Source organism: Symsagittifera roscoffensis, chromosome 10 (assembly GCF_963678635.1).
Source record: "Symsagittifera roscoffensis chromosome 10, txSymRosc1.1, whole genome shotgun sequence".
In the NCBI taxonomy this organism is placed as follows: Eukaryota; Metazoa; Xenacoelomorpha; order Acoela; family Convolutidae; genus Symsagittifera; species Symsagittifera roscoffensis.
Window position 1 is genome coordinate 34,014,593 of NC_087071.1, and position 72,089 is coordinate 34,086,681.

Genomic DNA, 72,089 nt, shown 5'->3' on the forward strand with positions numbered 1-72,089 from the left:
GTTCCCTTCATTTATCAGATTCAGTAAAAATCTAACTAAACCAGCTGAAAGCCGAGGACACATTCAAAGTTTGAAAAATTGCGACAAAAAGGATTAATTAGCACAATCCTCATTGCTTGTAACAAAAACAAATCAATCAAGTTAGCATTAGATAACAAGTTCATCAGCAAACGAATCTACAAAAACAAGCATCAATTGCCAAATGTTCACGAACTTGTAGATAGAGTAGCAGGTCAAATCTCAAATGATTCCATTGGAGATGTGTGGTTCACTAACTTTGATTTAAAAGACGCCTATAATCAGATTGCCTTGAACAATTGGACTAGTTACCAATTTAACTTTAGTATTGTCGGCGGCGATATTACCGGCAAACTTCATTTTTAACTGGACTTTATGGATTGGGCGATATGCTTAACAAATTTTAACTAATTTTTTTTCAGACGACTTTTTGATTGCAACCAAAGGAAGTTTCTTAGATCGCAAAACACTTTCTACAAAGTCTTATCGATTTTAGGTAATTAAAACTTTGGGGTCAAATGAACAAAATATGAATTTTTTCGAAAGGAAATTAAATGGTAACAAAAACAATTAACAACCTACCAATCAACCAAAAAAGTTTGAAGGACATAAGATCTTTTTTCAGGTCTACTAAGGAATATATCAAGTTCGTTCCTAGTTTAGCATCTTTGGGAAGCCCCCTTCGTTCCTTTCTGATTCAGAAACCTAATTGTCATTGAAACCAAGATCATACAAAAGTAATTGAGAAAATTAAAGAAGAAATTGTTAAACTGACAGAAAACACTCACTGCGATGTGAAACTTAGCACCAGAAAAACTAATGGATTAGAGGCATGTCTAGAGCAACTCCATGAGAACAATTGGAAGACGGTTTTTTTCGCCTCACAATTTTTAAACCCACACAAACCTACATATTCTAAATATGCCTTACAAATTTCAAAGAGTCATGGACTCAACGTTAGATATGATCCCTTTTGCAAGTTGTTGCATTGACGACATTTTCATTGCATTGCAAGGAAGCTCCTTAGACCCCAAAAAAAGTGTTTTTAAACTCTTATCAACTTCAGACAATTACAATTTTGCTCTTAAGTGGTAAGAACGCAAACTCTTTAAAAAAAACTGAATGGTTGGGATTTTAAATCTCAGGTTCTGAAATTTCTCCTTGATCGACAAAACGAAAGCACTAAAGTAACTACCTATCCCAAAAACCTGAATGAATTATGATCACTTTTTGGGTCCGTAAATCAATATAATAATTTCGTGCCAATATTAGCATTTTTGGGAAGTCCGCTCTATCCTTTGCTAAACATGAAAATTATTTTCCATTGGAATCTTGACCATACAAAAGTTTTCGAGAAAATCAAATAAGAAATTATCAATTTGACAGAAAATACACATTTTGACGTAAAACGTAACACCAGAATAAAACCGACGCATCGCATAACGGATTAGGAGCATCCCTAGAACAACTCCACGGGAACGATTGAAAAACGGTTTCCTTTGCCTCTCGGTTTTCAAATCCAAATGAACGCAAATGTTCCACTAATGAAATAGAAATTTTGGGAGTAGTTTAGGCAGTAGAACATTATAAAAACTATCTTCATGGATCAGACTTCGAAATAATTACAGATAATTACTAGAGCCCTACTTTCCGCCCTTTCAACAAACCACGGGAATAAAACATCTCACAGCAGACTAACAAGACGACATGATCGGTTATCACCTTTTACTTTTACAATTAAGCACCTGACAGGAAAAGATATGGGATTCACCGATTTAATTTCCAGAATTCCATCTGTAAAAGCCTCAAACATAGACAAAATCAGGAAAGCATTTTATCCTTTGGATAAACAAAAAAATCATGCTCTGCTATTGGTTCAAATTTGGAAAAAATTCCGTTTAAGCAAGATTACGTAATTACCTATTAGCATCGGTTCTAAAATTTATTAAATCGACTCTTCCTGTCTGCAACTCGAAATATGATCGAACTGATTTTTGTACCTCAAAATGCATTCCTTTGGTTTATTCTAACATTATTTCCTTAAACGTTCTTTTCAAATTCTGAATTCTATGATTTTCTAATTGTAGCATAATTAACTCCGCTTTAGATTGAAAAACTGCACATACTGTAAATATGGAAAAAATTGTAATTAATCCAAGTTCTTTTAGAATTCCATTGTTATCAGAACACGAAAAATTAAAAAAAAAAGTACTGTGAAGTTTTGAAGTTGCCTGAACGTTCTTAGGATTTGAATACTTTATTTAGTGCCAAAATAGTTGCTCTCTTAACTGAAGATGGCCAAATGTTGAGCTTTATCGTGAAAGCACTTCAGAAGAAAGTTCAGACGATTAAATCGAATTCTACATATTTCCACCATTTTGTACGTGATTTCAAGAATCCGACAGATAATTTCACATGGATGGTAAACTACTGATTCCTTTTCCCCTGAGAAATGCCAAGATGAAGATCCTCTATGAAGCACACCTCGTTCAGCTCGGAATAAAGTATCTAGCCCAACAAACCTGGTGGCCTCATTTAAACAGAAAAAATTATTTCCTTGGCATAAATTTTTCAGAATGCACAAAGACGGGTAAAATTTTAAAAAATGTAATTCCATTTTCACAATTTCACCTTTATTCGAACACAACGATTAACTGAACTCTGGCTTCGCTGGTTCTTTGGATTCTCACTGTGGCACAAACAAACATATTTTATTATGCATCGATCTTTTTTCAAAATTTCCATCAGCAAAAATCACCATATCCACATCGACAAAAACATTTATTGAATTTCTTAAAGATTATATATTCCTACGCAGCATACTTTACTCGATTCGCTTAGATCACGCATCCTGTTTTGCTAGTTAGAAATTTAAATTACTTCGTGACTCGATTTTTTCTAAGTAAACATTTTGTACAGGAGGATATCATCGCTCCAGCGGATTAGTTGAAAACTTGTACACTCCGTAATAATCAATTTTTTGGAAGTAGCTCAAGAATTTCAAAACTATACATTACAAGACGCTATCTCAAAATTAATTCTGAACCTTCAATTTTTTATCACTCAAAAATCAAATTATCTCCACTCGAAATACATTTCAATAGGAAACCAAGTAATATTTGGAATCAACACGCGTCTTGTAAACTCTACAATAGAATTTAAGACAAGGGGAAATCGATTATGTGCAAAGAAAGAGCCCGAGACTGGAATGCTGACGACAGATTGGAGGATGGATAAAAAGATACCGTCATCCCTAGGATTAACAAATCACCAATTGAGAAATGATATGCATTGGATCACCAATCTCCTTCAAAACCCTCTCAAGAACGCCTCTCTAAAGACCATTCAAAGGTAAAATACTTCCGAAATCGATCGAGAGCCTCAACGGAAACCCCTTTAACCAAAAGTTCGTCCAAAAAACTGTAAATGCTTTCAGATCTCCGGTAAAAATACTCAACTAAAAAGTTATCAGAAAATCAGACATTGCTTAACCGAAATCGAAATCTTCTCAAATCCGATCCCTTAGAGAAAACATATCCTTCCTATTTGCCCTTACCCAGATGTTGAAGTAGGTACGAGGCGTGCAAATCGAAGGAGGACTAACACGTCTGGAAAACAGGGACCGAAGACCAGGTAACAAATCGAGTTGGCTACTTCGGACAATAATACAACAACGAGGGTTTGAAAATAATCAATGAACCCTTCCAGAAGACAGCCTTCTGTCCCGCGTTGAGAAGTCGACTCTTAATCCAGGTTACTTTGCTTCAGACGAATCTGTATTTATTCCTTCGGATACTTCCGACCATAGCGATTGGGAATGGATAGCTGGAGATTATCCCTGTAAGGATATGGTCAGGGATCGAATTATTTCCGATGGCCTTAATGATCCAAAACACGATGAGATCACTTCCAAACCTCGGTACAACCAATGATAACATAAAATTTGAGATTTAAGATGCCATCTCAAAAGACGATACTCTAACACCAGAATGCCCAATTAGCATCATTCCCGCTAAACGAGATGACACACTACCAGCAGCCGAAGTCGATACCCTAACTAGCATCAAACCTTAGACTAACCCGCCGGATAGGACAAGTTCAACGCATTTTGATGAGCCTTTCGTTTACTTATCCATCTGCGAGATAATTGACTCTTCAGACGAGGCTCCCTCTAATCATCAGACATCTCATAATTCCGGCAACGAACCGTTCTTACCTGAGTCAAACCGAAACTTGGGCCCACCGAAATTTCTCGTTAAAATGTACTTCATAGATGTTACAGATCAAGTAGAAGAAACATCTGGTTCCATCTCCAATCCAATCGTTTTGGATAACAGCTACAACGAACCACAACCACCATCGCGACATTAAACTCCTTCGGATGATCTGACAATACTTTCAGATTCAACACTTTCTAGCATTCACTCTTCTTTTTCGACCGATGAATCTCTAAGAATTGCCATCGACAATCATAATGGGAATACTGACTTGGACAGTGAACAGTTTAATGCGGATTTGTAACACTTTATCAGCAGTTACAAGAACTGTTAATTCGAAACTCATTTTTAAACTACCCCTGTATTTTTTGCTATTCTTTGTAATCAAACTGCTAACCCCATCAAACCCGTATTTATCGCTAACTTATATAACACTGCATTTTGGGCAGTAAATTCAAAACTTTAAATGTTGTCATTCCTGCGGTAAGTGACCTTTATTCAACTTACCGTCTGGATATTCGTAAAATTAACCGTCACACCTACTTTTAAAGTGCTCAATTTCAATTACACAATACAACATAGGTACTTAATTTCATCCAACACTTAATGCAGAACTTGAATGTTAGCCTTTATAGTTTCATTCTTCGGATATCAGTTTATTTTTAATTCCAACGTGGAGTTGATATGCTTAACCGCACAATTTAATTTTGCTTAGTAAGCCTTCCATAAAGTTTAATGCACAAACACGGTGCTTAATTTCAATTTTCTTCTCTCTCAAAGGGATGAAAAGGAGCAGTTAGTTAGTTTTATTTAATTCGCAATTCAAATTTTTCCTGCTTTGAGCAGTGATGTGATTCCACTTTTATATTTAGTCTAATTAGCTCAAGCTTAGTCTAATTAATTTAACCGGTCCTTCATGTTTGACCTTAACACTTCCATTTTCTCCTGCGGAGAGAATGCTCTCTCACTTTTTAATGTTTTGTTTTTCAGATTAATTCATGTTTATCCTATTTTTCTTTTAATTGTATAAAGTAGTGTTAGTTATGACAAAGTATCATTTTATCAGAATTAGTCACAGTTGACCAGTAAGTACTCTTTTCCACTTTCGTCTGAAATTTTTCCGTTGAAAATCATTCAAGCTTTTTCTTTGCGCTCTTGATTTTGTAGTAACAAGTTTTTGATACGACTAGATCCGTCCTCTTGAACCATTTAAACTTGATTTTGATAGAGGTTCAAAAGATTTATTTTTTTAAACCTATTTTGTGCCGAGTTTGCAAAATCTTATTGTCTGATCGTCAAGTTTATATCTGAAGTTGAGGTCGTCCCCAGTTAGATTGGATAGTGTCATGGCATAAATCTAAACAGTAGTCTCATATCAAAGGCATTAATGCGAGGCATTATCGTCCATACAAATCAACCCGATCCTTTTGTTGGAGATCTTTTCGATGCAGCTGGAATTGTGGACCCGACCTATTGCACCAATTGTTGTTTCCCTCCATTAAGCAATCCCGGAATTATCCCCCAATTTGTTAGGGTCATTTTATACTTTTTGCTAATGGTTTCCGACGACAAAAGATAACAGTTTTTCTTTCAGGATCATTTTTGGCTTTAGCCATTTCGGCTTTGAACACATTTGAACACAGACTAATAATACAGGCATAACCCCTCTGAACGTTTGTTAATCCAGCTCGTTTTGGATGTCTTGAATCATGCTTACTGTTTCTGCGTCTAAATTATTTTCAGGGAGAAATGTAGCCTAAGACTTTTCATATAACTATTTCTAGCAGATTTGATAATGTTACCATCAATTCGCGATCAATTTTCGTCTTTGTTGCGCTGGATGTTTTTCAAGCAGATTTAGCTCTAAATGAAGTTTTGAACTGATGGGCTTCAGTTTTATCAAAACGAGGCTAAACGTTGATTTTGTAGAAAATTGGAATCAAGTTAACATCCTCCTCCCCCTAATAGACCAAGTTAAGATCCTCCACCCTATCGGGAGGAGGATCTTATGTCCTCCACCCTATGTTCAATATAAACTAAATTTACTAACCACTGCGCTCAATTCTGAGTGGCTGAAAACTCCCAGTTAGAACCAAGTTAACATCCTCCCCCTAAACGTATTTGGGGGGGAGGATGTTAACTTGATGTTAATACCCCCCCCCCTTCCAAATAGAACAAGATAAGATCCTCCACACTACAGCGTTCAATATAAACTAAATTTGCTAAGCGCTGCATGTAAAATGCTCGATTCTGATTGGCTGAAAATTCCCAACTTAGAACCAAGTTAACATCCTCCCCCCCCCCCCCCCCCCCCCAAACGTGTTTAGGGGGAGGATGTTAACTTGGTCCGAAAATTGAAACATGGCAGCGCATCCAGGGTGAAATATTGACCAAAATGTTTTTGCAAAATTATTCCGTTCTTTTCTTATTCAATTTCTCTCGGTCAATCATATTGCTTCCTGATATTGCTTTCGAATGGTGCCCTACCAAAAACAGTTACAATTTCAGGCACGATAAAACTTTTAAACGGAATTGGTTTTACCATGCAAATCGAAATGGGACCAAAGTGGTGATCTGAAATTTGGGTTTGTGGAGCATTCAATTGCATCCAAGCCCATTGCTACTAAGTTTTGATTTAGATTTTTTCACGCTTTTCTTTCGTTCCGTTTCCTACCGTTCCGTTGAAGTCGAGACCGAAAGATTGCAAAGGAAGGATGACCTATCTGAGTTATGTGAAAAAACTGGATTGCAGACGTTTAACAAAAATCAATTTTCAATTTGACGATAACAAAGAAAAACATCGTACTAGTTCCTGGATCGTTTCTATTGAAGAGTTAACTTTGAACAAAAAAATCAGCCGCCAGTGGGCAGCCGCCAATTCCTGAGGTTCATGCAAACTCCGGTCATAAAATCACTGCTGGGCAATGAGCATCTCGTGATCCTGGTTCACATCATAGTATCCATCTATCATATCGGCAAACTTAACCCAAATCAAATTTGTCTTTACATAATAATGATGCATTTGCGACCATGCGACCTTGCCTAGCACTGCATGCAAGCTTTAGTTACCAACTATCTTCCACTTGTTCTCAAGCTGATTTCCTTCCGAATTTTGGACTGAATAATGGTAACACAAAAGTGCAGAGTCTGATGAATAGTTTTCCAACAACGCACACAAGGACGAAGCTCTTTTGAAACCATCCGATAACCCATCATCTTTCACCAGCGCTTTCACAAAACTACCATGCGCGAAATCAGCAGCTTTTCTGTGCGCCAACCTGCGCTGCTAAGAGCATGCCTTTGGGAATGTGTTGGGCAATTCGGTCTCGCAAACACCTGCGTCGGCATCGGCACCTCATCAGGATGCCAACTAGATAAGTTAATATTAACTAACCGCAAGATCGTCTCCCAGAATGGAAATTAATTCATTTTCACGGATCCTTCTCACAAATTGAACTGGCACAAATCCTTCGGACAATTTAATTCAACCACTGTTTCGGCACTTCAATGTGATGGCGAATGTTATTTTATCTGATGACTGTCGTAACTGGAAAACCAAAAACGGCTATCGCCGAATATCTATGTAAGAGAGTTTAATGTTAAGCAACAATTCAATTGCTATCCCGAAGATAAAAAAATTGATCAGACTCTTACTGTCAATGAGGCTCATTTGAGTAAAAATTTGGCTAAATTTTGTCCCCTCAGAATCAATAGAATGCCATCCGTTTCTCTACCGCTGTTTCAAAACTGGATAGTCTTTAATTTTGATCAAACTACAACAAGTTTCAAAGCGTGACTCTACTAAAATAAGCTGTCAGCAAGCTTCCACTTAATTTGTAAGAAAATTGAACAAGGCATACCGCCTGCCATAATTGGCAGTGTACCACGTTTTTAATTTTCAAAAGTTGGTCGAAGGAGACATTGGAATGTCTCAGAATGTTAGGCTCTATTGTTTTCAAAACTACGCAGCGAGGAAGTGTTGAAACAAAAACCATAAACGTGTTCGCATCAAATCTTAAGAGCAGTAGCTTTACCAAAACAAGCATAAGTTTTCGCTTGCATGCTACTTATAAAAAGCACGAATTTTGGTCGTGCGCTGCGTTAAAAATATTGCCACATCATTGAGCAAAAAATTTCGCTAAGCAAAATTTTTGAGTTACACGTCCTAAAGGGAACCATAGCTTCCGATTTTGCACAAAGGAAAAAAAATGCTCAAAACAAGACGAAAAGAGCACGCACAACGTCCATTTTCAGGTTGCTGAGAGAACTTTTCCACGAAAAGGAAAAACGCAAAATAAACCCAATTATTCTAAATCAAAGAATGTTTAACATGTCTTCACTCATTCGACCGTGACAGACGCAAAAAGAAGAAGTTTTTGAAAGGGTTCTTGTGAATTGCAACACTGGGTGTATCTTCGATGACACCAGCTTCCAGACGTTGGTTTTTTGTACAGGAGCAATTATACAACTTTGGGCATTCGCATCTTTCACTAGCTACTTGAACATGATAAGTCAACTTATGAAAAATCAATTTCAATGCTATAACTGATATCGAAAATCGAAACAAAACTAAATGTTCCATCTGAACCGAATAACCTCGATATATGTTTCACTATACAGGTTCATGTGAATAATGAATTTCATCCTGGTACAATTTTTACCAATTTCAATGAGTTGCAAATTAAGTTTCTATAATTAGCTAAACATAGCCCTTACGGTACAACAATGAAGATGTAGAAATTATCTTAGGACAGATTTACAACCAAGATATTCATCCAACAGTTTCTCGTAGAGGGAAAACTGACTCACAACTTTCCATCCGCCGACCTATAGCGTAGGTTGAAGTGGTCCGTTTGTTGTTAAAGATTCTTTTTCATCTGAACACATAAAGTCCCTTTATAAATTGAATCGTTTGGAGCTATAAGTTAAATCGAAAAATTATCCACAGGAAAACAACGCGCCTTATCCATCTTCAAATTAAAATATTCCACAAGGACGAAAAACTTTGGGATGATCTAAGATTTTGGGCTGATCATAATGCTGATCAAGATTTTCATCAACTCCTCAATTTAAAAGTTTGGAGCAAAAATTAAGTTAAGACCGACAGCTGCGAGAAAGATAAGGAGATTTAAAGAGGTAGGACATCAAGAAAGGCCATGTCGCCACCGTCCTCTTACGCGCCACAGAGAGTTAAGCCCAAATCAATCGGGTAAGGTGCGCGGAGTCCTTAACGGGTCTGCTATATTTAACGTACCATTCTTTAACCAATCCCTTTCGGTGGGTATACACCAATTCTTAAACATGATGTTTCTACTAATGCGCTTCTGAGGGCACAAGTACGCCGTCTCCTCGGTTGTAGGATGTGTTTCGGCTCTTCGTTTTCCATAGCGGAAGTGGTAGTCTATCGGTACACTCGCCAAGTTTCCAGCTCACGTGAAATGCCGGCTCACGTGAATTGGGTCAACAGACAATTACTATTAATTATTCACCAAAGCCGTGGATTTATTTGAGCTTCACTTGTTCGGTGGTAGTTCGCAGGATGTTTTCAGCGCTGTTAGATTTTTGCGTGCGCAAAAAACAAGACAAAGCGCAATTTAGACAGCGTTGTCTACACGTTAGTTAGAGCTTCAAGCTGCTCTATTTGTCACACGGTTGAAAAATGAAATGTTGAAGCAATCACAGTTGAAGTGACTGATAACTTTATGTGGACAGATAGCACCACCCTACTGCCATGGCTTAACTCAAGTATTAAAATGCTTGTCTTCGTCGGATACCGCGTCGGCGAAACACTCCGATCTAACATCCCTAACAAGTGGTACCATACCCTGTGCGCTGATAAGCAAAATGACACCGGTGAACGAGAATTTCAGCTGGATTTGTGGGCCCAGCTTTCTAAGGACTAAGTATTGGCTGTTTAAATTCCAATGAGGAAATCATCAAAACAATCCGGGTAAAAGGACCCTCTTGCTATGTCGATAAGTATTTGGAGATACCGTCTAGCTTCGTCGCCGATGTTGCGTCAATTGAACCTCCGGATCATAGTTTCAAAAGGGAAACAGACCATTGCTTTTTTCTTTTTGTTAACGCTGCTGCCGTCACATGCAAAGTTTCGCGGTACCAGCCTTGAGATCACCGAGCCTCTTGAGCCGGATATTGCGGAGAGGAAATGTATACACCGCGCTCTTGTTGACTCATTTCCCCCTTTTATATGCAATTTTGAGTTGAGTGCTAACTTAGTTCATTTTTCAGGCTTCAGAACAACCCACATATGACGGCACAAACAACTGATCAAGGCATGCATCTAATTTTGTAGTAAGACCAACCTCTTGCGACCATTTTATTTTATTCATTGCGTGTGCCTGCAAATAAAGAGAAGCCCTACGCTCAGTCTGGTGGATGGCTGTGAACTTCTTCGATTTGATATTTAAAAAAAGCGCATCATGCTATTGTGATCGAACAATCTCATTTATCCTGACTTTGTACGCTTCCGTCATTTCCCGAGTCGCGGTTTTTAGCTATATTTCAAGCAAGCTTTGATCGCTAGGGTATCAAATGGACACTCCTGCTAAAAGGGCAAAATAGGGATATAAGAGTCTTCTTCTGCCGTCCATTCTACTGAGTCCGGATTCGATATCATTACTTCGTATTTATTCGTATATCCGCTTTATATTTTACCTCTTGACTCCTGTTGTTTTCGCATCCACCTCCCCGCAGGAGAGTTCGAAAATTTTGACTTTGCCTTTTCTTGTATCTTTTGTGGCAATTACCCTTGTAAATGTCCAATTCATTCTCAGCATACCTCGACCATCTTTAATGATCATCCTCTCTTGTTTTTTAAAACTTCGAATAAGTCTCATTTTGATCATATCTAGTACCTTTCCTTTTTTCCCACACAATAGATGGCTCTGCTGTTGTTTACCTACAGAATGCATCGACTACTATTGGTGTTTTTCGAGTGGGGGCTAACTGAATGATGTTTCAGAGGGGAGTTCTTTCCGAACAAGTGGTTTCGAAGGTTGAAACCAGAAAAACAGCACTTTTCTCTATAACATCCGTCTTTCACAAATAGGATTAGAAATTGTATTCGAATCAATTTGGAGTTTTATAAACTAAATTCAACTCAATAAAATGAAATTTGGCAACTCAATACGAATGATTGAAATCATGTTTTATCTTGCAACAGATTGGTTTCGGTCGAGCATAACCCCATAATCATAGGTTCACAATTAGAATTCTTGACTAACTCTGCCCATCGTTCATAGGTTGTTATGAGAAGTTCAAACTTCAATTTTTCGTAGCCAAACATAAGCCCGATAATATTTACAATTTTTTCTGAATGTGGAGTGGGCTGCTACCGTTAAATTACAAAATTTTTGACTCGAAAATTGGTAGCTGATAAATTTATGCAAAATACATTTTATGCTCTTCAATTTGATAGCTTAAAAATATTTGACTTGTTCGATGTGTTTCAATGTTTGACTAAAAGAAAAACTTTCAATTAGAATTCATACAATTTTTTCAGTTTTCATGCTTCAAAAGTTTCAGTAATGTTTAGTGCAGAAAAATTGAATTGAAAAGTAGCTTAGATCAAATTGTCAATATCAACGAATGTGCTAAATTTTAACCATCTAACGGATCTGCGAAGGAAACAAAATCTTGTGACTTTTTTGCCTTTTCTACCATAACTACAACACCAAAATAAAAAAAACCTTCGATTCATGTTGCGGCTTCGATTCATCGGCGGCGAATTTGAAAATAATATTTGTAAATTATATGCCATAAAATATAAACTCAGCCAGGTTTTTGTGCTGATTGCACATTTGTTATTGAAGAGGATAATTTGAGATGAGTTCGAGTATCAAGGTGTACTTCAAGAAAAATAATCAAGAAGCCGTGAGAAATTATTATGAGAGTTTTCAGACAATTTCCCTTAACAAATGAAGAAAAAAAGCCGGGCATCGAATTTTAGAAAAAATTAGATCGAGAAATTGAGCGAAAAATTTTTAACTTTTATCTCAGGGGCGAATTTAGGGGAGGGGGGCACGCTCTCCCTCCCCCCCCCCCCCCCCCCAGGAATTTGACCCCCTGCCGACCCAAAGGGTCCCCCCTTTGTACTTTTTTGAGATATCGACTTTTGGTGACGGGCCCTAAAAACTTTCCAAAGGCGCCTTTGGCGCCAATATATACTAATTTTGAGAGGGCAGCGCGCGCCGAAAAACCGCAATTTTTTGGTCAAAATTTTCCAAAAATTGCCTAACAACACTTTTCGTTTTTTTTGGCCTGTTTTTTAAAATTTGCCTGTGGCGCAGAAGATTTGGTCAAAATGGGGTCTTTATAGTGATTTAGGAGAGCTCAGAAAATCAATTTGGTCTAAAAAAAAAAAGGTCGACAAAATTTGCTAACTTTTTTCAAAATTCGCCCCCCCCCCCCCTCTTGAAAACCCTAGATCCGCCCCTGGTTTATCTTTTGTCACTGGATTTCATTAAGCAAAAAATTGTATCCAATTTTGCGCATTTATCACTTGTTTCTGCATTCTAGCTACCAGAGCCTCTAGTACATGTATATCATGTGCCTGTGGAAAGCGATTGTGAGCAAACTTTTGTACTCGGTTTTGAATTCAATAATGGCATCGTACTCGGTTTTGAATTCAATTATGGGATCGTACTCGGTTTTGAATTTAATTATGGCATCGTTATGGTATGCTAACACGATCAAAATATGGACTATTTTAATTGCATAATTGTAAAGGACAATCATCAATTTGAAAACTGCTTTGAATAAGTTTTCAGGATAAATCTCATTGAAAGGCTAGGACAACCAAAATGTGATTTTGATATGTTTTTCCCTGTCTCTATTACGATGAATCTACGAGAATCCACGATGAATCTACGGGAATCTACGCGAACGATTCCATACATATAATTGAACATTACACTTGAGTGACATATTGCTAAAATTTATTCACCAAGAAAACGGGGATTCTTCTCAAGACAGCTGGACCAAATGACAAAAAGATTTCTCGAAAATTATGAACTGTATTACAAAGCTCCTGATCGAGTTTTCATTTTTGTTTTTTTTAAATGTTGAATAGTCAAATCAAAACAGCTTGAATTCTGTTCAGTTAATTTTCAAATTAATTCAGTGCCATTGTCAGAGTTATCCAATAATAATGCCGAGTCACACTTGCAAAGAAGCTTCCGTCATTGCAAAATTGACCTGGCGTATCGTTGCGACTTCTTGAATAACTTGCCACGCCATACAAACATCGCGCAGTAAAAGTACCGCATTCAAATATATAGAGAGGGTTGCCATCGTCAAAAAGACAAATATTGGCTTCTTCTAAGCTCTTTTTCATAGAAAAAAAAACTGGAAAATCAATCTGTATGGTTAAAATAACTCCTTTTATTACAGTCGGGGGATCAAGAGCTTATATATTTGAAGGTTTTCTAATAGTTTCAGGTTTTCTTCAAAGTGAATTTGGTAGCCAAGGTTGGGTTAAGAAACAGATGATATTGATCGATGAATTATTTCATGCCCCAATTTTTGATGACTCATATGATCGCTTTCTGCGTATTATTTTCGTTCTGATGCATTAGCTACTTTGATACAAACCAATGGACTCATTTAACTTCTAGATTTTCTTCCGTTCACAGAAAACTTTTATGTTTGGGATTTTATCAACCCATCTAAGCATTATCGGCAAATTTGAGGTTATACCTTTTCATCAGTGCAGGGTAACCTCAAAGTTCACATCGCGGAAATGGAGGTGGTTGTTTTATGCAAAGAAACTCCTTTTAAAAGTAGTAACCAAAAAAAGTTTAACCGAAACAGATTGGGATATTGTCATGTTGATAGAGTTCAGACAAACATGGTTACTAGAAACTGTCACATTTAAGGCTCAGTTATACGGAAAACCTATATCATTCAAGGAAACCAACCAGAAGGGATCAATCAACATCACACCCCGTTACTAGACTAAGTTAATTCCATCCTCCCTAAATTTCTTTTCAGGAAAAAATTTCTAAGCGCATATATAATCCTCTATTTTGATAGGCTGGAAATTCCAGACAACAGCTAAGTTATCATTCTCTCTCTAAATCAGGGGTGGATTTGATCCCCTGCCGACCCAAAGGGTCCCCTTTTGTACTATTTTGGGATATACATTTTTGGCTGACAAACCCAAAAAAAAATTTTAAAGGCGCCTTCGGAAATTTTTTTTGGGTTCGTCAGTCAAATATATACTAATTTTTAAGGAGAGCGCGCGCCGAAAAAACGCAATTTTTTGGTCAAAATTTTTAAAAAAAGTGCCTAAAAAAGGTCAACAAAATTTTTGAAAATCCCCCCCCCCTCAAGAAAATCCTAGATCCACCCCTGCTCTAAATCACTTTATAAATTAGATGTTTACTGATAAATTCAATGAGCTGCTCCATAATTTCGAAAAACCTTACATGAAATGAGAATATTTATCTTAATCTGAGTGAAGCTATTAAGCTCCTGGGATTAAAAGTGGTTGTTTGATTTTTAAAAAAAAGAAAGCAAATAATGGAAAAGAGCCGGGCTTGGTGTCACGCTTTCAACGCAAACTTGATCTCCTCGACACAATCGAAACTGAACTGGCAGCGTATTTGACTCGAAAGGACTTTCGTAAAAAAGGGCTTCTTGTAGAGCTAATGGCCTGTAGTAATGGGTCCTGGAATTTGTCCCTTTTCCGCAAGAACCCAAGAGATGAGGAAAAACTCCGAAAGGGGGAAGAAAACTGGGGCAGATTGGTAAAATACGTTGTCTGTCCGGTATTTCAGTCGTTAATTTCAACAGTGCAATGTCATTTCTGTACTCAAGTTGCTTTTGGAACCTGGAACAAATTTGTTTTTTTTTTAAATCTAACTTCTTTTTAACACTTATTATTATAAAACAGACTTCAAATGAAAATCGTTACCATGTATGACTATGAAAAATTCAATAAAAATTTTTTCATTTTTTCAAGCCGGCAAAACTAGAAAAATCATGAACTAATTTTGTACGGTGAGTAAATTGTTTTCATGACAAAAATTACTCGCCAAGTGATGGAAGTGTTTTTTGATTAGAGGCTGGTCTGTTTGCTAGGTTATCTGCCTGCTGCCAAGCAAGTATGTTTGAGCTTGAAAATTAGCAAATGGAAAACTTATCTGTAGAATATTTAAACACATGTAAAAAGTTTATGCTATGTATGTTAGTTCCAAGGGTCAAATTTTTAGAGAAAATTTTTCAACTGAGTCAATGCAAAACTTTTGATGGCACTTTTGAAGTCGAAAATTTGGGTAGCCAAAAACGTTGATGCCGTATAATAGAAAGTTATTCAGCAGAAATTTTGCAGAGAATCACCATGAAAAACTACAAAAAATTGTTCGAGATAACGGCATTGGCAAGGAACAACTTTTTAATTTGACGATAGTGTTATATTGGGCCAGTAAGGTTTTGTCACTTTGGTCACAAAATGTAGCGTAATTTTTGAGTATACAGCGATAAAAATAAATTTCGGCTATCCGTCTATTTGACTGTGCTGATACACAACCATTTTAAGTCTTCGCATATATTCAAATATGACGACTCATGAAAAAAATCTAAAACAGATGAGTTTTATGCAACTTTGATAGAAAATTGCTAATTCCGTTTTAGTTTTTTTCTTTTTCATTTTCTTTTCAGCTGAATAAAACAAGAAATAACGGCAAAACTACCTGTTGGGAATAAACTTTTTTGCCACATAGTAGTGTTGATTGTATAGCGATTCGAACAAAAAACCGCCAACTTCGACTGCGATATCGCTGGCTGAAACAAAAATAAAAAATAAAAAGCCGCAAAAACGTTCAGATACTTTTATTTCCGTTTTTTTAAGATTTGTTTGTGATCATGGTTACTTTTATCCAGACAAACTTTGACTTTTTAGCGTCAGTTTTTGACAAAATTTTTTGTTTTATCCAAAAGCTGGTTTTTTCTGAGCTCAAAAGACTATTTACCTCGTGATTTTTTTTGTTAAAAAAAGGGGATTTCAGGATCAATGGGAATGGGGATTAACAGCAGGGCCAATTTGCGAAAAATAACGCACATAGTTTTTCAGAAGGGTAACATGCAATTTATTTAATTCCTCTTATAAACTGTTCCAAGTTGAATTGATGCTTGGTATTTGACCTATTGAACACTTTGCTACATGCAAAAGATATCACTTTGTACTTTACCTATCGTGTATGCGCGGGTTTTCAAATGAATCTTAGTCTATTCCCTGGAAAATTAGCCAAGCATTCAGAGCTTCGGCTTAAAACGAGAATTCTTTTTAATTTTTATGCAAAAGATGAACATTGCCCATATTGGTAATTTTCCATCCCCCAAAAAATTGTCAAAGGCAAACACAATTAAAGATTTTTCTGAATACTGGATTTGAATCATCAACATCTTCATGAAAATAAATGTCAAAATATGTTACGTAAAACACGAAAATTGTCTGGAGGAAAAAACATCGAGCACACTCACTCCCACCTACCTACAAACCTAAGAATCAAACTCAAACGAGCGCAAGAACTTACCGTTAGCTGCAAAAACACAATGTGCAGCAGTTATTATCCAAAATTTATCAATAATTGCAGCTCCACAATAGTTTGGACTATGTCTAAAAGTGAGAACGGCAAAAAATGGTCTCTCATGTGGCGCGTTGAAACCATCCACGATTAAAAATTTTTGCTTCTTCGCAGCAATTTCTGATAAAATGTTTTCTTTTCCGCTATCTTCAGGAAAAACTGTCGAAGAATTGTTTTCGGGAAATAATAAAATCAAATTTAAGTAACAACGAAGATCCATTCGGAATAAAGGTTTCAATTTTACAGTTTACCGTCGAGAATTATTTATGACATGTTTTGGTCAAAAACAAAAAATACTTTGTTAGAATAAAATTTATTGGCATCATGGAATAACTTCATGAAAACTGCAAATTACTTTGAGGCATTACCCGCATTGCAAATAATTATCAAACAAACATTGATATTTGCGATTTATGAAAAGAAATATTGTTGATTATCAAATCAATTAAATCAAGGATACCATATCTCAAGCATACCACCTTTGCTTCTCAGTATAGTTTCAATAATATCTTATTATATCGGTTCAACTGTGAAGCAGGCGCACATTTTGAGTCTCACGAATAATGTAGCTATTTTAAATTTCGAAAACTGAGGTGCTCGATTCATGATTTGACCAAAAATTAAGCACGTCGAGTAGAGGATTCATAAGCAGTCAAATTATGGGCAGCACTTCAAAAAATACCTCAAAACACTGCAAAAGGTACCTGAAAGTTTTTTTCGTTGCAAGCAATTTACAAACCAAGTAGTTTTCATGAACTTTGTAATTAAGGAAACGAAAGCTCTTTTTTGATCATTTTATTTGAAGTATAAACTAAAATTGATACGCATCTTAAACATCACATTACTCATCCTAACTATAAATTTAACGAAAATCACGTTGTATCAGATACAGAGAAGCATGTTGCATCATAAACTAAAGTTATAATATCTAAATAGCAATCAAAATGGTTGAACAATTTATGATGGTGGGTCGAATCTCAACTGTACTTCAAAGGATACCTGATTTGATCCTCACTAAAAGCTGCCTTTATGCAAAAAACTTTTGTGCAGTGGGGTGACTGTTGTCAGACGTGAGGTTTCAACTGTAGTTTTTAAAAGTTGTTTTTCCATGTTTGGAAGCTATAGAAAACTGAAATGTAACCGTTTCTAGTTTACACGGTGTACATGAGCTTTTACATGCTTTAAACGTTGATTTGGTAATTCAGTTTTGCATTTTTCCCAATTTTGTATTTACTGAGATCTGGTTTTCAATTTCTTTACCGATTGAGTTTTCCTGATTGCATGTGAAAAATTGAAGTCATCTAAGATGGTTGTCAATGTCAAATTGGCATATAACACTCAGCAGTTGCAAAATAAATTAAGAAAAAAGGTTTGAGTTAGTTCCTGTTTAGAAAATATAAAACGCTGGCTTAACGGTCGCGTAAATGTCGATTGAAGTTATCGTCTCTGGAGGTCGGCTCAAGGCTGGTTTATGATGAGACTCTCATTGTCGTGACTTTTTGTCTGCTGGTTGATTGCAGTAGTCCGGACTAACAGGTGCTAGTCTAAGATCTGGTAATACACAAGTCTGTCTCTTTTTTGACGGTGTAAACGCGGGTCTAGTCATCGTCGGTTGCTTCGTTTCCTGCGATCCGTCCAATTGCCAGAGTGCTCGTGGCGTCATTTCCTGAAGAATCCAAACAATTTCTCCTATTTCGATAGGCGGCATCTTCTTCGTCCATCGTTGTCGTGGCAGTAGTGTCGTGATAAATTCCTTCATCAAGCATTTCCAAAGATGGGTTGCGAGTTGTTGGGCGAAATTTGTCCTTGTCGTTTGAGTGTTGAGGGCTGTTGGGTTTGTAAAGGTGACATGCTGGCATTTGCTCTCCCAAAAGGAAAATTAGTTGCGGCGAGGGCTTCAACATCATCGGGCGGTGATGAAATTGTAGTGATGGGTCTTGCGTCCATCAACTTCGGAAAGAATGGTGTTGAGTATGTCGTCTCTTAGAATCTGGCTTCCTATGATGTTTTAGAACGAGTCTTTGACTGATCTTATGAGTCGTTCCCATACACCTCCGAAATGAGGAGTATAGGCAGGGTTGAAGGTCTATTCAATCTGATGGTTGGAGTAGAATCGTTTAACATCGGCGTCGAAGTGACTGCTGAGTTCTTTTTCGGCTGCGGTGAAAGTTGTGCTGTTGTCAGAAACAATTTTTTGGCTGGTTTTCCTCTGCGTGCGAAGATATCGATGAAGGCGTCACTTGACTGTTGCTGGCACATCTCTCAAGTTGTACGGCTCGTCTAGATAGACAAGTCATTATAACGCCGTAGCGTTTGTTGTAGTTTCCTGCAGTTTTCGAAGCGAACGTTCCGGAAAGATCTAATCCTGTTTGTTGAAACGGAAAGGGTTTATCTTCCGGAAATCTGAAGGCAGGTAGGGGCGCAAGTTCCGGCTGCTTGTTGTCCTCGGCAGTCGTAACACTCTTTATGATCTTGTCAATGTGTGCGCAAACACAGAAATCCAACTTTTGTTTTGAAGAATGTAATTTAAAAGCAGTCTTGGCGCATGCTGGTTGTCTTCGTGAGTTTATCGTATAAAAAGGTGAACTGCTGGGTGGCTTCCATCAGGGATAATCGGGTGTTTTTTGCAATAGTTCAATTGAGATATTTCGAGGCGTCCACAAGCTTGCAAGAGTCTGTCTTTGTCGAGAAATGATGACAGATGCCGAAGTCTGCTAGAAGAGTTGATTGATTTCTTTCGTGTCAATTTGACCTCTTGGTTGAAGCTGTCTCGTTGTGTCTGCTTGAAGATAAAATTCTTTTCGGCAATTATGTTGTTGCTAGACAGTTTGTTGGTCGGGTTTTTGTTGCCGGAGTTTTTGTTATCTTGAAAAATCCTGGCGGCATGCATCACGTCTTTTCGGTGAAATCTTGAAGAGCTATTTCATCCATGTGTCCATTTCGATCGCTGAGTAGCAGTGTATTCGTATTGGCGTCGTTTAATTGTAGCTTTGGCCAGTTGCATTCTGGTTCATATATAAATTTTGATACGGTGAACCATCTTGACTTGTTAATGAATTCCGATAGGAGTATTCTTCGGGTTGTGTTGTCTGCTGGGTTCTGGGCAATGTTTCCATTGACTCGTTTGGGTGCTTTCCAACGTTTCTGCAACTACATGAGCCAGAAAAAGTTGAGGATCTCTGTATCCATTGAAGCGCTGCTGTGCTGTCGGTCTACATATGCACCAAAAACAGCGGCTTGTAGTTTCAATTTAGTTATTGTTTTGGTGTCCTTGATTTCGTCTACTATGATGAATCTATATTCTTCTGTTGTTGTTTGCACAATTCTATGATTCGTAGTACTTCACTTCGTCAAGTTGAAGCTTCCTTGTTGTAGTACGTGTCGAAGGTCTTCTGCCGTGTCGATGTCGTCGGTGGTTTCGAAGAAGTCGTCCATATTGTAGCTCTCGTAGACAAATTTTTTGATGTTGGGATAGCTTTCGGAATTGTCGTCTGCGCAAGTTCTTAATGCGTAAATTGCACAATTAGGAGAACGTTTGGCTCCAGAGACGAATCGAGTGTACTAAAAAATCGGGTTTTTTCGCTCCCAGAGGAAACGAATGAATTTTCTATCTTCGGCTTTAACAGAAACCTGCATGTACATCCTTTCAATGTCGGAAGTGATGGATTGCTTTGGTTCGCGAAGCCTGGTAATTACTCCAAGTAGATTGCAGAGCAAGTCATGTCCAGTGAGAAGCATACCATTTAGGCAACTTTCTTTAAATTTGGATTGGGCTTCGGAAACACGGCGAAGTTTTCCTGGCTTGTTTGGGTTGATTACACCATGTTCAGGTAAAATCCATCCTGTCGAAGGTTTTTCATCTGACTCTAATTTCCTTCTGTAGTGCTTGCTGAGATCGTTGTCAAATAGATTTGAGTAGGTTTCCATTGCTTGCCGAGATCGTTGAGTAGGTTTCCATTCGCCAGAATGAAGTGAGAAGATCCGAGATTTGTGTGTGTTCCGTTGATATCTGTTTTGGGGTGGCTGTTGCTAGATGGCTTGAGAATTGTCCAATGTCATTGTTCGGTCCTGCTATTGTTCTTTCTCGGGTTGTAAGTGCTGCTCGAGAAACATTTCGATTTCCTTTGATGATAGTTTTTGGGCTGATGATGTCAATATTGTCCGTTCCAATCACAAGGGCATTGTTGTTGTTGTTGTTGTTGTTAAAGTCTGGAAAACATATATCTTTAAGTGGTCGTATTGGCTGCAGATGTCGTTCAACACTTTTTGGGCACCGCTGCATTTAGGTTGATGCGCTCTTCGACTAGAACATTATTTAGTTCAAACGCTAAAGTGTTATTTCCAAATGAATGAAGTGTTATATCCACTGTATTAGCCTCCATCATTTGCGAGTTGAAGAAACCTCCTACGAGAAGTCGTTCCTGATGGTTAGTTTCCTCCAGTTGAAGATATGCTGCTGTCGGTTGCGATATGTAGCTGTTTTTATTTCCCGCATCAAGAAAGGCGTATACATTAATTTTACTGATAAAAGTGGCAGCAGTGAGTTGTTGATTGATCCTTGATATCTTCTTTTGGCTGGCAAGATGGTTGGGTCGATTCGGTCGCTGGCTTGGATTAAACTTTGGTGTTGCTTGTATTCGTTGTTCGTCGTGTAGTGTGATGATGCTGATTGCACGTGCTGCATGTGTGCTTTGATGGTCAATCTTTAACTAAATGGTGTCCAAGGCAATTGTAACAAAGTTTCTTTTCTAAAACGAGTTTCTTCTTCTCTTCCAAAGATGAATTCTGATACCTGCTGCAGTATGCTGGGTGGTGAGTCCGTCCGTCGAAAGGACATGGGGTCGGGCTTTCGCACTCCAATTTCGAGAAGTCTACTGTGAAGGCTGGTTGGTTGATGGTCGAGATCCGATGGTCTTACCCAGTCGTAAAAGGCGATGAGATTAGACTGGTCGATGTTCTGGGCGGTGATCTACTGTGTCCGCTGAAGCTGCTGACGGCGTTGCAATTTGCTGACGGCAAATTGTACGTATACTGTAGAGTTCAAATCGTCTTTAAACGCAAGCGTCCGAGACGTTTCAACCATGTTACTGATGAATGTAAAGAATTCCATGTACGAATCCCTGCGATGAGTTGATGATTGCTTGAAGTTCTGAAGTCTGTTGGCAAAGTCATTGATTATGATGTCGGGTTGTCCATGTCGTCGTTGTCGTTTTTGGAGGGCAGCGTTGTACATAGTGCTATTGCATGAATAACCAGAAATTGCTTGAGTTGCTTTGCCAGTCGTTAAAGTCTGCAGATGGGTCATCTTTTCGGCGTCCGAGATGAGTTAATTGTGTATTGTTGCTTCGAAGAGTCCGAACCACATTTCAGTTCATGGAATTTCCGTCGGAAGGCTCTTTTTTTTACTTTAGCGGATCTAGTCATGAAACTGTAGCTCGCTCGTCGTTCGCGACTGTCCGTTACCTGATGTCTGAGAGTCTGCTGCTGGAATGAACCGCTGCTGGAATGAAGAAGCTGGCGTTGGTGGTGTCATGTTCTGTTTGATGGAGCCTTTATCTGTTTCTTTCCAAACCTGTCTGGGAGACTTGCTGCTGAGTATCTCGGCTATCTGAAGAGTCATGGTCCTCTACTGTTTGCTGTGCTGATGATCCGGGCTGATGGCGGCTGCTGGATAATGTTGACGTCTGGCTAAAATCCTGATCTAGTGTTGACTGTTGTTGCACTGAATCAGATGTGTGGGGGACTTGAACTGTGGTGGCATCAGTGTTTTGCTGTTGTGGATTTGTGTCTGCTGTATTTACTGTAGCATCTGTCCAAAATCATCCATGATGTCGTCGGGTTCGTCTTGTATATCAGTTAAGCTGTTGATGAGATCCTCCGGATTGGCGTGCTCAGTCGGGTGGTCTAGAAGGTACATACTGGTGCCTTCCGAATTGCCCAGAACTTTATCATCTCGGTTTCTGAGTCAGCTATGATGTAGCCCGCATTGATGTCATTGATGGCTTTTTGTACTCGTCTGAAGAGGCGCTCTAGAAGATTTCTCTGGGGGAGATTGGTTTTGTTGGGCATGGCTAGTTTGTCGTAGCTGATCTTTGACAAACTAGCTGACCGTTGACAAACCATTGCAGTTGTTGTAGATGTCGTATCCAGTCGCAGTTTTGACCTAGTTTGTTAGTTTCTGTCCTAGGGAGCTAAAACTACACTTAAAAGGAACGAAGCAAAAGTACAATGTTGCGGTAAATTCATTTTCAAAAAAGTATAACGAAATAAAATAGGCAATTGAAAGTGCAACTGCAAAACGAGAAACTGCAAAACAATCTTAAGCAACTGCAAAACGAGTGTTCCTTGGTTGGCCTCAAAGACAAACTGTGCTGCCAGCTTGGTCAATGGGGTAGAGCAAAGGTGTGATATCTCGCAATTCAGCTGAGTGCAATATAGAAAACGAAAATTAATCGGTTCTGGTTTACACGGTGTACTTGAGCTTTTTCTTGCTTTAAACGTTGATTTGATTATAAATATGTTAAATGCTTGTGTTTGGTAATTCATTTTGCTTTTTTCCCAATTTTTCTCAAACTTGCTTTTTTCCCAAAAAGTTCTGGGTTTTGTTTTGTTTCCTGGAGTTTTCCTGATTGCAGGTGAAAAAATGAAGTCATCTAGGATGGTTGTTTTTTGTCAATTTGGCATACAACAGAAGCAGCTCTTCTTTTTCTTCTTTGAATAGCTTGCCTTGATTACAATTTTTAAAAAGAATACCAAGCTAAAACAAAGACTAAAAATAAATTTTGGTCATTTTATATGATATTTACATGACAAAAACAGAAAATAATAGAATACAAAATCCTTATCTTATCTGACAATAAATAAATACACATCTGCTAATTGATCTTTCGAGGCTTTTGGAAATTAAAACTGTTTTTTGACAAAGAAAAATACCAAGATATGAGTAGTTCAACTCTTAACATTTCGGCAATTTTAGTAGTGGTAAATCATTCACTTCATGAGCGTCAAATCGTGTAATATCATGAGCGTCAAATCGCCTCCTATATCTCCTCTGTGGATCGCAGAAACGACATTAAAATTAAATTTACTGAAAACTATAATTGTAATCCTTGTTAAGATATACAAGCCGTATTTTGGTTTTTTTTCTGGTCTGCGCTATGTTGCCATACCCTCAAGCAACAACAACGGACCATGGTCTTACAATTTCCAATTTCCATTCATAGCATGACTTTTTTCTTCATAAGAAACAAATTTAAAAAACCTTCGCATTTCTATTGGACAATTTGAAAAAAAAACTAATTTTCTGACTGAGAGTACGATGCTCCTCCGCATGGGAAAAGTTTCTGATCATTCATTTGAGTCGCCGAGATGTTACTAAATCAGCACCACTCACTTAATCGTAACAATCATCTCAATGCATCTATCATAGGACCACGTTTTTTAAGGCAAGTTTCATGATCATAACTCAGTATAAGATATCTTTATTTTTTGGTAATTGCTCCCTGGTTGGTCAATCTAGGTTATATTAAGATTATCAGCTAATTCTAAACTGAATTCATTTTTTTAACCACTGAAGTTAAGTTTTATTGAAAGCTGCCTTCGTTAGCCAACCCTCAAGGTGAAGGTAATGTCAAGTTTACTGCAGCGGGTTTGTAATAAAATAAAGTCATAAACGTTACGAATCACAAAACAATCCCTAGTGCCAATTGGTAAGTACGCATACACCAAAACGATTTTGTCAAAATCTTTGTTTGGATATATGGATGTGACTCATTTGTAACACCTTAGTACAAGGATCAAAAAACACAAATTTTAAATAGCGTGAATTACAAAAAATCAATTTTCTCAAAAACCATTTTGTAAAAACTCAAAACTCAGGTTTCTATCCTAATTTTTTCAGGTAGAAAAAAAACGAGTCAAAAACCAAATTATGAAAAAAAAAATCCATTCAAAAATGCTTAACATTCATTTAATGAAATCTGAAACAAATAAGTATCATACATTTTCCAATTATAAAAATTGCACAACCACCTTTTTTCCATAAGAAACAAATAAAAAATCTTCACATTTCTATTGGACAATTTGAAAAAAAAACTAATATTCTGACTGAGAGTACGGTGCTCCTCAAAAGTTTAGCACCGTTTTGCATGGAAAAAATTTATCATTCACTTGAGAGGTGGAGATGTTACCAAATCGTAACAATCATCTCAATGCATCTATCATGTGACCACGTTTTACAAAGGCAAGTTTCACGATCATAACTCAGTATAAGATAAACTTACTTTCTGATAATTCCTCTCTGGTTTGTTGATCTAGATTATGATAAGAGCATCAGCTAATTAAATCTAAATTCTTTTTTTCAACGTCTCACGTTTAGTTTTATTGAGTGCTGCGTTCATTAGTCAACCTTCAAGGTGAAAGGTAAGCTCAAATATACTGCAGCAGGTATTTAAAATGTAATTTCATAAACATAATAAATCACAAAAAGTTTCCCCGCTACCAATTGGTAGGTACACAAACACCAATATGATTTTCTCAAATTCTCTATTTTGACAAATGGATGTGACTGACATATCAAAAAATCTTTAATTGATATTTTTCGCATAAAGGCAATTTCGCATAAAACAGAACAAGATTGCTGAGACCGGTGTTCCTCAAAAATTCGATTTTGCTTTGCTTGGAAAATAAATTTTTATAAAATTTTAAAAAACCATTTTGTAAAAACTGGATGATAAGAGCAATTTTGATACAAAAGTCCAAAGTTGAGGAGAACTGATTATACCTTATATCGGTCGTTAAACGATTTCAGACAGTTTCCAACAAATGTTTGCAGGCAAAAAATTCAAGTTTTTCGCCTAAATTGTAGACAAAGCTGAGTCTTTTTACACAGACAAATCAAAAACCACAAGGAAGGTTTGCCGCAAAAATTGAATTAGTGTTTTTGTTATTAGATAATGCATAAACAATATAATTTCCTAAAACTGGCCACAATTTTCATACTAAAACTTTTCCGAAAAATTTTAACGCCAGATAAAGAAAACAACTTCTTCTTTCTCAAAATAGAGTGTGAAATAGTTTAGCTACCTGGAATATCTCAATTCGATCTGCAATTTGAACGCCTGTTAACCTATTGGGTTTATGATTTGAGTACTTTTTGGTTGTTGTCTTTTAAAACAAAACAAAATAAAAAGCAAAACATAAAATTATAAAAACATTTTTTGTATCGGTGGAAAAAATATCTGTAATGCAGTTTTCGTTTATGGAAAAAATGCTAGTCATACAATTCCACTGATGAAGAAAGTCTCTTTAACCTTATGAAAAAATGCTACTCTCAAAAATTGTTTTCAAAGTTTTTGCTTCTTCTATTCAAAAGTATTGAACTTTACATAAAGCTATTTTCCATTATTAACAATCATTTGACAAGCAGTTTGTTCAACAAGGTGTTCACAAGAATGCAACTTTTGACCAAACATGTCCCTATGACTAGCAAAAAAATAAGCATTCCCTACCCTCATTCTTTATCATGATTGAAACTTACGATGGCAGATCAAAATCATTTACTTTTTCAATCTAATTCAGTCCAGTTTGAAAAAAAAAATCAATGCTGTGCTGTGTTCATTTCAAGTGCTGATTCAATTTACAACAAAACGTAAAAGAGTCCAAACTAAAACATTGGTCTCTTGAAAAAAAGGGTAAATTTACACAATTGTAATTTTAAAACCCGCATCTAAAAATCTCAGAGTGGTAACACAAACACACACGAAAACACACGTCGGTAAAACTAACAAAACTAGGCAAAAAAATAATTTGACAATCCATCGAAAAAAAAATTGTGACCATTCCAGTCTATTATAGAGAAAATGTAGTGAAACTTTCCATTGTTGATCTTAGCTATACGGAAAAAAAATTTCAAAATTATTTTGGAAGCCTGCATAAAAAACTTATGCGCAACAATTTTTTCGTCACTTAAACAATTTTTTAAATGTTTTTTTTTCGAAGCAAAGCATGATTTTTGATCGTCTCAATAAGTTACATACGTTCCCTGAGTAGTTAATTTCGCGTATTCTAGATGATGACATTTTTCCAGCCCTCACATAGAAGGAAATTTTCAAAACACAGCCATTGTACCCAGATAAAAAATAATTTAAAAAAAAAAAAAACTTTTAATTGAAATTCAATTTAAGTGATATTCAACTTTTAACAGACTTGGCATCTAGCAAAAGGTAGTTTTTACTGCAACTTCAATGCAGTTTACCCTGTTGATTTTCTCAAGCGATGACATGTCGGTGTTTATGTTCAGTGCGAAACACGATTATAAAGCAAAGCACAAAAAAAATACCACAAAAAAATGCTAGTCATACAATTCCAAAGTAAGGAAAAAATGCTTGTCAGACAATTTCACTAAATTAGTAGAAAAGAAAATTATGAAAATCACCTGATAAACTTGGTGTTCATGGAATGGAATTATGTGACAGGCATTCTTTCGATAGTACGGAGCAGTATGATTAGCATTTTTTCATGTATTTTTTTGTGTTTTGTTTTTTAATCGTGCTTCGTCCTGAACACAAAAACCAATAAATCTTCGCATTAGAAAACCAGCAGGTTAAACTGCATTGAAATTGCAGTTAAAACTGAATTTTGCTGAGTGCCAAGTAAATAAAACTTTAACGGAACAATTTTTTCGTTACAAAGCCTCTGTTTTGAAATATTCGGTACAGTTCTACCACCACAGAGAGCGGTCAATGCAACCCTCGACAAATTCATGAAAAAAGATAGTGCGGGGACTACGTTATTTGCAAAAACTCGAAAATTTTGCATGCAAATATCAAGTTTTGAGAATTTTTTTAAAATCAAAAACTGGTGTCGCGACTCGAATGAGAACTTTAAAAAATTTCCTCAGTTTTGATTTCTTTTTTGAAAAAAGAGTTAATTAAAAATTTTCATGAATGGAACTCGTATGAATAATCTTTTTATCCAAAAACTTAAAGTTTTGATGACCAAAATGATCTCATTTAATTGAAAACTGAAAGCTTCTGATTTAAACTTATCTAAGATGTATAATTTCCAAAAACTAGATTTATGCAAGCAAAACATCTGTAGTTCACGCACGAGAGTCTTACTGAAGGCTATCTGTGATGGCAGAGTGTAAGCAGAACTTTTATAGTTTGAGTAACAACTTTTCGAAACATTTTGACTAGGCTATTGCACCAATTTTAACCAGGATTGCTTTGATAATGTTATTTTGCCAGATTGCCTTAAATGAGCTGAACATAATCTAAACTAAAAAGAGGGTAATCCAGTAGATTCAAATTTTAGACCAATACCCTACTGCCACTAGTAATTAAACTCATATAGGCAACTAAGTGATATCATATTTCAAAACATTTGACTCACTCAAAAAAAATTGGTTTTCGGTTCTCTTGTGGAACAGTTGACGAAATTTTCACGATCAAACAAAACTGACACAGAGCACAATCATACAATTGTAAAAAGCATTCGATAAAGTAGATCACACACTTCTATTGGAAAAATGAACGTCCTATGGTCCAAAAAGAACATTTGGTTAGCTTTAATATCTTATTTGTGTCCTAGGAAGTAATATATAGCCAAAAAACACGCAAACTCATAACTAAAAGAACTTCGCTTCGATGTACATCAATTATTTATTCTTTGTCCACTGTTTTTTATAATTTTTGTGATTGATATCGAATAAAACCAGGAAAACACAAAATTTATACTATATGCAGATGACACTGTAATTAGGACATGTACACAGTTAAAAAATGGGCATGCTGAATACCAGGCTGCTGCGAATAAAACAGAAAAAAGGTTAAAAATAAAAACAAGTTTACACTGAATGCAGATAAAACAAAAACCTTATTAATTTTTAGCAAAACCAAGCGGAAAAGTTTAAATGATAAGCCAATTGACCAAAAGAAGTTTTTTTTGATATCTTAAATTTATATAGATGAACATTCGCGCAACCTAATTTACAGTATGACGTCTTGGCGCACGGGCCCACAAAGAAGACCAAAGTTGGTTTTCTAGATACAAAAATGAGGCGCTTGTTCAGTATTATCTCACGAGCACACAAATACCAGTCAAACTAAAGTCAGAGATTGAGAAGTAAGTTTTTTTTTGCTACTGAACTCCATTTGTATGAAAAAGTTAGAACAGCGTCTAAACTCTCAGATGTGAAAAATCTCTTCAAATGGTGAATGAGCTTATTGCTGATAATGCAGTGAACAAGGTTTCAGAGATGCGCAGAATAGCAGGAAGACTACCAGCAGGCGTACACGAAAACTCAATTAAGTCAATTGCTGTTGGGTTAGAAAAAATGATAACCCTTATCCTGAATCATCAACCTAATTTACTTAAAAACAAAAAGAAAAACCTTCATCATACGAAGTAAACTTATTCAATCATTATTTATTAGCCTGCTTTAATAACGACTTCTTCTGAAAACTTTTTTTCTAATTAAGGTTCCATGATATTTTAGTTAAGTAAGACCCATGATTTTCTTATTTTATTCCTCTTAAAGTTCCTTTTCCCGTTTTTTTTGGCAAAAACCAATAGAAATTGAAACTCAATTAGTAATGATTCATTTTGAAAATTTGAGAGTTTATTCTTCATCCAATGTCAAACATTACCTAACAATTTTCTGCTCTGAGACACCTGTGAACGGATCTGTAGGTCCAATGGTGCTCTTCTAGGCTGTAGAAAGGTTGGAGTGGTTTGTAAACTTACGAACTACCCACAATGGAAATGCAATAAAACAATTTTTTGTTATAATTTTTATTATGATTATCATTACGATTTTTATGAGCGTTCCTGCATTTTCAACCCGGATTTTTTGACTTCAGAAAAAAATGGTCCTAACATACTATAGACATAGTATTTGAAAGGGAGATATCGATTTTCAACCATCTCTTTAAAACACTTTGAAACACAAGAGACAACATTATAATGAAACATAACAAAGTTATCAAAGAATACGAGAAGTCTGGCTCCAAAATTGTAGTTGAATCACAAAAACAAAAATGTAAATAATGAAAATGCAAAAAAAAGGGACTACTGAAAACACTTAAATGATAAAAGTTTAACACAAAATTAACAAAGAGAGTTGGTTTAGATTTTTTTAAGACCGTACATGCAGTGGCGTGCGCAGAAGTTTTTCTAAGGGGGGCAGTTTTTCAAAAAATTTTAAAACTTTGCGCACCTTTTTTTAGGTCGATCAATTTGATTTTTCGAGCTCCCCGAAAATACTACGAGGTCCCTATTTTGTCAAATTTTTCGAAAAGCAAGCCAAAAAGACATTTAGATATATATTGCTTACATGTAGATATACAGTACTTTGTGTTTGTACATCTAGACGTAATTCGAACGTCATTCGAACGTAAATCTAGTCAATGAGTGTTAAAGAAAAGCATGTTTTCTTCATCGTTTATTTTTGTGCAGACTTGATACAAATCAATGTAATGAAAAATTAAAGATTAAAATTTGCTATTCGGCTGGGTTAAAGGTTATGGTTTCATTAAAGTGTACTTCATTATCTTCTTTTTAGTTCTTCTAATTAGTTTGCATTATTGGGCTAAAATTTTTTAAAATATTTAACCCGCTTTCAGTTTTAGTTATTTGTCATATATCCATTGGAACGCTCATATTCAAAGTTTGATATTATTTCGTTTTCAATTACTGATCGGAAGCGGTAATTTAGAAGAATCGTCGAAATGAGTAAATGTATGATTTGGACAGTTCCTAGAACAAAGGGAATAATCTTAGCAAAGTCACTTACCCTTAACGAAGACGTGAAATGCTTCTACGAACCATTTGCTTTCACATATTTCAAACAACTTGAGTCAAATTTCTCCGGTTTGAAAACGATTTTGACGACAAATTTCTTTGGGTCGAAGACAAGCTCCATTTTGAAAGATCACCCTGTTTACATACCTGACAGGTAAAAAGCGTATAAGTATAACAGCCAAGTCCCTCAAAAGGTTACAAAATCAAAAGGGTCAGTTCAATAAAGTCCAAAAGACCAGTTGACAAAATGTGCAAGCTGTAACCAAATCTATTTGATCTCAACTTTTTGAGTTGAAGCCAGAGGTAGCTTACTCATAGAGTAACTTCAGATAAAGGTACACCGTCTGCTCGTCAAGCTATCTTATTTTCGGATAGATTCGTGCAACTTCTTAGCCTAATACCGATCCTAATCTTACTCTTATATCTCCTAGTCTCAATAGATCTAGTGTATACTGGTATTCGCGAGTTAGGTTTATGGAACTTGTTCTAAAGGAGAATAACTGTCTTCTAAGATTTATTGTTCAGACTTTCGATACGAAAGTAACGGAATATTTGTGCTCGGGGTGGGTTTTTTTTTCTTCAGACAAATGTCGACTTTTTAACTAGCCATTTTTGACGGAACTTTTTTATATCATTCGAAAGCTATTGTTGTCCTGAGCTTAAATTTGAAAAGATATTTCACCTGTGATCATTTTTCGTAAAATTATGAGGGTTTGAAATTTGGCATTGAATGGATTTTATTGGGATTATAGTCGATTATTTTGTCATTTTATAGATGCTGACCATATTATGACAATATAATCGAGTATGATCCATGGGCGCTCTGTGCGGGGGGGGGGGGGGGGCAATTAACACGCGATATATTTCGCGCTATTAACGCGTAAGTGGAGATTTAATCCGTCTTAGAAATCGTTCCAAATTGGTTGAAAGAAGCTTGTTCGCCCTAGTTGATTTGTTTCACGGAGCGAAATCTATTGTTTTGTACTTTATATGGCGTGTGGGGGATAATTTGCATAGAATTTTCAAATTTTAGAAAAAAAATTTTTTCATTTTATTTTATTTCATTTAATTCTTTTATGTAACTACTGCTCCATAAACGTTAAAAGGCAGTTGCAACTTTCAGGGCTTCGCCCTGATACGAGCAGTCTTTTTCAAATTGTTCTGGTGCTGAAATTACAAGTAGTTTCAGCACTACAAATAATTGTCAGTGTTAGTTATGGATCATGATTGGTTGGTAAGAAATAATTTATAGAGATAGTTTTATCAAGAATATAATTGGTTAAAAATACTAGTTTTAAACTGGTTCCATTTTTTAAAGTTCAAGTGATTCTTTTTGTGTTTGATCAGCATCTTAGTAAGAAAAAACAATGGTCGATGAGATCTAGCCTTCGAACGGTGTATTTGGAATAGAAAATATAAATTTTGAATGATAATAATAAAAGAGTATTTAGGGGACCCAGATATTATACTTCTACCACGTTCTAGTTCATTTGAGCCATGGGTAGGCGATCAATGTGTCAAACACGTCATTTTGATTCGTAACCCAATTGAATGTGCTTTATCGGCGTTACCTTTGGACGGGAAAACAATCCCTTACATCGAGTATTATAGCCATCACGATTTCAACTTGGAACAATATTGGAGAGCGCTCTTGGACATGAAGAATTTCTAGAATCTTCTGGAAGAACTTTCAAAGTGTTTGATTCAACAGATCTCAATGCAGAAACGTCTGAGCACTTTGTGAAACGTTTATGCGAGTTTGGCGAATTACCTTTTGATGCTGAAAGTTTGAAAAATATGCCAGCTTATGAAGTGTTCCCAAAACACTGGTGGGTTCCCCCGGATCTACAAAAGAATAGGAATTGGGTAGCTCCAAAAACCAACTTTACAATTGACTTCTACGGCTCAGCATTGAAAGCTACTTCGTTCAGCTCAAAGAAGTCAGTCTTCACCGAGGAAAATTTGACCGTGCAGCAATGTGAAAACTTGAAAAAGTTGCTGAACACAATTGAACCTATATTTAAAGAGCTGAAACTATACTGCTGTAATTGATTGCTCAAAGAAGTGTTTGAGTTCCTATCAACAAACAAGACTATTCGATCACTGTGCTTTTTGCAGGGAAAAAGAAATCAATTAGATCAAAAATTCCAGCTCTTTACTACCAACTCTTAAGTACATTATATGTGTGTTTGAGTTTCAAAAAGAGCAGTTTTTCCAACACTGAGGAAAAAAATTATAATTTTATTTTGATATCGAAATCAAGAACAAAAGTGATCTAATATGGTACCCACTTGATTTTCCACGAATCATTTTGTCAAGTCGCCAGAACTAAAAAAAATTCATTTAAATCAAAAAAATTGTTGCTGTGAGCGAAGTAAACGAACTTAATGCGAACATACGACAGACAATACGACCTCAAATGAGAAATTGGAGTGAAAAATTAATAATAGTCTGGAGATTCGATTGAGATTCATTTTAATAGATACCGTGTATTTATCAGTTGATCAAAGTCTAAGTATTTAATTCAATTTAATTTTACATCATGTTTTACGGATCGCTCGGAGAATACTTTTATAGGCGGAGTCATACACGTACTCCGCCTACCTCGGATTTGACGCATTCTGGGAAAAAGTTGGTGGAATAATCGAAAACTTTAACGACCTTTTGTTAGGTCGACCAAATTAATTTTCTGAGCTCTCTCAAGTCACAATAAAGATCCTACTTTGACCAAATTTTCAGCAGCACAGGCAATTTTTTGAAAAAACAGGCAAAAAAGGCGTTAATAGGCACTTTTAGGAAATTGTTGACAAAAAAATCGCGTTTTTTGGCCTTCAGAAAAGTTTTAGGGTCAGTCAGCAACAATGTCAACGTGCGGGAATTTTAGTGACAGAACCCTGGTGGATCCCCTGATCCCGTTGGCTGTCCTCTCCAAAATTTAATGCAGTATGAATAGTTTGATTCAATTTTTTTCTGACTACAAAAAAAATCATTTTGCATGATAAATGATAAAATGTTCCTTTGTTACGGTTAATTCTACTTAGTTACAAATAAGATATGTTTAAAAAGTGAATTAATCTCTAAGTTAAAACATTAAAAAAGTGAACGGTCATTCTCTCCGTCGGAGAGAATGAAGATAGCAAGGTCAAATTAAGATTAACCAGTTAAGATACTTTAAAGTAATTAGTGAAATAAAACAAATGGTAAGAATCACAACATTCCCCTTAGTGGGAAAAAAATTAAGTACTAAGCGCCATGATACCTAACATGTTATCTAACCCTTTTTCTCCCTCTCGAGAAGTCCGACAAAATGAAAATTTAAATACTGCACGGTTTAACAAAATGTAATTTTAGTGCTCCGAAGGAATTACTGGATTAGAAAGGATAATAAAATTCCTAAATCCGGCGGATTGTAATCAGTAGTTACAGCTAGGTAAGCTCTAATTGCACTTAGACGAAATGGAAGTACAAATAAATGGCTAAATGCGAGTTTTAAAGTTTGATTGAGTTTAGCTGTCCCCTTCCATGAATTTTTCTAGCTCGGCGTTGAAAATTTCACTATCTAAGTCGATGTAATTTTCAAAGCAGTTCACGGCATCTCTCAGAGAATCGTCGGTAGAGGCGATGGAGAATTGATCGGGAGATTGGGTGTATGCTAGATCCGGTGTACTGTCTTCCGGTAGTGTGTTGCAGATGTGGGTCTGATTATCCAAGGGATTCTCTCTGAATGTTTGTGTGGGGAGCTCGAGTTGTCATCCTCGTCCAGAGATATAGGGTTAATAGCGGAGCCTGATTGGTTTTCTAACTCATCTATAATATCTATGTAATATCGCTTACCATAGAATTGTGGGGGACCAACATTTCGACTTGAACGTCGTAAAATAAGTTCGTTACCGGTGGTAGTAGTTTCCTTAGGATGTCTTTCCTCGCTGGTTCCAATTTCATCGGAGGAGTCCTCTATCTCGAAAACTGGGAAATCGAACGGTTTTTCTCCTACCAATGGTTTTGTCAAATCCGAAGGAATGTTAGGGGTCTCCGTTGTCGTGGCCGTAGAAGGTTCGTCAGGTGGGTGTGAGGTAGTTTGAGGTGCTGGTTTTATACTAATTGGGCATTCCGCTGTGTCTGAGAGTTGAGGTTGTTCGTCTAAAATCTCAGGTTTTATATTAGTTTGATATGTTTTAGGGTCTAATGATGAGGTAGGTTCTTTGTTAAAATTGTCGTTATCTGAAATGAAGCGTTTTCTTATCATTTCTCTACATGGAAAACCTCCCGCAATCCATTCCCAATCGCTAATGTCCGACGTGTCCGACGGAATGAACATGGATTCGTCACCTGCTAAACATCCAGTATTCGACGTCGAGGCTTTATTTCGATTCTTCTTCGATTTGTTGGATTTTGAAGGCTGGTTCGTTCCTCTAGATCTGGTGGTGACCGGGGTGAGCGACTCTGTGTGTCTTCCTGTCTTAGTGTCTGGTGTCCGCGTCTGTTGTGTCTTCGGTTTGTAAGAATTTCTTGGACCTACTTGTAAATCACCGTTAGAGAAAAAAGGAAAGGAGATATTTCCTTTGAATGAACGAATTGTAGAGGATTTAGACTTTGGAATGGCGATGTCCGACTTTCTAATAATTTTTCCGTCGGATCATTCAACCGTGGATTTTGTTGAGTTTATTATTTTCTGGCCTAGTTGTTTATAGAAGGGGTTTCCGTTTATACTTCCGTTAGTTTTCCGTAGTAATTTACCTTTAAACGGACTGTTTAAGGGCACTCGGGATGATGGAGGTTTTGAAGTAGTAGGAAGGTCTGAATCGTAGCCTTTCTCCAACGGTGACTGGTTCTTTTTCGGTATGAGGGAGTCTTTGTATCCGTCCTCTATCCGATCGTCAGCGTTCCAGTCGAGGGCCCTTTCTCTGCTTACGATCGACTTCCCTTTGTCTAAAAATCCACCGGATAAATTATTAGATGCCAATTGTTTCCAGATCGTGTTCGATTTTCTATTAAAGTGTATTTCGAACGGTGAGCATCTAATTTTAGATTGGAAGGATGATCGTAGATTCCAAATAATTTTCGAAATGGCGGTTTGTAATGTAGGTTTTTGTTGATCCAATGACATTGCTAATAATTTTATTTTTACAGTATGAACAAGTTTTTCTACAAGACCGTTAGAACGATGGTCTCCAACTGTACAAAATATTAGTTTGATATTAAGAGAATTGCAAATAATTTAAAATCCTGACTAGTAAAGCAGGATGCGTGGTCGACCCGAATAGATTTTGGAATCCCATGGAGATAGAAATAATCTTGAAGAAATTCGATTACTGTGTTTGATGACGTTGAAGATGTAATTTTTGCTGAAGGGAATTTTGAAAAACGATCTATACACAATAAGATGTATTTATTGTTTCCCCAGTTGTTATCTAGTGGGCCGGCAAAGTCAAGATTTATTTCCTCATTAGGTTCGAATAAGGTCGGAAGTTCGCTAATTTGTGTAGTTGGTATGATGCTTTTTATATTCTTACCGGTTTGAGTGCATTGTGTGCAATTAATCCCGTGGAAGTAAATTTGTCGATATATGTGTGGCCACCATAATATTTTGCCAAGTATTTCATGCCGAATTGGCCAGGGTGAGATTCGTGTAAGGTTTTTAAAACGGCGTTTCTAAGTGTAAACGGAATAACCAATTTTCCATCCATATATAATAGTCCGTCGGATTCATGAAGGTCTTTCGAAAATTGGTGTAAGTAACGGGAATTTGAGTTGATGTTATCTACTTTTTTCTGTAGAGTTTTCACAATTGTGTTTAACAATTCATCATCTTCCGTTAATAAAGCGACCAATTTTGCATTGAATAATGTATTTAAATCCAAAGGTCTTTCAGGTAACTTGAGGTTTTCTCGGAATTTAGTTACTAACTTCTTGTGTTCTGAGGAAATTTGAAAATCGATAGAGACCTGTATCCCGGAAGTGGAAGGATTTACTACAATTTGGTTATTTGACATATTTACACTATTTATAAGTTTGAGATCCAAAGGATTACTAATTAAGCTACTGTTAAGAATTAAAAAATAGATAAAGGCTGAATTTGATAGAAAAATTTTAGTAAAATCAGTGTTTGAGAAATCCGAAGGAATACATTTAGAGTTACAAAGTTCTGTTCTATAGTGTTTTTGATTGCAGATTGAAATGGAAGAGTTGACGAAATTCAATGCTGTAATTATTACGTGATTTCGTAATTTTGTGTAATTGGAATTTTCCGAAATCGAATTAATTGAATTACGTAATGGATTTTCATTATCCAAAGGATTGAGTGCATTATATATTTTTTTGGTAGTAGCAACTACAAATTCTTCGTCGTAATGTGATGAGGGAATTGCTTTACCCGAAGGAGTTCTTGAAATTAAGTCTGTAAAACCCATATCTTTTCCCGCTAAATGTTTGATAGTAAAATTGAATGGTAGGAGACGATCTACCCATCTTGTCAATCGGCTATGGTATGTTTTGTTTCCGTGATTTGGTGACAAAGCGGAAAGGAGAGCTTTGTGGTCGGTGATAATTTCAAATTCAGAGCCGTAGAGATAATTTTTGTAATGTTCGACCGCCCATACGACTCCTAATAACTCTAATTCGTTTGTTGAATATTTGGATTCATGCGGATTTAAAAATCTTGAAGCAAATGACACTGTTTTCCAAACCTTCTCATGAAGTTGTTCAAGGGATGCTCCCAACCCATTATGTGAAGCATCTGTTTTTACTCTCGTGGGCTTTTTTACGTCGAAATGAGTGTTTTCGGTAAGATTTACTTTTTCAGATTTAATCTTGACAAAAGCTTTTGAGTGATCTTCATTCCAAAGCAAAATTGACTTCTTGTTTAAAAGAAGTCTAAGCGGGCTTCCGAGGGATGCTAAATTTGGTACAAATTTAAGGTACTGATTAGTTGACCCGAAGAATGATCTTAGTTCTTTTAGATTCTTTGAGATTGGAATATCTTTAATTGCTTTGGTTTCATCGAATAGTGGGGCGATTCCAGATTTCGATATTTTAAAACCGAGCCATTCGATTTCTTTTTGGAAGAATTTGCACTTCGACCATTTAACTGCGAAATTGTAAGTGTCTAACGTTGATAAAATTTTATAAACGATTTTCTTGTGATCGTTAAAACTTCCTTTGGAAGCCACTAATATGTCGTCGAGGTAACAATTTGTAAAAGGAATATTTCCCAAAGTTGAGTCCATGACTCTCTGAAACTCGTTTGGCATATCGCCGAGTCCGTAAAAACCCGTTAAAAATTGATAAGTGCCTGTTATATCTCCGCCGACTAGACTAAAATTGCATTGGCTGCTAGTAAAATTGTCCAGCGCAAGTTGACTATATGCGTTCTTTAGGTCTAGGTTTGTAAACCATACTTCTCCGACGGAATTGTTTGAAATTTGAGCCGCTACGTTATCAACTAATTCGTGTATATTAGGCATCTGATATTTGTTCTTGTAGATTTGTTTGTTGATAAATTTTGAATCTAGGGCTAGCTTTATCGATTTGTCTTTTTTACAAGTAATAACTATCGGACTAATAAATCTATCCTCGTCACAGTTTTCTAATTTTTTGATGTGTCCTTCGGATTTAAGCCTGTATAATTCTGTTTTTACTGAATCCAGTAAGTGTAAAGGGACCCTCCTGCCTTTTAATTGAATTGGCTTTAATAGTTCATGAAAGTGTGTTATTTTTGTTTGATTTTTTATTTTTCCAATCCGAAGGAATAGTTGTTTGAAGGTTTTTCCAATCATTTCTTTTTCATTATCTATGTCAAGTGAGGTAACTGAATTGATAGACTTACAAGTTCTCTTGTTGGTGAATGTTGCGTATTGTTTTTGTGAAACTTCGATTCCGACTTTTGGTAAATTGTCATTTCCCAAGATATTTCTTTCATGACCTTGAGTTAGGAAGAAGTGACATTCCTTGTGGGACCATCCATTTGAGAAAATTGGGACAATTACTTTTCCAGTGATATTTATTGCATTGTTCGTAAATCCACAATAGAGTATATTTTCACGTAGGGGTCTCGTAGTTTCAACTCGTGTAACACATTCTGTTTAAGGAAGCTTACAGGGCTTGCTGAATCCACCTGTATATTGAGAATTACTTGGTTTTCATTTCCTAAGCCGATGTTTAGTAGTTTCTTCAGTTCCTTTCCTTGATCGTCGTAGATAGTTGTTACGTTTAATACAGAGTAGTCATCGTTATCGCTATGTCCAGACTCTGACCATGCGTTGATTACTCCACAGCATTCTCTATTGGCGTGGTCAATATGTACATCTGGTTGTTCCGAAGGATAATGATGATCTGTATTATTTACATTAAAAAAGTTAACGGTCATTCTCTCCGTCGGAGAGAATGAAGATAGCAAGGTCAAATTAAGATTAACCAGTTAAGATACTTTAAAGTAATTAGTGAAATAAAACAAATGGTAAGAATCACAACAATAAAGGAGCCGGATCAACTTAGCAGAGTTGAGAGAAGAGGAAAATAACCGAAACGATGACCAGAAAAGAGCGTTCGGGGGTCACTTTTGAGTAAAGATACGCTTTACTCAATATACTCACAAGATACTCACTTTTGGGTAAAGATACGCTTTACTCAAGATACTCACTTTTGAGTGAAGATACGCTTTACTCAATATACTCACAAGATACTCACTTTTGGGTAAAGATACGCTTTACTCAAGATACTCACTTTTGAGTGAAGATACGCTTTACTCAATATACTCACAAGATACTCACTTTTGGGTTAAGATACGCTTTACTCAAGATACTCACTTTTGAGTAAAGATAGGTATTTCAAGCGCTCTCACCCCGATAACCAAAAACACCCAGAGTGAATACTTTATTTAAGGCTCTCAATCGCGGAATGGCTACAACACTCAAGACAATCAACCCAAAAAGTTCCAGTTAACTTCATTCCCTCTAGCTTGACCAAATTAAGAACAAATTAAGAACAGCGCTGCGCATAAAATCCTCAATTTGACACGCAGTGTTTAGTCCGGATGTTTAACCCTAGATGTTTTTTTATTTGTTTAACCCTAGATGTATATTTATTTGTATTTGTACATTCTAAAATATTCATGTAAAAATCAATTTTTGACCTTGTATGCCAAAGTAATCAGCTGAAGTAATCACGGCACCAGGGAAATGTTAAACTCCTTAGCTGAAATATGGCATGATTCTTCTAGGATTTGAACACAAGAAAAACTGCAAGAGACTTTACTCGCCTTCTCCTCTTCTTTTTCAAGTTTTACGCCTTATGGAAGAGACGTCAAAGTTTGCAATAATTTTGAGGCAAGAAAGTCCCTTTACGACATAACGCAGTTCAGGTTCAAAAAAATTCTCTAAATATTCCACCACTCTGGCACAAGCACAAAACGGAAACCCAATTAGAACAGTCAAAACGGACAGTTGGATTACAGATGGCGATATTCGCCAAAGAAAATATCGACATGCAAGAACTTCTTTGAAACCGCCCAAAGACCCCACATACATCAACGACTCCGCCGCTGGAAGAAGAAATTACAAACGCGACAAACACTCAAGGAGAGCTCGTGCTTATAGAAACCAGGAGATATGGATAAAATTCGTAATTGAAAGGGCGAGAATAGAAGACAAGGGCGTAACAAAAAAAATCTTTGTGAGATACCCACGTTATGAACATTTTTTGTTCCACTTCTGGCATGAGTTTCAGAGTCGACCCGATTTTTGCGCCATTTAGTTTTTTGGTATTGGAGCCACTTTAGCATATGATTTTGAACTTCAAAGCAAATTTTCAAAAAAAAAAGAAACAAAAAATCAAGCCGTGGGAAAAGAATTTTCAGACGTTGATTTTTATAAAATGAAAGAGAAAAAGACGAAACAGATACATGTCTTCACCTCATTATTTAATGGCACTTCAATATCAACAAAACTAAAATCTCTCGTTCAACTTCAGGATCTTCTCCTTTTCAAATAAAATTTTCTGTTCGAGATTTTATCTCAAAAAATTCCGGCCTTTATAAGCGCAGGAGTAAGAAGGGATTGGTTTTTGAATAAAAAAACAATCCATTTCAAAACAAAACCAAAATAAAACTTAACCGAATATATTTTTTTTAGATATTATGGTATTAAAAAAGCTCAAAAAAACTGAATACTAGAGTCTATCAAATTTAAAGCTTCTATATTTCCGGCTATTGTTCGAAGAGCCAACGCAAAGAGATCAAGTTCACATCTTCTCATGATGTTAAGAAACTCATCTAAATCAGAGTGAAGCAATCAAACCCATCTAATCGCAATTTGTTCTTTGATTTAGGAAAAAACAAAGCAAATAAGGAAAAAGAACCATGCTAAGGGTTACGATTTCAAGGAACACTTGATCGTACGACAAAATTGAAGTTCATTTGGCTGAGTAGTTAATCAAAAACAGTATTGTAAGAAAAGGCTTCTCGAGGCGCATATGGCGAATAAAAATGGGTCCTCGAAAAAGTCCCTTTTCCGCAAGATCCCAGGAGATGAGAAAACTTCGAAAGGGGCAAGAAAATTTGGGCTTTCGAAAAGGGCAAGAAAAGGGTGAAACGGTATTTCAATAGTTATTTTCAACGGTGCAATGTCTTTTCTGTACTCAATTTGCATTCGATAGCTGGAACAATTTTGTTTCCTGTGGAAGCAAAAAAAAAACAAATTTCATTTCCACACTTATTTCTCTAAAACAGGCATCAGCTCAAAATCGATACCATGCGTGGTTGTGAAACATTCAATCAAAGTTTTTTGACTTTTTCATGCCGAAAAACTGGAAGCTAGTTTAGTTTTGCGAAAAAAATATCTGAAAAAAAATAAGTTGCCTAATACGGGGAGGAATATAGTATCTTTTCATGGCTAATTTCATTTGCCAAAAAAGGAGATATTTTCCTGCTTACAGAGTTAACTGTTTGTCAGGTTGTCTGCCTGCTGCTATGCAGCCATAATTAAGCTTAAAGACTAGAAGGCTGAACTTTTTGACTTCTGAACCCATTTAAAATCAATTGGGCCAATTTCGTTAACTCCAGGGGTCAATATTTCATCAACAATTTTTCAATTTTTGTGGCTGTTTTTTCCTCTCGATAACCAAAAATTTGTTACCAGATAGCTGAAAACGTTTTAACAAAATTTTTGGAGAAAAATTGTTCGCGCACTTGACAATGGAAAGTAACAACCAATTACTTTCGGTGATAGTAACATATTGTGCTGGTTATTCAATGCTTTTCATGTTTGGTCACAATTTTTTTTAGTTTTTGAGTATTACGCGACAAAAAAATCGCTAACCAGTTATTCGGTTGTGCGCATACGTATCCATTTTTATCAAGAGCAAAATTCAAGGCGTGATAAAAAGCAATGAACAAATATATGCCTTCATTTCATTGATGCACCTTTTATTAACCTAGAAAAATAATAGCCAATTTTAAATCATAACAATCCCAATTTCCGTTATTTGGGAATTGATTGGATTTTTTAAGCATTGTAATTGAACCTACTCATTCTTTGAGAGAACTTAAAATATATATATAGAGAAAATGAGCAAAAGTTTTCTAAAAGTTACTAGACAATGATTTATCATTTGGCACGCGACTTTTTTACAACAAACTTTACACATAAATTAGTTGTGTTTGCTTTCTAGCTACAAAAACCTCCTGCATATATGCAAAGGCGGCTTTAGGGGGTCCCCTTTTGGTACTTTTTAAGAAATCAGTTTTTGGCTGACCGACTCTGAAGTTTCTGAAAGTGCCTTCTGCGCCAAAATTGTGAGGAGAGCGGGCTCAAAAAATGCGGTTTTTCAATCAAAATATATCCGAAAGTTCACAAAAACGCCTTTTTTGACCTGTTTTTTCAAAAATTCTCCTGCGGCGCCAAACATTTCCTGTAAATGAGGTCTGCTAGTGTTCTGGGAGGGGGGGGGGGGGGGAGGGCGCTCAGAACATCCTAGATCCACCCCTGTATATAAATTATGAGCATCAATTTCGTCTTTTCTTGATAGACTAAGATAACCAAAACGTGATCTTGATTTGAGTCTTTTTCCTGTTTCTATTCTGATGAATCTATGGAAAATCGTACTCTGAAAGAATTCAGATAACTAAATGAATACTCAATAGCGAAATCAAAAGTTGAATCACAAACATCTAAGTTTTATTCACCAAGAAAACGGAGGCTCTTTTCAAGACAGAAAAACTAAATGACAAAATGTCAAATTGATGACAAAATCTGAAGTATCGACCTGATAGAGTGACAGATTTCTGACTACTCAAATTGCTTTCGCTTTATTTTTATTCAACTGGTCCTGTTGCAGAAGTAGAAAAAACCAAAACAATTTCAATCTTTTCACTTTAGTTAATCGCCATTGTCACAGTTATCCATGTATAAAATCGGGGAACACTTGCAAAGAAGCTTCCGTTGTTGCAAAATTGACCTGGGGTGTCATTGCGACTTCTTGAATAACTTGCCACACCATATAAACATTTGGGAGTATCACTGCAAAGTTTAAATAAATAGAGAGGGTTGCCATCGTCAAAGTAACAAATATTGGCTCCTTTTTGGCTATTTTTCCTTTTACCATTTTATTATGGAATATCAACTTTTGCATTAAACTTTATTCTTTGAAGTTAGAATTAAGTACCAAGTAATTTTTGTATTTCTGGGTAGTGGTTTTGCTGGCTACTTAGTTTTGATATTCATGAATTTTTATTGACAGTTTTTCATCTGGTGAATTTACTTCACAAGAAACAGACTTTCGCTCAATTTACTTGATCTTCTTCCGTTAAAGAAACCTGAAAATAATAATTCAAGAGGATCTAAATAGGGGCTATAAATTGTTTGATACTCTTCGTCAGAATGATTTAATTCCAATCAATTGTCAACCCTAAAGTGTATCGCAAAAGAATAATTTTGTCCTTAGAAAATATATCTTCTTTTTATGGGAAATTTTGATTTAACAAAAAACTGGTGGCACGCAGAGGTTAAAACAAGGTTTTTCTTAATTCCGTTCAGATTCTAAATTCAGTTTAGACAAATTCCCTTCAATTAATTTAATGATTGCAAAAATGCTTTTTTTTCAAATAATCTACAATAATAGATACATTAGCGAAGCTGTGTAGAGCCCATGTGATCAAAACTTGTTTTTGGGTTGAAAAAATTACCAAACAAATAATGAAAAAGAGCCGTGCCCGGGGTTGCGCTTTCTACGCAAACTTGATCTTCACGACAAAATTGAAGTTGAAGCGGCTGCGTGTTTGATTCGAAAAGACTTTCATAAAAGAAAGCTTCTTGAAGAACATATGGGATATCGTAATGTGTTCTGGAAGTTGTCCCTTTTCCGCATGATCCCAAAACATGAGGTAAGGTTTCAAAAGGAGGAAGAAAATTGGAACATAATGGTAAAATACGTTCACCATTTGATATTTCAGTTGATAACTTTAACAGTGCAATGTCATTTCTGTACTCCCTTTGCATTTTGAACCTAGAAGGAAAAATTTTTTCTGAACTAAAATTTACAAAACAAAATAAAAAACTAATTATTTTTAAATAATTTTAATTCTAGTTAACATGCAATAACTTGAAATTTGGTTGGCTAAAAATTGATACCAACTTAAGCTATGAAACATATTCAATCAGAGTTCATTCATTAGTTCAAGTTGGTCGACTCGAAAGAATTCAAAGCGAGTTGGTTTTCAGTAACATTATGAATAATAATCTCCCTTACATTGCCTGAGAAGTAATGTGATACATTTTTATGGCTCAAACTACTAGCCAAGTGTTAGGTGATTTACAATCTGGATACAGGTTTGCCGGTTTGGTAGAATGTATGCTTGCTGTTATGCAACTACAATTAACGCTGAGTTCTGAATTCTAACAAGTGGGATTGTCTTCCCTTTTATACCCATGTAGAATCTATCACGCCATTTTAGTTTTTTCCGAGGCTGAAATTTTTGCGAACGTTTTTTCTAGTCAATTTTTAGGCAATTTTAAGGGATTTTTCGTACAAATATCACAGAGTCGAATAATCGGATAGCCAAAAAAAAACTGTGTGACATACAGCGCTAGTGGTATTGTCCGTGTAAATCAGTGTGTGATATATTCGGTCAACAAAGGATCTTTTTGTGTACCAGGTAACAAAGAACTACGGCCATCGGGTTATTTGCACCCACCAATCAAATGCCAGCAATTTAAGTTTTAGACTCTTTGGTTGACCTTTGAGTGTATATGCTCAAATGTGATTTAAATAACCTAAAACCTTAATTGCTGACATTTGATTGATTGAACTTCGAGCGATAATGATTTAAAAAATGCCCAGCCGATTCAATTATAGTTCCGACCTTTGTGTTCGGGTGTGTTTTAGTTTTTTTTCTTTAATTTTTCACGCAAAATCCCGCAAAACCAAAAAAATCATCGGACTGAGTTGAGTGATCTATCATATAGAAACGCTTTCATTCGTGATTCGAATTTTTCACAGTGTCGAGGCAAAACCAGTTTAAAATTTTTGAAATTTGGTCTAGTTTCGAGCTAATAAGTTGACCCTGTAGGCTTACAATAGCATATTTAAGCCATGAAAACTTAGTTTCACTCATGCAAAGGTAGTTTTTGGAGTTTTTAGCGCAGTTTTGTGCATCAAAAACTTGAAAATTCAAACTGCTTCTTCAACAAAATTTGGAAAAAAATTTTTGAAGTTTTTGCAATTTTTTTTTGAATTTTTTTCTAGTCAATTTTCTTTACAAAATGTTTTACAGTTGACTTATTTTACTATGCCTCTAAATACGCCTAAGTTCTATTTCTTAATTCAGATCGTTTTATCACAACATACAGAAAAAACTATTCCAACTTTAAAAAAAAAAACTTTGTATTCTTTTAAGACTGTAGTCAGAATATTTTGTGCTGTTTGCGCAGTACCCGACTATCCTTGCTTGCTTTCTGAATTCCTTTAAGTTGAATAGAAGAAGACATACCAAACAAAACTTAACGTCAATATCCATGTTTGGTATGAACTTTTTGCCACATAGTGCTTCAGCGTTTGTCGTTTTTGGTCACAGAAATGCGCTGAGTTTGTGGATCTTGAGCGACAGAAAAACTTTTCGGCGATTCGTTTATTTGGCTGTGCAGATACAGTGCTGATTTAAATTAACCGGACAAAACGTGTTAAACTTGAAATTTAAAACGCATTTTTCTCAAATTGGGTTGGGTTTAGGTGAAAACTTATAAAGACAAAACTTGCTTAAAATTTTAGCAGAATTATTATGGTGTAATTTGTTTTGCGAAATTCGGGCCCAAAATTTTACCCCAAAAATGGGTCATTTTGGCTTTTCTTAGTTAATCAAAAAATACGCCTAAAATACCCAGTCGATCACAGAAAAAACTATATCAAAGTGAGCACCCTACATAGCTCAACAAACTTTAAAGAGGTATATTCTCCAAAACATTGTTTAGGTTAATTTATTTTGTTTGATAGACAAAAAAGGTCGTTTTTGCTATATAAAACACCAACTATTTATTTAAAAACAATTTTTGAACGGTTTGCAAAATTTTTTGGAGATTATAACATTCTTTAAGTTTGTTGGGCTACCTAAGGGGCTCAATTTGATTTAATTATCACAGTGATCGACTGGGTACTTTTTGCGTAATTTTGATTAACTAAGAAAAGCCAAAATGACCCATTTTTGGGGTAAAATTTTGGGCCCGAATTTTGCAACTCAAAATACACCATATTAAATCTGCTAAAATTTTAAGCAAGTTTTATCTTTATAAGTTTTCACCTAAATTTCAAGTTTAACGCGTTTTGTCAGGTTAATTTAAATCGGCACTGTACACAATTATCCTAAATCTTTTCATTCTTTCACAAATGTCACTAAAGAAAATGAAACCTAAAATGGTTGAGTTTTATACCACAGTGTTAGAAAATTGCTAAAACTGGTTAAATTTCCTTTGTTTCAATATTTTGAGGGGAACAAAAGAAGACAGTCCTAACAAAAACTGACGGCGAAATTACCTGTGCGGAATAAATTTTTTCGCCACACGGTAGCGTTGATTGGTCGTCGCTTCAAATAAAAAGTGACCAATTTCCACAGCGATATCGTTGGCTGAAACAAAAAGAAAAATAACAAGATTGACAGTATGCTAGGGTGAAGCCCTTAATGTCCCGGACTGCATTTTAAGGCAATTTAAAGAAAAATATTTGGAAAAATGAAAAAACAAACAAATTTTTTTTTTTTTCAATTTTCACTATTAATTTGGAACGCATTCATCCGCTGCGCTACTAAAAACGCAATATATTTTGCGGGATTCATCCCACGTTTGTCAAATTTAAATTTTTCAAACCGCCAATTTTTTTAAGAAAAAAAAGATTATTTTTTTCTTTAAGCTCTTCGAAAGATTATGTAAAAAGTTATAAATTGTATAAAAAGTCAACAAACTGATCAGATTTAGTTACTAACTGGGGTTGATCTGTCATAGATAATTATCACCTTATGAAATAAAGATACAGAGACCAGTTATCCGTACTCGGAAAAATTTGCTCATGTTAAAAACTGGAGTTTTAGGGCTAGATCAGCGCAAAATTAATGCTAATTCAGGGCTGGAATAGCACTGTAATAACCCTAATAATTTCCAAATTTTCAGACTAGAGAGCATGATTGAAATCAGTAAGGTAATTCGAATAAAATAAGAGCGAGCAAAATTAAGTAGGGAAGGCGATTTCAAGATAAAATTTCTCTATAGATTTCAAACAGTCAGTTTCTCCACTGATTGAAAAAATGTCGACTTTTTTTTCTGTTAACTTATCTATTCTTTTTTGTGGAGAGTACAGTTTCCTAAACAGCTTAGTTTTCTATATAACAATTTTGAATTCGTTTACAAATACAAACCCTGAATGATAGCTGTCAATTTTGACCGTTTTTCAAATTAATTTTTTAGAGAATGTTAAATATACCTCGCGTGAAAAAAGCATTAGTCTCAATGTCTTAACGTTCTTATTCGTCATAAAAAAATTCGATGTACCTTCAAAACTGAGTTATTTGCAATATTGGAGATCAAAAATGGTTGAAAATTTATTCAAGTAGAGGAGAAGTGAATAAACCTCGAGGGCAAAACATAATATCACAAAACTAAAAATTGATTACTAATTTCCGAAAAAAAATTTAAATGAAACTTAAAAAATCTAAGATTTTTTGACATGAATATTTATTCGAGTATTTGGTATGAAAAACGATTTTCAAGATGTTAAATCAAAAGATCAGTCTTTTAATTATACACTTTGCATCAGAAAAATTCTACGATTCATGATGAAAATAAAACCTAAATATGCTATTTATCCCCTAGATATCTTGAAAAGTTCACAAAAAAATTAGACAAAGCTGAATTTTCTCCTTTACCGTTCTTTTGCTGGTTTTGGCGAGTGTTGTAATGTAACTAAATACAAACAGTAAGATAAGATGCAAGAAACTTATTGTTCCGACTTTCGATACGAAAGTAACGGAATATTTGTGCTCGGGGTGGGTTTTTTTTTCTTCAGACAAATTTCGACTTTTTAACTAGCCATTTTTGACGTTTTTTTAAATTAAAAAGCTATAGTTGTCCTGCGTTCAAATATGAAAAGATATTTCACTTGTGATCATTTTTGGTAAAATTATGGGGGTTTAAAGATTGCCATTTTGGCCAATTTGGGACAATAAACGCGCGATATATTTCGCGCTATTAACGCGTAAGCGGAGAGTTAATCAGTCTTAAAATGATTCCAAATTGGTTGAACGAAGCTTATTTGCCATAATTGGTTTGTTACAAGGAACGAAATCTCTCTTTTTGTTTTTTATATGGCGTGTGGCTGGGATGATTTTCATAAAAAATTTCAAATTTCAGAAAAAAATTTCATTTTATTTTATTTCATGTAATTTTTTAATGTCATTACTGCTGCTCCATAAACCTTAAAGGCAGTCGGAACATTCAGGGCTTCGCCTCGATACGAGCAGTCTTGTTAAATTTTACTGAAGTTTTCTAACACACCCAATATCAGTTACAATGCGCATACTTATGCAGTGAAAGGACAAACGATATTGAGTCAATTTGACTTGAAATGATTTCGCTGCTGGATTCATTACTTGGTGCCGATGTAACACAGGAACAATATATTTCGCTGCGAGCGAATGATTAACAAAAATGAGAATGGCAGTCTCGTTAATTGTTGCATACTGCCCGAAAATTTAATTTTTCGTAGAAGTAGAAGTATCGAAGCTTTTGCATGAATAATTTTTTAAATTTTGTTCGCTAGAAAATCCAAATGGGTCTGAATGAAACAATGAATCGATCAGACACATTCCCTCCATTCTCCAAACGTTGGAGTTGAGCCCAAATGCGGGTAGAAACTTACTTTTAGCTGCAAATACGCAATGAGCAGCAGTTATTATCCAAAACCTGTGAATAATTGCAGCTCCACAATAGTTTAGATTGTGTCTAAAAGTGAGTACGGCAAAAAATGGTCTCTCATGTGAGGCATTCCAACCATCCACCATTAAGAAATTCTGACTCCTCGCTGCAGTGGTTGATATTGAGTTTTCTTTTCCGCTAGCTTTAGGAAACAACCTCGCTGAATTTGTTTTGGGAAGCAATAACATTAAAAATAACAAGCCTAAGAAAAATTGAGGATTCATCCGGAACAAAGTATTAAGTATCAAATGATCAAATGTTCGTCATCAAGAAACGCTTTCGAAATATGCCGTCAAAAGCTTAAAAGACTTGAATAGGTAGAAGTTATTTGATATCAAATAGTATCATAATAACTGTTAACTATTTCGAACCATGGCCTTTATGCAAGTAAATATTCAAACACACATTAAACTTTGCATTTCATGATGTGAAATATTGCTCATTACCAGTTCAGTTGTATCAAAATGTCCGAAAAATGATTCGCATTCGGATTCGCATCTGAATGCGAATCCAATATCCGGATTCGCATTTTCAACCTACCACTACTGTTCTTTAGTATAGTTTTTCTAGAAAGCATGTTACATCAGTTGAATCTCGAAATGAGGGAACCAATTTTTAAAATTCAAATCAAGCTTGCAGGACGAGGTCCTCGGCTCATGATTCGACCGAAACGGTTAACGGTGCCATTTTTTAGCCGAAAAATAGCAAAGTCGAGCAAACACTAATGTCTGGCAATTTACAGATGGGACGTGCTGGATTTATACTTCAAACCCTGGAAGTGTATCTGAAAATTCTCAAGTTCAAGTATTGCTCTCATACAAAAACTTCAAACTATTTTGGGGGAACTGTTTTAAGAACTGAAGATTGACACGTTTTTTTAAATGAAATTCAGGTAATCAAATTGAGAACACTGTCATTTTCTCTGCCAGTATTTCATGTTTTCTTAGTATTTCATAGTTTTTGCAAACTGATACCAAATAGGATAAATCTGAAATTTTAACTACAACAAATGGCTACAATAAAGCTTTTGCGACATTCTCCTGTGGTTTTTAAAATGCCAATAAAAACGAATACAAAGTATTTGATCTGACAATATAGTCATACAAATCCCTGATTTGATTTTCTTGTAGGCTTTTGGAAACTAAGACGTTTTATCCGCGAGATACAGGAACAAAATGCGAGTTTTTCAGCTCTTCACCGACAACAGCGGCTTTGCTTCAGATTACCCGGGTCGAGGTGCTCACTTTTGGTTCAGTTTTGACTTTCTCGACCAAAAAAATGTGCTCGACTGACCTGGACTCAAGCAAGGTATGCTTCGAACATCTCCACCAAAAAAATAGCTCGACTTTGCTCGACCCAAGCGAGATATGTTTTGATCGTCTCAACCAATTTCGGGTATGTTTCTATTTTCAATTTAATAAGAGTTATCCAAAAATGAACTATTTACTTTAGGCTTTTCTGTGTAATATCTCAGGTGTTTTTTTTTCAACATTTCAGTGTTATTTGCTCTTTAATTCTTTTGTAAAGATGAACTACTTTTAAAAATTTTATGGTTGCTTTAGTTTTCAATTTGATTCGAGAATGTCACAAAAATTAGTGGATATTTGAAAGAACTTCTCGTTTTTGACGTCGTGTTAACGCGGTACGATCGGCATGTTTCGACCGTGTTCGACTAAATTTCGGCTTGTTTTGACCGTACTCGTAGTATACTAAGACTGTCCTCGCGGTATTTTTTGAGTTTGGGTTTTCGACTCAAACTTCTGTTTGACTCAAACTTCATTTTTTTGGTCGATCACTGAAATGGGCCCGACATTGAAATTCAAAACACGGTCTATGCAGTTTTTGTATCACCTCGGCCTATGCAGTTTTTTGGCTGTTTTCCTGGTCTGGGCAATGATACTTCGATCTCAAGCAACGAGCATTAATCATGTTGGTTTTCCAAGATCCGACCTTTCCCTTGATAGATGGAGATGTAACCCGCACTAAAGTTTCATGGCTAATAAACAAACTTAATGGATTAAGTTGGCAAAAACATCAATTAAAATAATCGCTTTTCATGAAACATTCAACCATGAAATTGGATATTTAGTGGATTTCTATTCGATTATTCTCAATCTTAGAAAAATCTATTCTAATCCAATATAAATGAGTAAAACCCATTTTTAAAATCAATAAAATCGATTTTTTTGTTCAATAAAATCATGAAAATCTAATGTTTTTTGTAGATTTGAAAAGATTACCGTTTTTTCAACGTTCTGCAAAACTAGAAACCGAACGAACATGTTCATCTCAGTTTAAAACACCCCCCCCCCCCCTCAAGGATTGACATCCACCCCTACTTTCACACATCGTAAATGTTGGAGGCGGTGGCCTAAACAAAGAGGAGTGTTGCAGGTAACTACCCCCCACAGACACGCTTTTTTATACACCAAGTGGGGGGAGTGAGTTACCTGGCGGATGGGTGGTGGTAAAAAAGTTAGGGTGATGAAGAGGAAAAGAGGGACCTAATTTTGATAAGGGAAAAATGAAAAATTGGATAAGGGTGTGAATAAATGTCAGCATAAGTTGCAAAATTTAAAAAATGTCGAGAAAAAGTTGTGATAGGAAAAAACTGATGAAAATTTTCTTAAGTACAGTCAGGGACGGATCTAAGATTTTTCAAAAGAGAGAGGGGTAGGGGGAATTTGAAAAGTTGACGAAAAACATGTCGAGGTTTTTTCAGGTGGACCAAAAATATTTTCCGAGCTCTCCTAAAGCAATAAAAAGATCCAAAGCACTATAACGACCCGGTCACAAGAGGTTTTGAAAAAAAAACAGGCAAAAAAGACGTTTTTAGGCACTTTTTGGAGAGTTTTGACAACCAAATTGCGTTTTTTTTGGAGCGCACTCCCTCAGAATTAGTTTATAATGGAGCAAAAGGCGCTTTACACAACTTTTAGCGGCAGCCAGCAACAAGTGGATTTCTTAAGATGCTCCAAATGCTCCTTCGGGTAGTCAGGTGATCGAATCACTGAGGGTGGGGGAGGAAGGAGAAGAGGAACCGCCCCACTATCCTCTCCCCCTTCTAAGTCCGCTACTTGGCAGAGTGCATCTCATTTTTGAGTTTTTCTGATTGCAGCAATAGGTAAGCCAACAAGCAACACTCAGTTTTTGAAAACACTGTGGTGTATTTGAACTTCAGACAATTTTTAGAAAGAAAATCATATTTCATTACAATTGAATAAAATAAATTTTATTGACTAAACGTTTTCAAAATCATTTTAAATCGAGTATAATTGATTGTTTTTGAATTTCATCAAAACAAACACTGAAAATTCAATATAATCGACTATCATCCTTGCAATTCCAGTGCGAAAAACACTTCACCACGGCTCATGTAAGTGGAACAGTCATGTGATTTCATGTTTCATTTGACCACTTTTTATTTAGGCAGATTTTACGAGTATAACTCAGCTCAAGGTAAACTTAGCCTTAGCTAATTCCCCCCTATGGTTGATTAATTTAGATTGTTATTGAAAATCTAACTAGTTTGTAATCTAGATTCCAATATCTGCAGCCAATCACTATTAGTTTTTTTGAGTGTTACATTCAGACAACCTTCAAGGTGAAAGATAAGATCAAATTTAGAGCAGCTGGTATTCAATCTAGTAATATCATAGATATTACACCTCACATAGTTTTCTTTCTACAATTTGGTACGTACACATCGTTTCTGCCGGTGTGGCACCTCAATTTTGTCATACGGATATAGGTTTGACGTAATTAAAAACCTTTTAGCATAGGGAACAACAAACGCAAGATTTGAGATAATTTCAAATATATAAAAAAAACAAGTTACTTAAAAAACCTCTCATAAAAGCATTAAAAAATCAGATACACAAAAAAACTGACCAAATAAAAACTTTTAAGCGGCTGTCTAAATCATATTCACGAAAAAAACTAAAATAATTCAAACAGAAAAGATTGGTTATCACTCCTTTAATGATACCTATAAAAAATTTAATCATAAGTTTTCCGTATATGGAAAATTTAAGACAAATCTTTTTTTCTAAATGAAACTTCTCTAAAGAAAACCTTTAAATTTGGTTTTAGATAAGTTTGAAGAAATAAATGCCAGTTTGCCGATGTAATCCTGGTGTGCCTCAAATCAGAGAGAGAGAGAGAGAGAGAGAGAAAACACTTTATTGTGGAATCAACTTTTGCAGTTACAAAATTGATTGTGGATAGAACAAGTGTACATTATTATTAAATATATGAAAAAAAACGTTTCACTTGAATGCATGATAATAAGCTTGTTGTAGTTTTTCCGATTGTTAAATTGTAAAATCAAGTTTTTTTTATACAAACAATACCAAAATTGCTATGTCAACTTTATGCTCAAGAAATGAAATTCCACCAAGAAAAATTTGACCTTGCAGCAATATGAAAACGTGAAAGAGTTGTTAGATACAGTTGAGCCTATCTATAAGAACTGAAGTTATACGGAAATTGATTGTCAGAGAAAGGCTCCAGTTACTTACAACGAACAAAACTACTCAGTCAATAAGTTTTTTTTTTGCAGTGAGTGGGAAAACAATTAGATCGAAACAACAAAGAACAAAGAAAAATTTTCAAAAATAAATTTTTGGGTTATAAAAGTGCAGCTGTGAAACCTGCTGATAGTTTTTTCGCATAATAAGTCGTCCATCTTGCAAAATGTCAAGAATCCCAACGTACAATTAAGTAATCTAAGTGCTCGCTCTTTACTACATTTGCGTCTTCGAAGGAGCACCTTCTTCGTCACTGAAAAAAAAAAAAACGTTTTATGAAACTAGTTTCAAATTCAAATCAAGAGGAAACAGGGTTCAATTATGTACCCAGTTGACGTCCGTCTAGTTCGAGTCATGTTCTGGCCGATATGACTAAATATGGCTTTGTTTCGACCGAGTTCATCCAAACTGGCTGTGTTGGCCAAATCGGCCGAAGTAAACATGCGCTTGGTTGTATTCGATACAAGCGTGCTGTGTTTCGACCAATTTGACTCAAACTGGCTAAGTTTCGACCATAAGGACAGAAAGAAACACTTGTTTGACTCAAGCGTGCTAATTTTTGACCAAATTGACTCCAGCTGGCTTTGTTTTGACCAATGCAACCAAAAAAAATGGGTTCGATAGTGTTTGCAACAAACTGAATATAACTTGACCGACTCTGCCAAAAGAAAAACGAGTTTGTTTGTTTTCGACCCAAGTGTGCTATGATGCGACTGACTCAAAGCAAATTAGCTATGCTTCGGTCAATCACATTTTCCTAAGTCTGTATTATTTATGCAATGACAAAAGACGCCTCTAAGTTGTTCTATACAAACTAGTAAAATAAACTGAGCATCATTGTTCTGACAATATTCAAATATAACTTTGAAGTCGTCAGAAGTTGTTAATTGGGTGTGTGAAAAATCTGATAGTTTTTTAGCATTGAAACTATTTTCACTACGGAGCAAACTGTGCACTGGATAGGCGCGCAGTTTGGTGTTTAAATTTCAGTGGAAATCAGAGAAGGGTCTTTAAATATGTCCAAAATGTCAGTGGATTCAACTCACAACAATTCTGAGGATTCCGAAAGTAAAAACACTTGTAAAGTAAAAATTTTGTAGGTATATATTTTTTTCACGGATTCAGCAACAAGCAAGTATAACGAGTTGTTCTGAATTTTACATCTGTCAGGTGATTCCGCAAATTTTAACTGGATTTTTCAAATGGATATACTCCTTTGTGGTTTGAGATAAACAACCAAGAGAGCTGCTTCGTCGAGGACAATTATTTGGGAAACAAAATTTAAAATCGAATAAGCAAATAGATAAATTGGATTTAGAGAGTTTTGGTTGTGGTTTGATAATATGCATGTGATTGAAGTTTGAAATTTTCACTAACTATTCCGTTACTCTCTGAAATCTTACCTACTTATCTTGCTTTATCAGTTTATGAGGTTGTCATTTCGAAGTGTCTTTGACCTAATCTCTAAATTCTTATCTCACAATTCGATTAAAGTTTGGATTTAAGTGTTTTTAAGACAAACAATTGGGAAACACATCATAATATCGAACATGCAAAAATCATCATTTGGGATAAGCGAGTTTTGCTTGTGGTTTGGTAAAATGTATGTGAAAAAAAATTAAAAGTCGTGATGTAATTTTTCCGTTATTTTCTGAAAGTTTACTTACTAATGTTGTATTATCAGCTTATAAGATAAAGCTATTATTGCATTATCAGCTCAATTTGTTTTCCTTGTTTCAGTATTTTAGGTTAGTGAGATGTTTGTTCTTTCGAAATTCATTTTTTCAGTGTCTGAAGTCTTACACTGGAGCTTTATAGCTGGATTGAACTGTTGTCAGTAATTGAGAATGAGTTACTGGCAGTGATTGAAAAGGAATGAACCTCCATTGAGCTGTTGTCTTCAAAAGAGATTTAATTAGGCAGCAATTAAGATTAAACTGTTGGCAATCAAGCGATTGAACTGTTATAAAGTCAAAATGTTGACCCATCAAAAAAAAACAGATTTAAGGTTAAAATAGTATATAACTAAATAAGCTATTAAATTCCCAAAAACGTGGATTCCGCTTAAAGATTGCGGAATCCGTTTACAGTTGCGGATTCGGCGAGAGCATGATTCTAAAATACACTTATAATATGATTTGTGTGTTGATTTTGCAAAATGTAACGGTTTTCACAATTTTTGTTGCGTATTCCGCAAAATAGGTCGGAGCGATTTTGAACAATAAAGTTATTTAAATATTTGTAATTGGAAATCAAAACAGCAGAAAAGAGATCGCTCACCGTTCCTTAATTGCAGAGTTTGGCCTCGTTAACTTCGGCAGGTGTTTTTATTGACATACCATATCTTCTCTGACTTTTACCCAAGTTCATGTATATAATTTCCTTGCGTACGATATGTTGCAAAACGGTGTTCGACTTTGTGTCAGGCTAAGATGTGCAATAAGGTTACGACCAAGTTTTCGACTACGTTTCGAAATTGTGTTCGACCGAAGGGAGTGTTTTTGACTAGGGATGCTAGATCGAACAACATCTCACCCTCAACCCGGGTGCCAGTTTGGCTTGTTCTAGGGTGAAACGTAGACAGAACTGCTTGTCATCTCATGTTGTTTTTACAAGGAACAAAACTTTTCGGTCAATTTGTTTTTTTGCAATGAAAGTTAAAATAAATAGATCACGATAAAAAAATCGTTTTTTAAAATAAAATGCAGCCTTAAAACCTGGTGATCGTTTTTTTCCTGTTTCATAGCGGCCATATTGCAAAATGGCAAAAACTCATTGTACAATTGAAAATTCTAAAGTGCCCGCTCTTTAATACAGTTCAGTCTGAGATTTAAAAAAAAACAGTTTGTGCTATGTTTCCTGTGTGCTATGTTTCGATCAACTTGACTCAAACTGGTTATGTTTCGACCTTCACGACAGAATGAAACATGTGTTCTACTGTGTTCGACCCAAACGTGCTACACAGGCGACTTGAACCCAACTGATTTTGTTTCGACCGAATCAACCGAATTAAAAAAGTACCCGTTTTTCTTAATCATGCAGGCTATGTTTGACCCAATTCAGCTCAAACTGGCTAAGGTTCGAAAGTAGTTTGAATGTAATTTGACCAACTTCAACAAAAAAAAACAATTTTGACTGTTTTCGACCCATGTGAGTTCCAAGTGTGCTATGCTTCGGCCGACTCGAAGTAGATTGGCTTTGCTTCGAGCAAAAAATTTTTTTTTCCAGAGACTGTATCATTTATGCAATTAAGCTTCTAACTTTTTCATTGTAAAATAGTTTCTAATGTTTCAATTTAACTTTTAAGCAGAAAACTTCTAGTGTGAGTGAGACAAAAATCTGAGATTTCCTTTTGGTAGACCAAAATTTTGCCCATTAGGAGGCCAAAGTGTGCATTGGATAATTAATTAGTGTAGCGTCTTTAGGCGTACAACTATCTGTAGCGTAAAATTTTCGTCGTCACATTTGTTTTGTCGCGAAATCCGCAACAAGCGAGTATAACTAGTTGTTCCGAAATTAGATTTACGAAGATTTAGCAATTGCAAGGTGAATTCGCAAAATTTCAGTGGACTTCGAAAACGTAAAAGTAATCAACAAAGTTTGCCAACAAAATCCGCAATTATAAGCGGATTCAGCAAATTGTTGGTAGATTCCGCAAAACTGCTTCTTAAACTGAACTAAGCCAGGTTTTGCGTGACCCATTACAAGCGAGATAGAGAAATTTTGTATAGCAAATGCAGTTTTTGAAAGCAAGGCCCTAGCCCTTGTAGGCGCAATCCACGATCAAATTAGAAATCTTTGCTAAACTAAAATCGTGGATGTACAGCTTTAGTATTTGGGATAAATATCTCGAAAATATTTGTTTTGTTCGTGGTTCGGTCATAGACATTCGATTAAAACTCTAGTTTTTGGCGTAAATTTCCTGTTATTTTTTAAATTGCGACATAATTTTGTAGCATCATCAGTTTATAAGATTAACATTTCAAAAAATTCTGGACCTAAAAACTTATTTATTTCCTAATTCCAATTAATTTTGAGGTTAAATTTGAAGTAGAATACGAATCTTGCATAAAACTGATTCATAAGGCTAAGCAGCACCGAGTTTTTTTAATAATCCATGAATTGGCTTATTTCAGTTGTTTTTCATCGTTTCAGTGTTAGAGATTGGTGACATTTTCATTCTTTCGAAACTCAATTTTTCAATTTTTGAAATTAGGTTGTCGAATTTTAGCTGGATTGATCAGTTGTTAGGAGATGAGATCAAATTTTTGGCAGTGATTGAAATTGAATTAACCTGAATTGACGTGTTTTCATTAAACGAGGTTCAATTACAGGCAGTAGTTGCGATTAAACTGTTGACAGTAATTAACATTGAATTTTTAGAAAGTCTTGATGTTGACTCAAAAAAATTAAATTTTTTTATCAACAGTCAATGTGAAAAAACAGTCAAAGTGATTTCAGTATAGATTCCACAAACTGTTCCGGAGTCCGCAAATTTTGTTGTGGATTTCCCAAAATTGGCTATGTTTGGAGCAATTTTGAGCAATTCAGTGTTTTAATTAATTGCTTGTGTAATTCCAAACAGCAGAGGAGATCAAATGGACAAAGCAGTTTTTGGTCTGTTGCGGAATCCGCTCTTAGTTCACAAAAGTTGCACAGTTTGGCCTCGTAATGATCGGCATCTACTTTTATTGGCATACCACAGTATCTCAGTTTTTTGTCGAAGTTCAAGCGTTATTCGACCACGATACGTGGGTTCAACCAAGATAGGAAAAATTGTTCCATGAAACACAAAAATTTACGGGATAATCAAAACAAATACCTTGGGAGGCTCGCTAATTAAAAGATAGCATGGTTTGGAGATTGAGTTGAACTCGGGGGCTACAGTTTACGAAGGTCATGAATTAGTTATTTGGAACCACATATCATTAGTTTGCTACGATCAAACTGTGACACCTACCGCATACATTCAACTAATAAACGTGACAAAATTGACAAAAGAAACCGAACTTGGCACCTGACAGCGTTGACAGTGTGAGGGATGCATTTATAAAACATGTGTGTAGGAGTGAATTAAGCGGATGTCAGGACTGATAGGGAATGGCTTGACTTTAAACTAAGTACGGTACTGTATGTACTAAAAGTACTAAGTACGAAAACTAACAGTAGGGTACCGGAGAGCCTCCTAGAGACAGGGCAATTTTAGAGCTTACAACGGCAAGGCGGGATGTAGCGACGCAAGTGCGAAAATTAAAGTCGAATTGATCTAGGAGAAAAGTGACTGTCAGAGCCACAGTCAGAAAACTAGAGTACATGAGCGAAACTGAAGTTAGTAATCCTCCTGATTAGCGGGTACTCCTGATTAGAGGGTTCCATCGATTTGAATTACGAGATGCAATTATTAAGAAAACTCGTATACCCATAAATCTGGATAATTGATGGACTTTTTTCTGGCCATTTTATTGGCCTTGTGTAATTGGATAGTTCTTCGTTATCTTGAATTTATTTACCATTAATCTTGCTAGCTGAGCCTGAAGTCGAAACAAAAGCCGGGGTGAGAGAAAGGGGGCCCGGCAGAGTTCGATGCAGGAAGCCTTACGCCTACCAAAAAATTTTAGCAAAGGGGATATTGTAAACACGATTGGGAAATTGGTGTTCCCCTTCCCGGTCCTAACACAAGCCAGAGAGGAAGTTTATGGAGTAATCTATTAGTCCAGACAACAAAATTTACACGAACGGTTACAAGATTTTTGTGGAGGAAAATCAAAAATCGCTCTGTATGGTATAAAAAAAAATAATTCAAAAAGGAGTGACGTGAGTTCGAACAGCTTCAAAGGCCGGAAAATTCCCTTCAATCGGATCGAAAAATTCTTCAGAGTAAAGAATACTTGGGCTCAAGGTGCAAGGGTTTTGGAGCAGTACGAAGCAAGGATAGAGCAGTCAACAAAAACGTTGATGCGAAACTTCAGGCGTTGAAAAGTTGAGGATACGGAACTACTTCAAAGACACAACGGAGACTGAAATCGCAATTTAGGAACACGGGCGGAAACAATACAACCGTTGGAATAAAAAGCAGCCACATGTGTTTGTTGAGAGCAAAAAATTTTTTTTTCCAGAGACTGTATCATTTATGCAATTACAAAAAGCTTCTAACTTTTTCATTGTAAAATAGTTTCTAATGTTTCAATTTAACTTTTAAGCAGAAAACTTCTAGTGTGGGTGAGACAAAAATCTGAGATTTCCTTTTGGTAGACCAAAATTTTGCCCATTAGGAGGCCAAAGTGTGCATTGGATAACTAATTAGTGTAGCGTCTTTAGGCGTACAACTATCTGTAGCGTAAAATTTTCGTCGTCACATTTGTTTTGTCGCAAAATCCGCAACAAGCGAGTATAACTAGTTGTTCCGAAATTAGATTTACGAAGATTTAGCAATTGCAAGGTGAATTCGCAAAATTTCAGTGGACTTCGAAAACGTAAAAGTAATCAACAAAGTTTGCCAACAAAATCCGCAATTATAAGCGGATTCAGCAAATTGTTGGTAGATTCCGCAAAACTGCTTCTTAAACTGAACTAAGCCAGGTTTTGCGTGACCCATTACAAGCGAGATAGAGAAATTTTGTATAGCAATTGCAGTTTTTGAAAGCAAGGCCCTAGCCCTTGTAGGCGCAATCCACGATCAAATTAGAAATCTTTGCTAAACTAAAATCGTGGATGTACAGCTTTAGTATTTGGGATAAATATCTCATAAATATTTGTTTTGTTCGTGGTTTGGTCATAGACATTCGATTAAAACTCTAGTTTTTGGCGTAAATTTCCTGTTATTTTTTAAATTGCGACATAATTTTGTAGCATCATCAGTTTATAAGATTAACTTTCAAAAAATTCTGGACCTAAAAACTTATTTATTTCCTAATTCCAATTAATTTTGAGGTTAAATTTGAAGTAGAATACGAATCTTGCATAAAACTGATTCATAAGGCTAAGCAGCACCGAGTTTTTTTAATAATCCATGAATTGGCTTATTTCAGTTGTTTTTCATCGTTTCAGTGTTAGAGATTGGTGACATTTTCATTCTTTCGAAACTCAATTTTTCAATTTTTGAAATTAGGTTGTCGAATTTTAGCTGGATTGATCTGTTGTTAGGAGATGAGATCAAATTTTTGGCAGTGATTGAAATTGAATTAACCTGATATGACGTGTTTTTATTAAACGAGGTTCAATTACAGGCAGTAGTTGCGATTAAACTGTTGACAGTAATTAACATTGAATTTTTAGAAAGTCTTGATGTTGACTCAAAAAAATTAGATTTTTTTATCAACAGTCAATGTGAAAAAACAGTCAAAGTGATTTCAGTATAGATTCCACAAACTGTTCCGGAGTCCGCAAATTTTGTTGTGGATTTCCCAAAATTGGCTATGTTTGGAGCAATTTTGAGCAATTCAGTGTTTTAATTAATTGCTTGTGTAATTCCAAACAGCAGAGGAGATCAAATGGACAAAGAACTTTTTGGTCTGTTGCGGAATCCGCTCTTAGTTCACAAAAGTTGCACAGTTTGGCCTCGTAATGATCGGCATCTACTTTTATTGGCATACCACAGTATCTCAGCTTTTTGTCGAAGTTCAAGCGTTATTCGACCACGATACGTGGGTTCAACCAAGATAGGAAAAAGTGTTCCATGAAACACAAAAATTTACGGGATAATCAAAACAAATACCTTGGGAGGCTCGCTAATTGAAAGATAGCATGGTTTGGAGATTGAGTTGAACTCGGGGGCTACAGTTTACGAAGGTCATGAATTAGTTATTTGGAACCACACATCATTAGTTTGTTACGATCAAACTGTGACACCTACCGCATACATTCAACTAATAAACGTGACAAAATTGACAAAAGAAACCGAACTTGGCACCTGACAGCGTTGACAGTGTGAGGGATGCATTTATAAAACATGTGTGTAGGAGTGAATTAAGCGGATGTCAGGACTGATAGGGAATGGCTTGACTTTAAACTAAGTACGGTACTGTATGTACTAAAAGTACTAAGTAGGAAAACTAACAGTAGGGTACCGGAGAGCCTCCTAGAGACAGGGCAATTTTAGAGCTTACAACGGCAAGGCGGGATGTAGCGACGCAAGTGCGAAAATTAAAGTCGAATTGATCTAGGAGAAAAGTGACTGTCAGAGCCACAGTCAGAAAACTAGAGTACATGAGCGAAACTGAAGTTAGTAATCCTCCTGATTAGCGGGTACTCCTGATTAGAGGGTTCCATCGATTTGAATTACGAGATGCAATTATTAAGAAAACTCGTATACCCATAAATCTGGATAATTGATGGACTTTTTTCTGGCCATTTTATTGGCCTTGTGTAATTGGATAGTTCTTCGTTATCTTGAATTTATTTACCATTAATCTTGCTAGCTGAGCCTGAAGTCGAAACAAAAGCCGGGGTGAGAGAAAGGGGGCCCGGCAGAGTTCGATGCAGGAAGCCTTACGCCTACCAAAAAATTTTAGCAAAGGGGATATTGTAAACACGATTGGGAAATTGGTGTTCCCCTTCCCGGTCCTAACACAAGCCAGAGAGGAAGTTTATGGAGTAATCTATTAGTCCAGACAACAAAATTTACACGAACGGTTACAAGATTTTTGTGGAGGAAAATCAAAAATCGCTCTGTATGGTATAAAAAAAAATAATTCAAAAAGGAGTGACGTGAGTTCGAACAGCTTCAAAGGCCGGAAAATTCCCTTCAATCGGACCGAAAAATTCTTCAGAGTAAAGAATACTTGGGCTCAAGGTGCAAGGGTTTTGGAGCAGTACGAAGCAAGGATAGAGCAGTCAACAAAAACGTTGATGCGAAACTTCAGGCGTTGAAAAGTTGGGGATACGGAACTACTTCAAAGACACAACGGAGACTGAAATCGCAATTTAGGAACACGGGCGGAAACAATACAACCGTTGGAATAAAAAGCAGCCACATGTGTTTGTTGAGAGCTAAAAAACATTTTCCAGCAGGTACTGTGAGCAAGTATCGAGCTAGATAAGACACAGTGCGACGGCGGCAACCGGGTTAGCCGTTCTGAATGCGCTGGACAGTTTATAGGTTTACTTTATGAGCACGGAAGAAATTCGCAGGGGAAGAAAATCAATTAGAACTGGATATGGTAGAAGATATAAAAAGAGAGACAGAGCTAGCTGAGCTGAACAAACTGTCCTCGAAATAGACAATTCCAAGTACTAAATGTGAATGTATTTTTTTTGCATGTGTTATCGTGAACTTAATCATGGTTTACAAATAAGCGGATTGCGTCCCAAAGAAAATACGTTTGACCCCCGTTTGATCAAAAGAAAGCAAATATATGTCGCTACTTAGATGGATCATAGAAGCCATAGAAGGCTGCCGATATAAGAAAACGTTGAAATAAGAACTTTCGAATTTTTCAAATCCTCCAAAATTCTTAAATTTTTGAACAGTAAATTGACGAAAAATCACACCTGGAATAGAGAAAAAACTGTACCCTGGAATAGAGAAAAAAATGTATAATAAAGAAAAAAAACTGTAAACTGTAATTTTTATACATAATTTGGACCGGGCTGCTCAGCATTTTTTTATTTCCTGCTTTTGTATTAATAGTATTACACCCATAAACCCCTGGCGTGTGTGGTTATGTATGTTTTACCAAACTCCTAGTGACCCGGGTCGAGGTCGTGGTTTCATGTTCAGACTTAATAAGTCTGAATCGATCCGCAAAACCTAAACATAATTCTTCAAAGTCTGAACATAATGAGTTAAAAACTAAGTGGTTAACTCATAGAGTAATTTCGGATAGGGTACACCGTCTGCTCGTCACGCTATCTTATTTTCGGCCGGTTAGATTCGTGCAACTTCTTAGTCTAATACCGATCCTAATCTTACTCTTATACTATCTAGTCTCAGGTTGTTTAACTAGTCTCTGCTAGGCTCAATAGATCTAGGGTATACTGGTTTATTGCGGCTGCTGAAGTTCTCTTGGAGAGGCAACTAATTTCTAAGTTAAATTCAAATCTCTCTGGTGCTGAAATTACAAGTAATTTCAGCACTTACAAATAAGTGGGTTGTTAGTTAGATGGACCATGATTGGTTAATATTAAATACTTTACAGTGGTAAAATATCTAATTTATCCAATCATAAAATGTAGTTTAGATCAGGTTCCACCCATCCGGGTTTTACAGAGTTTTTTAGAATAGTCTTTCTGTAATTCAAAGGATGGATGATGGACGTTGGTATTGGCGAACATCATAATTCTTCTGGGTTTTCGTGTTAGAGAAGTTCCAGGTTCAATCGCTGTGTCTTCTCATGACAACGACTGGGTTTTCGCAACAAATTCAAATCTGATTTCAGAATGGTTGGCTATGACAGGTTTTTCTGTTCCATGTAGAGAACTTCTTTTGGGTTGACCTTGTCTGGGAATGGCGTGGAGATTGTGCGTGGAGGGGATGCCTGGTTACTCGGATCTGTACGTATACTTGAACATCGAGGTGGTCATTGTTCTAGTTCAATGAAGTCCTTTTCTGCGAAGTCAAGTCGTACTCTAAATCCTTTGAGTTGTGATTGTGGGCGGCATATTGATTGTGGTTGGCCATTCTTTTTCGAGTGTAGTGGGGTCATTTTGTCTTTGGATGTTCGTCTTTGGTGTTGTATGATGATCTATATATTGCAAGGTATAATTTACATTTTATAAAATTTTTATTAGTTTGGTGTTTTAATTATGATTTTGGTTAGTTGTTTTCACAAAAACTTTTTGTTTTAGTTCGGTTATTTTGAAGAGTTACTCACCCTTGAGTACCTCTTATTAAAAATAGAAGTGTGGTCACAAAGCGTGGATGTAGCGCGGTGGGTTAGGCCGGCTATAGAGCATGCTCAGGACGTCCTCTCTGGTGGGTTAGGCCAGGAGTGGGAGTATGATTTCGTGCGGTTTCTGTGAGAGGTCCTGTTATGTGATAACGTTTTATGTTGGGTTTATGTTGGTCTTTCTTATGTTACTTTGGTTTCGTCCTTTTTTCAAGAATCAAATTGTTTTTGGTATGGGTTTGTCTTGCGACTTTGTTGTGTTTTTTTTTATTTCTTTCTTAGACTTTATAATATTTTAAACTGGGTTAATCCGGTTTGGGTACCGTTGGTTTCCTTTTCTTAGTCATGCTGTTATTCTATGTGTTGTGGTGTTTAGTAAGCTGCGTTGGTTAGTTTTGTTTAGTATATAATTCCTTTCCAACCGGGTTAAAGGAAAGTTTGAAACTTGTTATCGTGTGTTAGAGTCGTTGAGTGTTAAAGCTTGAAACTGAAATTCATTATTTAAACAATTCTTCGTGGGCGAGCTGTGCGAGTAGGATAGAATTATTGTGCCAGTGAATGGAATATCAAAAGGTTAGTACTGCATTTGCGTTTTATCAATTTACTACATAGAATTTCAATTTTACTTCTAGTTTTGGGGAAAAATTAAGTTACAAATTTTCATCATTATTAGAATTACTGCTTTTAGGGAAATAATTTATAAATTAATTTACTACATTGGTATGAATTTTATTGAATTTATCTAGTGTAAAATATTAATAGAGTTTTGAAGAATTTGAAGAAGTGTTCGATTTTTATTTTTCTTTATTTTATTTTGCAGATGATCGTGAGATGAAGACTAAAAATCTAAATAAAACATGGATAAAGAATGGTTAGTGTTTTATTTTAAATTTATTAGTTTAGAATATGATAATTTATACTTACCTGTTAGTCGTCTGGGAAAAAACCGTGGGGGAAGATGTCGTGGATTATGTCGGAATTTGTTAGTAACTTTGCTAGTATGCGAATGATGTTTTTAGTTTGAAGCAGTGGCCAAAGCAATTGAAGTGCTTTAATGGTTTTTAGTTCTTCAGTGCCAACTGCAAACTCATAAGGTGTGTTTTGGATGAGGTTCCATGTGTCTTCGGGGAACCAAACAATTGTTGCTTGTGTTCGTGTTGTAGGGTCACAATAGCCTTGATCGTTTTTACAGGGTAATCTAATTCCTTGATAGATCATTGTGTTGTCAGATAAATCGCGTGTGAGTTGTATTTTTTCGAGTTGTATTTTCCAATCGAAAAACATTATTTCTTGATATCCTTTATTTTTCGTGTCTGCTTTGCAGTTTGATGGGTCATTTATACCAATGTGTGGTATCCAGTGTTTATCGTGTATGTCATAAGTTAATCTTCCGTGTGCGCCGTTGTATGGGTATTTTTCATCTAATTTTATATGTCCTTGATATCTTTCAAGTTCTGCTTGATGTACAGAATCTGCAAAAACTTGGAAATATACTAATTTTCTATCTGTGTTTTTATTTCTTGTGATGTTTAGTCTTAGTAACTCGTTTTTACAATCTTCGGGATTGAGATGTAAAAGTCGTTCGATATTACTCTGGTAGAATGATTCGTGGTCAAGTCGGTTTTTATTTCCATTTGAGACTTGTGAACAATGTACTTTCTTTTCAGGCTGTTACTGTTGTTGCTCGGGCTTTTGAATAAAGTGTCGCTATTACATTTGTTGTTTCTATAGCTTGTGGTTCTGTTTCGCATTGTGATACTTGATTTATTGCATATTTGTGTAGTGTTTTTTGTTCGTTTTCTTCACAATCGTAATGGGTTACTAATAAATCTTGGGGTCCAGTGCGGGGGGAAGGGTTTATGTTTTCATTGGAGGTTACTAGAAAAAGAAGTTGGAGAAAAATTAAAGTTTTTAGAATATACATGTGTATGACAATCCTGAGTATGGGTTATAAAATGTGATGTAACCAATTGTCTTTTTGGTATATCTGTCGTATTTGTATATTACTTCATTTGTTATAAATGGTGGTGGTAGGGATTGAGCTGTTATATTCGGTGGGTTTAATGGATAGGGATGCTGAGTAATGTTGTTTAATTTAACCGTGATTTCAAATTTTAATTGTAGACTATTTTGCTGGAGTATTTGGATGTTATGATCACGATTGTCTTCGTGAATGTCTTGTCTATATTGTAGTCTATTTAGTGCCCAGTTGTGGAGTCGGTTACTTTCTGGGTGTTGTCCAAATAATGGTGGAGGTGCTGTGAATGTATTCCAGTCTAGTCTTAAAGGAATATTTGTTGATGATTGTTCTCGATATCTAGCGTCGAGGTTATTTGGGAAATTTAAGTTAAAAGGTGGTGGTGAAATCTGGCTTATTGATGGTGTTGATGGTAGTGATAATGTTTCTGGTAGTGATGAGGATGTTGTTGTATCCGTAGAAATATCTATTGGATCATTGATTAAATTTGGTTCACCTTGTGTGAATGAATGTGTTGTCCAATATGGTAGTCGTGATGTTTGGTTTGTAGGGTTAAAGGGATTTTCACGTATTTGTTCAGATGTTGGTGTTGAACCTAAGTAATCTGAGGGTAGGCTTGAGGTGCTACGTTGTGAAAGAAGCGTAGGGGTTTCTGGTAATATACCGATGGGGTTTTCTGGAGTACTTTGTGATGGGGATTGAGGTATATCAAAATGAACTCGGGGAGTTTGAAAATTTCTGTTTCGTCGAGGATGTATAATTTGTCTATTTATTTCGACTGTATTTTGGTTTTGACTAGGATTTCGTATTCTACTTAATTCTTGTGGTAATGTTGGGTATAAGTTATATGTTGGTTCGCTTAGAGGTGCTTGTCGTTGAACTGGTTCTAGTGGTTCAGATAAGCGAGCGTGTCGTTCTTCAAAGGTATATGGGTTATCTTGAAAGGAAACTCGTGTGGATGTTTGGGGGTTTTGGGTAGTTAAAGATGGTGTTGGGTTATCATGGGATGATGTCGGTGAAGACTGACTGAGTGATTGTTGGTTAGCAATTTTTGATGGTTTTTTATTTATTCTTTTAGTGGAAAAATTTATGTTTATTATAGTATTCTTCTAGAAAAAGAATTAGGAGGGTTGTTGCTAGGGCGAATGTGATGATTGCTTTCTTTATACATTTGCATATTGTCAAGATGAGGGATGATAGAAATGTTATAAAAATTACAAATAGTAAAAAAATATCTGGTCTACTAAAAATGGTTCGTATCATTTAGATAAGTTTTGTGAATCGTACCTGTGGATATAGTCAATAGCTTTTGAAAGCTGGAGGTATAGTTCAAATATGTAATAGAAAATTTAAAAAATATTGCAAAAAATGATTAAGATTATTACAAAAGCTTCAAAGGTATCAAAGAGAAATATGAATAAAAGTTTAAATATTGTTAAAAAGTTTATGAAAATGTTGAGTATTAAGTTGACTGGTCGAGAGAAGAACATTTAAGAAATGGCTTCTTGATCGAATATTTTTTGTTGTTTGAGGCAATTTTCAAGTGTGGTCGGAATATTTATTGGTTTTTTGACAAGTGGGTTGAGTTTTGTGAAAAATTGTTGGGGGCGAATTTTATGGTGATCGGGAGGTCTTCTTTGTCTTTATTTTTATTTGTCAAGTGATCTGGGATATTTTTGAGATTTTTATACTTTAGGCTAATGGTCGTTCTTTTACTTTAGGCTAATTTAACATATTTGTTTGGGGGGTATTTGAGATCGGATTTGGGGAAATATTGTTGATCTTTGGGTTATTAGATAAGGGAGGGTTATGATATTATGGTGATATTTATTTTAGTTGTCAAGTTGGAGTGGTTTGCTTATTTTTGACCTGGAGGTCGCAAAGTTATAGTTATAGATATGCCTGGAGTTTAATATCGTTCGCCTAGTTGGAAGGTGACGGATTGGTTGAATCCTATTGGCTAATTTTGAACTAGAATCGTTGCTTGTTTGTCAGCATGATATTTTGAAAAATGAAAGTTCAAAATATTTCAGAGGTGCAAAGATTATGAAATATAAAATTAAAGCTGTTTTTGAAATTCGACTTTCTTTAGTATTTTAGATTGTGGAATGAATGTTTTATAGTTTTTACGTGGTTGATTTCTAAGTCGTGATGACTCTCTATGTTCTGATTTGTCGATTTGTTCTTGGGGTGTTATTTTTTCTGTCAATTTTCTATTTTTTCTTTCTTTTTGAGGTATGTTTTGATCTAGCTTTTTTGTATTGTTTTTTGTTGTGGTTGATTTTTTATTTTGGTTCTCGAGATGAATGTCATGTTGTTCCTTTGTTTCATTCTCCGTATGTGGATTATTTTGAATAACTTTTAAACCTGTGAAAGAAAATAATTGAGTTAGTTCGCGTAGTGCGTATTCTTTTGGGTAATAAGGTAATAGATTGTTTCGATGTTGAACAAATTCTTTTTTGTCTGAGTCGGTGATTTTATATGTGACATCAGTGGGTTTGGCAATTATTTGGTATGGTCCTTTACGAAGGGGTTGTAATTTTTTAGAGATTCCTTTGTGAGTGTTAAAATTGGGTATTAAAACAAATGTTCCAATTTTTAAATCGGAGGCTGGTGTAAAGCGTGAATTTATTTGTTCATTAATGTTTTGCCTTTGTAACAACTTTTTTGTTACTTTTTGGTAAATTTCATTGTGTTTTTTATCTCTGTTTAAAATCCATTCGGTGTGTGTACCGGAGGCTAATTTAAGAAATTGTGGGTGATGAAAATGATCTTCATCGTGTGTATGTAAAGGTAAGTTATAACAAATTGAGTCTTTATTCGGTTGACAATAACTTTGTGCATTTTTATGAGAGTTTGCTGAAAACATAATTGGTTTGCGTGGCTTTTGATTAAAAACCATTTCATATGGTGACATTCCTAGAGTTGTCGTGATTTGTGAATTATATGCTAAGGGAAATAGTTTTACATCTGCTGACCATTCAGTGTATCTTGTATCATTTCCATTGATGATACATCGAAGATATTCTTGTAGTGAACGGTTCATACCTTCGACTAAGCCGTTTGTCCAAGGTGCATGAGATGTACGTGGTTTGTGTTTGATGTTATATAAATGACATAATGTGATGATTTCGTTATTTATGAATTCTGTACCGTTGTCTGTAACTAAAATTTCTGGTAGTCCGAATTTGGCTATCCAGTGTTCATAGAGTGTTGTGTAAGCGTAATAAGCGTTACAATGTGGTACTGGGTTAAGTGCTACATAATGGGTAAACGCGTCAACAATTACCATAATGTAGGAGTTTCCTTCGGATGAGGGTGAAATTGGTCCTTTTGAATCAAATGAAATACGGTGGTTAAAGTATAAACTTTGTCCTTTAAAATCTTGTTTTTGTGCTATTTGTTTTTGATTTGGGTAAGGTTTATTTAGCTGACATACTATACAATCATTGCATAGTACTTTTATCCAAATTGGTGCAATTGGAAAATAAAAGTTTTGTATGAAATTTGAATATGTTTTCTCTGATCCAGAGTGTCCTTTAATGTTTTGTGTTTGTGAAATATTAAAAGCTATAAGAATCATACTTAGGGGGAGACAGGGAACTGTAGATTCATTTAATTGGTATTCTAGAAGGTCTGTGTTTTCGTTAATTGTTGTATTATTAAATTTTCGAAAATATCGGAGGAGTGTTTTATTTCCTAAAATAGTTGTATCTGCCATGACGGGTTTAGTTTTATATTTGTGCCATGATTTTAGTTGTCTAATTACTGGGTCAAGATTTTGATATTGTTTCAAAGTATTAATTGTAATTTTATCTGTTGGGGGGAGAAAAATTTTTTCAATTTCTAATTTAGATAAAGGAATTGTATCAAGTGGGTCATGGAGGTCAAAAACTTGATTTATTGTGTATTTTGAATCGTTTGTTTGTGGTCCTGATAAATTTATTTTATCAGTTAGATTTTTTTTTCACTTAATGGAAAAAGGTCTTTTTTATGTTGGTGTTGTTTTACTCTTTTTTGTTGGGTGTTATTTTTTATCCATTGTAAGTATGGAATTGGTTTGAAAGTTGATGTTCCAAGTAAATCAACTTCGTAGTGGTTTTTTTGGCAATCTAAATAGAGTGGGAAGTGTTGTAGATTGTTTATCTGTGATTGTTCAACGTCAGTTTTTACTGCATATTTGCATTCTAGTCGGGGTGATGTTTCGTTTTCTGCAAGGTAAAATTTTATATTTTTGGGTATTTCAACTGTAGTTTTACGTGTAAGTAATTCAGGTGGTGTATTTCGACTTAAAGTGTCTGGTAATGCAAGATTCTTCCCTGCTGTCCAAACTATATGTAAGTTTGGGAATTTCATTAGAATTAGTTGAAATCTATAAACTCGGTGATTTGGATTAGATTTTTGTGTAAAGAGAAAAATGATTGGTTTGTGATCTGTGAATAGAACTGTTGGGTGTTTTGATCCAAGTATCAGAAATTCATATTCTGTTAGTGTATATATTATAGCTGTACATTCTCTCATTAGAGTTGAGAGTCGTAGCTCTGCTTGAGTGAATAGTCGAGAATTGGCTGATATAAGGTTCATTTTGTTTGTACCATTGTGTGATTGTAATAATGCTACGCCGATGCAAAAATTCGAAGCATCGCACATTGCATAGAATGGTTGATTTGGATCTGGAATTGTATTCAAAATTTGTTCAGTTAAGAGTTTTTTAATTTCTTCAAATCGTGCTTGATGTTCTGTGTTCCATTCAAAATTATTTTGTTGTCTAAGTATATTATAGAATGGTCTTAGGTATAATTGCATTTTATAGACATATTTGCTTAAAAAATTTAACATTCCAAGGAGTTCTTGGATTTTCTTTTTGTTTGTTGGTGGTTGGAGCTTTTGAATAGCATCAATGCGTGATTTTAATGGAGTGATTGTTTTTCTTTCTATATTGTGTCCTAAGAATTTAACTCGTGTTAAAAAGAAGTGTGATTTATCGGGGGCGGCCTTCAGATTTTCGTTCTGAAGTATTTTGTGATAGTGTTCTAAAACATTGAACATTTCTTCTTTTGTCTGTGATTGCATAAAAACATCGTCTAAATAGGTGATTGCGTTTTTCTTGAGTATTAGTGGTCGAAAAATTTTGCTCATAAAAGCTGAAAATGCTGCTGGTCCTATGAATATTCCATAGAATAGGCGGTTGAATTCGCATTGCTGATTTCCAATAACAAATTGTGTTAAGCGTCGTGATTGTTCATCTAGTGGCATTTGATTATATGCACTATTCATATCTGCGGTTGTAAAGTATTTTCCGTTTATTTTTGTTAAAATAACTTGTATTGGTTCAATAGGCCAATTGCATTTTGATTCGTCTATTAGTGAATTAAGGTATCTAGCGTCTAGAACTATTTTTAATGATTCTCCTTTTGCTAGGATGATAACAGGGTTGATAAATGTGTTACCTTTTGGTTGTTCTTCTTTGTTTACCGGTGAGATAATATTGTATTGTTCTAAAATATCGAGTAATCTGTTTACTTTATCATGTAAGTGAATTGGTACTTTACTTGCTCTTTGTTTTTTGTAAACTGCGTCAGGTTTTAATGGAAGGTGTAGTGATGAGCTGATTTTGCCAACATCAAATTTAGATGTTGCATAGACTGATGAATATTTTATTAG

The 72,089-nt window shown here is 35.6% G+C and overlaps 2 long non-coding RNA genes across 2 annotated transcripts; one reads left to right on the plus strand and one right to left on the minus strand.

The window, feature by feature from the left end:
• The first annotated feature begins 25,140 nt into the window (after positions 1-25,140).
• Positions 25,141-33,191, plus strand: LOC134855344 (uncharacterized). The gene is made up of 3 exons (XR_010164473.1): positions 25,141-25,264; positions 30,475-30,800; positions 32,132-33,191. It is a non-coding gene; the product is annotated as an uncharacterized LOC134855344 (long non-coding RNA).
• A 9,641-nt stretch (positions 33,192-42,832) lies between these two features.
• LOC134855520 (uncharacterized) lies at positions 42,833-49,451 on the minus strand. Its single transcript, XR_010164500.1, has 4 exons — positions 49,037-49,451; positions 46,664-46,754; positions 43,851-44,143; positions 42,833-43,216 (listed from the first exon to the last, which is right to left on the minus strand). It is a non-coding gene; the product is annotated as an uncharacterized LOC134855520 (long non-coding RNA).
• Positions 49,452-72,089: the final 22,638 nt, after the last annotated feature.